This window comes from Prionailurus viverrinus, chromosome F2 (genome assembly GCF_022837055.1).
Source record: "Prionailurus viverrinus isolate Anna chromosome F2, UM_Priviv_1.0, whole genome shotgun sequence".
NCBI lineage: Eukaryota > Metazoa > Chordata > Mammalia > Carnivora > Felidae > Prionailurus > Prionailurus viverrinus.
The window spans coordinates 61,985,963-62,058,051 of NC_062578.1; the positions used below are offsets into that span (position 1 = coordinate 61,985,963).

The following is a 72,089-nucleotide window of genomic DNA, read 5'->3' on the forward strand; positions in this document are numbered from 1 at the left end:
TATTTTGGGTTCCGGGACAAGCTGCTCTCCTGGTTTGTTCCCTACTTCACTGACCATATCTTCCCTGCCTATTGTTCTTCATCTCCCAGATCTCTTAATTTTATAGCACTCTAAGAATCAGTGGTAATCTTGACCATATTCATGCTATTAATTATTATTTATATTCTGATAACTCTCACAATTGTGGCTCTAGTCCAACCCGTCTCCTAAACTCTGGATTCTTGCATCCGACTGCCTACTACTGTGTGTCTGATGGACATTTCACACTTCACATGTAAAAACTATATTCTTGGGGCACCTGGGTGGCTCAGTCAGTTGAGCACCTGACTTTGGCTCAGGTCATGATCTCACAGTTCGTGATTTCAACCCCTGAGTTGGGTTCTGTGCTGTCAGCGCAGATCCTCTGTCTCCCTCTCTCTGCCCCTCCCCAACCTGTGCTCGTTCACGTGCACGCTCTCGCTCTCTCTCTCTCTCTCTCTCAAAAATAAATAGAACATTTTAAATAAACAAACAAACTATATTCTTATTCTTTTGTAACATAGTCTTCTCAAGGCTTTCTCTATCTCAGCTAATGACAACTACATTGTTCTTGGTGCTCAGGTCAGGATGTGGGATTCATTCTTGACTTCCTCTTTTCTCTCATTCCACTCAGCAAACCCTTGCAGCTCCCTCTGCAAATGCATCCAGAATGTGACCACTTCTCTCCCCTTCCCCTGTCACTGCCCTGATCCAGTCCTTCAGGATCTTACCTCTGAATTATTTTCATTGCCTCCATTATTTTGTTCCTTTGATCTGGATCTCCTAGAGTCTATTCTATTCACAGAAATCCTGCTGAAATAAGAGTCAGGCCATCTCCCTCTGCTCAAGTCAACCCTCCACCTACCCCACCCTCATCCCCCCCAGGGTCTTCCTCAGAAACAGTGCTCTATGTGCTATAGCAATCTTACTCTCCCTGTCCCTAACCCCCTTGCTTGCCATGCCCTGGCCCCACCGGCCTATTGCTGTGCCTTGAATGTGCCCACAGCTCCTTCCTCAGGGCCTCCCCTATGCAGGCCCCTCAAACCATTGGTCTTATAGGAAAGATAACAAGCCCTCAAACCATTGGTCTTATAGGAAAGATAACAAGCCATTAAGGACTCTCAAGATGTCTGGGATGCTTTTTACTCAGATAGCCCAAAGCCTGATCCCTCATCTTCTTTAGGTTCTGGCACAAAGATTATCCACCATGTGAGGAGGTATTATCTGGCTTATTTTAAAAAGCACTATCTCCTTTCTCCGACTTCTTTTTCTTTACATACCTTATCAACACTGACATACAATGTATTTACTTTCCCCTTTGTTATTTTATTAATTTATTAGTCTATTCTCTGTCTCCCCCACTAGAAGGTAAGCTCATGTGGCCAATAGTGGGTTTTTTTGCTTTTGTTTTTGTTTTTAATTTTCCTCGCTGCTTTGACCCCAGATTCAGAACAGTGTCTGGCACATGTTAGGTACTAAATAAATGTTTGCAAAATGCACATTGAATGAGTCATAGAAAGAAAAAAGCCCTACCATTTTCAGAAATAACCAAGTTCACAGACACAAACAGAACTATAATGTTATGGATAGAAAAGAATTCAGGAACAAAACCGCTGTGTTTTTGACTCTGAAAGAAATTAAGAAATGTTGAGAAATTTCTTAAGAATATATAAAACTTCTCTGACTTTAGTATGTATATCCATTAGTTCCCATTTCTTCTGTTGCGAAGCAGAGCAAGAAAAAAAATCTTGTAAGTGAAAGCAGACCATTGATCATACAAGACAGAGAACAGGCAGTTAATGAGTTTCAAGTTGTTACAATGTATGTGTTAAGGCACAACTGAAGGTACTACTAGATCTTTTAAATTCTATATGATTTTGAACTGCCACGGTTATTTCAATGATTCACTTGATCTCACTAAACACTTTCCCAAAGACTCAATTCATTTCAACAAGCATTTATTGAAGGTTTGTGTGAGCAAATACCTGGAATGTACTTTTTGATAAAAGGGGAACTACCTAGGGAAATGAGACTGGGCTTCCCTTTGTGATGCAAATAAAATTCTTCTAAGGCCCCAGTTTTTGTACAGATCTGGAAACCTACTGCATAGATGGTAACCCTTTTGGGACAGACCATTAACAGCCCCCTAAGTCAAGAAAAGTAAATGATGCCTATGTCAAAATAATACAGAGAGGCAGAGACACACGTGTGTAGAATTCAAGCCCAAGAGGTACAGTGATGAAGGAAGAGGGGACAGGGCTTCAGTGTCAGAGATAAAAAGATTTGTCTCCCAGGCTCCACTGCTTATAAACTGTGTGACATTGCACACTGTGTTTAACCTTCCTGAACCCCCACTCCCTAACATAGGGACACATAGTTGAAACAAATATTTAATCCTACACACATACAGATTAAAGATAATGTATATAAAGCACCAAGTGCAGTGTCTGGCACATAGTCCATGTTCAATAATGGTATTTATGATAAAGAAGCAGAAAAAAATTAAATATAGTCCATGTATCGGCACCCACTTAAGACCCAAAATATATACTCTGTGGTGGTCAGGAAAACCTTGACACTTTTGTCCTCTCCCCCAACCTCCCAACTTTTGTTTGTTGCCTATATGTCCTTTCATTTGTCTTGGCTTTACATATTCACGAAAAAGCAGAGAGAAAAACAGTGACCTGATCTCTAAATCCCTGCTCTGGTTCTACAGCTATTAAAGCAAGGAATAAAAGAGATAGAAGAATATATGGCAGAGTTTCACTTCCAGCAAGGTGGTATAACTCGTTTATAGATCAATCCTCCTGCTCATAACAACTACAGACCCTGGAAAAGAATTCAAAGCTGAGGATTTTGAAGAGTAAACAAAAGCAGGCAGATTGTGGAGGGCAGTAGAAATTTGCAGCACCAACAAGCAAGTTTGGTGTTTTCTTGTGGCTTTGCCCCACAGTTGGGCTGCAGTTACTGACTTTTACTGTCACCCAGGAAGCTTAAACTATGAGAGAAGCACCACCATCTTTCTGGATAGAAGAGCGAAGGAAAGAGCCTGGGCAACCACAGCTGCCCCTGGAAAGTGAGAAGGAAACTCCCAGGGGGAGAAAGTAAGATGAGTGAACCCCCTAGTTCTATGTATGAAAACTAAAAAAGGTTCAGGTTGCCCCCTTAGCCACGCATATGACAGATTTAAAGCAACACAGTAAACAATTAAAGAACTGAAGATTTAGAGCACTATCCACATGAAATCATAAAGGAGTTATAGCTTATGTCATTCCTGGTTAACTGATGGTAAAAAAAAAAAAAATCCTCAGAGGAATATAATAGAACCCAGAGTCTATGCAACAAAATTTTCAGAATGACTATAACAGACTCCCAAATTACTTAAAATACAAAGAACCAGAAAAATACAACCCATTCTCCATGACCTAAAATTCCACCTCAAACAGATAAATGTAAATATTTAAAAATTAAATCAGGCAAAGGACTTGAATCCAAAATATATAAAGAACTCTTACAACTTGCCTATTGATACATGGACAAAAGATTTGACAGACATTTCACAAAGGAATATATACAAATGAATAGTAAGCACATGGAAAAAATGTTCAGCATCATTTGTCATCAAGAGAAAATTAAAATAATGATATACCTTTAAAAACCCATGAAAATAGCTTGAATTAAAAAACACTGGCATACCAAGTGTTGGGATGATGTGTCCTCATAAACTGCTGGGAATTTAAATGGTATAACCACTTTAGAAAATAGTTTGGCAGTCTTTTTTATTTTATTTTTTTTATTGTAGAGAGGGCAAGGAGCAGAGAGAGAGAGAGAGAGAGAGAGAGAGAGAGAGAGAGAAATCTTAAGTAGGTTCCACGCTCAGCATAGAGCACAACATGCGCTCGATCCCACGACCCTGTGATCATGACCTGAGCCCAAATCAAGAGTCAGACATTCAACCAACTGAGCCACCCAGGCATCCAAGCAGACTTTTCAAAAGTTAAACATATGCCATGTATAATCCAGTGGTTCCATCACCTATAACCCTAATCCATATGAAAACCTATGTCCACATAAAGGCTTATTCATAAGTATTCATAGCACCTTCATTTGTAACATTCTAAAACTGGAAATAACACAAATGTTCATTAGCAGTGAATAAACAAAATGTGGTATAATCATACAATGGAATGGTACTCAACAGCCAAAAGGTACTACCTACTAATATATGCATCAACATTGAATGACTTTCAAAATTATCATATCAAGAAAACAATACAGCCAATAAAAGAGTAATACTATATGTTTCCATTTCTATAAAAGTCTCTAAAATGTAAATTTACCTATAATCCTAGAAATATATCAGTGATTTCATGGCACAAGGTATTAATGTAAGAGGTACACAGAAACTTCTAGATGTGTTAGAAATGTTTGGTATCTTGATTGTAGTCATAGTTTTGGGTGTAAGCATATATCAAAACTCATTAAAGTGTACACTTTATATATGTACAGTTTTATTGTACATAAAATTTTAATGAGAAGTAAAACTGAAATAATAAATACTTTAAAAAAAAGATATCATATCTACTCTCAAAGATTTTTATAATCTAGATCTGGAGATGAGATACAGATGAAAGAGTAAAATAAAAAAAAAAATTGAGTAGAACAGATACAAAAAGTAGAGCCAAGAACAATAATTTTGAATTTTATGTTAGTCAACCTAAAATCTAACTTTTAGATGAATAAACAGGGCTCATTTACCATTTAATGACTTTCTTCATGCAAAAGTAATCATGAGTCTGATTATTAGTACTCAAAACACAAAGCAAGTCTTATTTGTCTAAGTTTTAATTGAAAAACATTTTAGAACTATGTTTACAAATGGTCCTTAAAATTTCCCCAGTGCTAACTCCAGAGCTCAGTACCTGTGGGCCTTTACTCCTCAATTAGTGGGACAATGATGATAGAAAGCACAGCTCCTTCTACTGAAAAGCTTTATTCCTGATAAAAGTAGTCTAGAACTTCAAGGCACCCTGCATCTCAATCTTTTGGTGAAAGGGTCTTGGGTCATCAAGTATTTATTAAATTTTCATAACAAGTCTGGTACTGTGCTAGGCACTCTGGGGAAGAAGGGGTTACATGGCATGAGCCACTGTCCCTACTTCTACTAGTGTATACTAGTGAGCACATAAAACAATTAAGGAATAACAGATAATATAATAATAAATGTCAAGTGTGCTTATAATGGTCAAAGTATACATGCAAAAGATTAGAAAAGAAACACCAAGATAGAAAAAGGAGGGAAGGGTCTTATGTCTGAACTTGAGAGAGATAGATGGGAATAAACAGAAGTGGAGGAACCATTCATTCATTACTATTCATTCATTCATTCATTCAAAGGATATTAAGAATATACAATGTCCTAGGCACTGAGCTAAATGCTAAGAACACACTGGTGAACAAAAATGCACATAATCTCTACCCCATATTGCTTCCAGACTAATGGAAGGAGCAGTTATCAAATAAATAAATATGCAAATAAAAATGTAATTGAAAAATATGATTAATGCTATGAAAGAATGGCATGTGAAGTGCTAAGAATAAAACAGGAATAGTGTTTCAGTTGGGAGGAGCCATGGAAGTGACATTTCACCCAAGACTTAAATGACAGGAAGCAGCCAGGAAAATAATAGGGCTGGAAGTGACTGGGACGATGTAGAGCAATCCATACAGAGAGAAAAATCTGTATGAAAACATAGAGGAGGGAAAGACCTTGGTACCTTTGAAACGCTTCAAGGACAAGGAGACAATGGACAGTGCGTGGATGGAAGAGAGGCAAGAGCTGAGTAAAGGTAGGATATGAACAGAACATGCAGGACCCACTGGCCAAGTTCAGGATCCCAGATTTTATGTGCAAAGGTGTTGCTACTTGGTGTAAAACAACATGCCCTCTGAGGTCAAATAAATCAGTGTAGGTAGACAGTACCCTAGGTTATACATTCCTCAAAGGCAAGTTCCCTCCATTCATCCCTCCTAACACCACCAACTTCTCTGTCTGTCTGTTTCTCTTGAGGTTCACATCTCCTCCAGCTTCAACCATCTTGTCCCTTTGACTATTTCCTGATTCACTCTTTACCCTTTCAAATCCCTGAGAAAGACTATCTGATTGGCACAGTTCATTACCTCAAGCCTTGTTTGGGCAGAGATTTTTTTGTAAAAAGCCATGCGATGCATTGCTGAGCAGTTTATCAATTGGTTGCCTTTGGGTCACACACCCGTCACTAATCCAATCAGCTGTGACCAGGGATCACATGGTACATAAGTGACTGTCACTTCAGTAAGAACAGCAGTTCCTTTAGGAAGGGCCATGAGGATGTCAACCCGTGTGATTGATCTGCCCCATACAGTGAGAAAAAAGATTGCTCAAGTAGAGTAGGAGTAAAACATGGGAGGCCTTGAAAGGTCAAAGAAACAGACTTTTTATGGCAGTGACCAGAATTCATATGAAGAGATAAACAGAAATTTACATGATGAAAGTAGTTTCAGAAAGAGTAAGTTTATCTTAATTTTCTGCTTCTTTTCCAATTAGGCCATGCACTGAGATTTAAAGGTCATATAAGATGGCCTTTCTTTTAAACTCCTGGATCGTATGTGATGAGCAATATGCACAGAAATCAAAGGGATGAGGATACAACACCAGCCTTATTATTGATAAAGCTAGATAATAGAACAAGGCTTAGCTTTGCCTTCCCCTGGAATTGCCTGCCATTCCCAGGCAGGGTAGGGGAATAGTCTGAGGGAGAGGAGGAGAAGGCATGCTCTGTGGCAGGGCTAACCTAAGACCAAGGAGGAGAGAGAGAGATTCTGGGTCCAATCTCATTGTGCAATTACCTTTCTGACCTTGGGAAGGTGTGAGTGAAAAGGGGGAGCTGTTTGTCATAATTGGTACTTTCTGAAAATTTGGCAAGTGGCAAGTTCTTTCCCCTAATATCATCTCTATCCTAAACACTTGTGATTCTTCACCTCTGATTCATCTGTTTCATCCTCTGCCAATACACAAGATGCCTTCCCCTCCCTCTTTACCATGGTCTGTTACTCCTTTCTAAAATATGCTCATAATTCAATCTGTGTATGATGGCCCCCAAAAGAAACACCTTGACTTAGCATACCTCTATTGTTTACCTCAGAATGTGTAAATATTTTATAATAGGTAATACAGGTAATTTCCACTTTACTTCATCACCCTAACTCAACAAATTCACCCTATGACAACTCTCTCTGATGTAAGGATATTTTTTTTTCTAACAAAAGGTCTACTCTTTTTTTGGGTCAGAGCTTCTCAATAGGATGAGTGGGACGTGGGGGGAAATTTTAACAGAATACAAATATAATTGAGAAGCTAAGGGAAGGAGAGAGAATGGGTGCTATTGAAATAGTTTTCTAGGCATCAGCCAATTAGATACTGGAGCAATAGATTTTGTGTGGCTTAAAACAGGAGGAGTGGAGGTAATATTGATATTTTTGAACAAGTATCCAATCATTTTAATGTATTAAAAAAATTTGAAGACTATTCTTTAGGCCATTAACAAAAATGCAGAAGATATTTCTATGTCGTACTCTTTGAGAAGTTTGGGGGAAAAAAACTTCAGGAGAAGTTATAGCAGAGTAGGGTACTGGATATTCTGACAGGTGTATTATTTGCTTTATTTTGCCTTGCTTACTACCCACCTTGAAGTATCATTATCACAAATGCCTTATAATAAGTTTTGATTAGTTTTTGATGACTACAAAACCTAAAAAGGAGGAGTAAAATATTCACTTCTAGCACAACACAGGTACATCTATTACTTGGGCATGTGGTCATGAGAATCAATCATAAACAATAGGCAATTTCATATACAGCTTGACTACTTTCATCTCAAACCATGTTTCTTTAATTAAAGCCTCATGCTTTCATTAATGGTATTTACAAATGTCTCCTTATCCTGGCTATTTCTGAATACTAGTCTTTGATGCTCAAAGAGTCCAAAACAGTTTACCAGGGCATACAAATTCTCTAAACTTGGGGGAGGAACCATTCTTGAACATGAAGTTGTGGTTTAATTCATTCATTTCTTAAGTATGGAATTCTAAGTGAGCATTTGTGAAGCAAAGGAAACCTTTACTAATGAACCTTCAGGGACCAGTTAGCACAGTTTGTTAAATTGGAATACTAATTAGCTTGTAGGCAATAGTCTGAATCAACCTAAATGCTTGTTAGTTTGACCAATTATAGGTGCCCAATAAGTGTTTGTTTAAATTCAATAATTCTATGCCCAGAGGGAATATTCCTGACATGCATGGCTGAATTGAAAAATATAGGCTATTCGTCATGAATAAATTGCACATAAGCTGGGGGGCACTTCAACATAGCTACTGGAAGGCCAACGTCACGGCAGTAATGGTTTACACACTTCCCTTTCCTTTGCTAGGTCCAATGCAGTGATATTTCCAAATGTACCTACATTGTTTTGAGGCTTTTCCATGGCTTGTGTAATATATTGAAAAGTGTAAGATTCTTAGGGTGACAAACCTGGATTATAAGGCAGTCAAGGACTACCCAACTACTTGAAGATAAAACAAGTCTGGTACCCACTGCACTGACTTGAGAGGAGTCTTCCTTCCATTATGTCCCACTACATCTTTCTGTAATCTACATTTCTCCCTTTTCTACTCCCAAATCCCATACTTCTTTCCACTCAGTGTGTTTTCAAATATTGATTTTTTTAGGGTCAGACTAACAACATGAAAAGAAGACTGACACATACCTGTATTCTGGGTGACTTGCTAAAATACTAGAAAACCAGATGTTATTTTGCAAAGGATAAGCCAGAGCAGATACCAGGTAAAAATAGTACTCTCGGTTTCACTCTCTCACTACTTACAGGACTTTGAGAAAACATTTCTTCTGATGAATACTCTCATTCTTTAAATTAAGATAATACCTCCTTCTTGTGAACTATTTTGTTTCACCTCTCAGCAGCATCTGACACTGCTCCCCCTGAGCTGCTTCCTGAAACAATCCATGCTCCCTGAGACTTCCATGGTGTGATACTGTCTTCATTTTCCTCCAATCTCTCTGGCCAGTCTCAACTTTTGTTGTTATTGTTGCCTCCTTGCCCTCTGTGTCTTAGTGTTCCTATTGGCTCTGACCTGGTGTAACTTCATTCCTCACTTCCCACTTTACCCATTCTTTTCACTGTGCCACATGGTGAAAGAAAGTATAACATATGTTTATTTACTATATGCACGGAACTGTGAGCACTTTAATTTTTTTCCACGTTTTTTTTTTTTAAATTTATTTTTGGGACAGAGAGAGACAGAGCATGAACGGGGGAGGGGGAGCATGAGCGGGGGAGGGGCAGAGAGAGAGGGAGACACAGAATCGGAAACAGGCTCCAGGCTCTGAGCCATCAGCCCAGAGCCTGACGCGGGGCTCGAACTCACGAACCGCGAGATGGTGACCTGGCTGAAGTCGGACGCTTAACCGACTGCGCCACCCAGGCGCCCCGGAACTGTGAGCACTTTATACATACACTCTAACTTCATCCTATCAACAACCCCAAAGGTAAATGCCATAGTTACCCCTGAGTTTAAGACAGAGGTTGATGTGGTTTGTCCACACTTAGACTGTGCTGGGTGTGAATTTTAGTCCAGGCTACCTGTTTTTGAGCTTACTACTACATCCCACCAATCAAAAACAAAACAAAATACCACATCCCATGAGTATACTCAGTTGCCTACTGCGTAGCTCTGCTTGACTATCTTGTAAGCATTTCCAACTCAAGATGCCCCACAGTAAACTCATACTTCTCTCAATAGTTATTTATTGAGCACTTACTGTATGCCAGGTGTTGCTCTAGGTGCTGAATCTACCAATGTAACTTAAAAAGACAATCTCCAACTTCATGAAATTTACTGTCTAGCGGGGGAGACAAAGATTAAACAATCAGCAACCATTGTGATCAGCACTATTAAGAAAAATACAGCAGCGTAAGTAGACAGAGAGATGGAGACGGCCAGGTGGTAGGTAGAATAATGGCCCCACAAAGATGTTGACCTTACCCACCTAATCCTGGAACCTGCAAATATGTTTCACAATATGGGAAAAGGGATTTTGCAGATGTGATTAAGATTAAGGACCTTTAGATGGAGAAACTATCCAGCATTATGTAGATGGACCCAATAAAATCATATGGACCCTTAGAAGTAAAAGAGGAAAGCAAAATCATGAGTCAGAACAATGTGACAATGACAATGGCAGAAGAGTCAGGAGATAGTCAAAGTGTGAGAGGGACTCAACCCCCATTGCTGGCCTTGAAGATGGAGGAAGGGGCCTTAAGGCAAAGAATGTAGCAGCCTATGAAGGCTAGAAATGGCCCGTAGTTACAATAAGCAGAAAACGGAGACATCAGCCCTACATGCACAAATAACTAAATTCTCACAACAGCCTGAATGAATAGAAAACAGATTATGCCCCCAGAGTTTCCAGAAAGTAGCACAGCCTTACCAATACCTTGATGCTAGCCTGGCGAGACCTGTGCCAGCTGACCTACAACTACAAGCTATTACACTGGTGTTGTATTAGGGCACTAAATTCTGATAATTTGTTATGGCAGTAAGAGAAAACAAATTCAGGCTATTATTTTAAGGGGGGTGTTTGGGGAAGACCACTCTAAGCAGAGACCTGCAGAGATACCTGGGGGAAGAGCTTTCTGGACCCAAAGGAATAACTCTGAAGTGAGAGGAGATTAGGATATCTGAGGAACAGCAAAGAGGCCAATGTGGCTGGAGTGAAGGGAGAGCAGTAGGTGCTGAGATGGCAGGTGAGGCCAGGGGCCAGCACATGTGAAGCTCTGCAGGTCATGGAGCTTTGGGCTTTATTCTAACCATGATGGGAAGACACTTCGGCAGAGGAGGGACACAAGCTGACTTATATGCTTAAAAGGCCCCCTGTGGGTGTTATAATGAGAGTAGGCTAAAGAGGGCAAGAGGAGAAGCAAGGAAGTTCACTTAGGAAGCATTTTTTTTTTTTTTACTGTTATTCAATAATCTAAATAAGAGAAAAAGACAGCTTGGAACCAAGGGGAAGAGGCAAAGTCATGAGAAGTGGTCACATATAGGATATATTTGAATTTTTAAATTTTTTAATGTTTATTTATTTTTGAGAGAGATACAGAGTGCCAGCAGGGGAGGGACAGAGAGAGATGGAGACGTGGAATCTGAAGAAGGCTCCAGGCTCTGAACTGTCAGCACAGAGCCCGATGTGGGACTTGAACTCATGAACCGTGAGATCATGACCTGAGCCAAAGTCAGATGCTTAACCAACCAAGTCACCCAGGCGCCTCAATATAGGATATATCTGAAAGTTCAAGTCCACTGTATTTTCTGATGGCTTAGAAAGTAAGGTGGGAAAGAGAAGTCAGATGAGCAACAGAGCACGTGGTGGTGCCAGTTACTGAGATGGGGAAAATCATGGAAGAAAGTTGGGGGGATCATGAGTATGGTGGACATGTTGAGTTTTAGATGCTATTTAGCTGTTCAAGTGAAGATGTCAGATAACTGTCAGGTATGTGAGTTTAAAGTTCAGGAATAATTTTGGCTAGAGGCATGTGGTAGACAGAATAATGCCCTCCACTCTGGAGATGTTGATGTCCTGATCCCCAGAATCTGTAAGTGTGTTATGTTACATGCCAGGGGTGGGGGCATTTAAAGTAGCAAACCAGCTCATCTTAAAAAAAAAAAAAAAAGATATCCTGGATTACCTGGGTGAGTCCAATGCAATCAAATGGGCTCTTAAATGGGATGAGAGAGGCATTGGACTCAGAACAAGAGAAAGAGCAACATGAAATAGATTCAACTGGCCAGTGTTGGCTTTAAAGAAGGTAGAAAGGATCACAAGACAAGGAATGCTGGTAACCTCTAGAAGCTGGAAAAGTCAAAGGAACAGATTACTGCCGATAGCCTCCAAAAAGGAACAGGGTGCTGACGACACCTTGGTATTAGCCCAATGAGACTCATTTCCAACTTCTGTTCTTTCAGAACTATAAAATAATAAACTTTGATGTTTTAACTCATTAAGTCCATGGTAGGTGGTTTTGTTAGGGCAGCAACAGGAAACTAATACAAGTCATAACTTCACTGAAACGTGTTTTTTTCTTCAGTGTACCCTATTGGTAAATGGCATAAACATCACCCATCTGTTCAAGGCAGAAACATGTGTCATCTTTAGTTCCTTCCTCTCCTTCATGCTCCAATCCAATCGACATCAAGTTCTCTAGATTCCACTTATAAATATTTACTCAAAGTTACACACTGTACAAGCTCTCTAATACAGATCATCACCATCTTTCTTTGAGAGGGAAAAAGGAGACAGTACATACCCATCATTCTCCATTTAGCAGCCAGAATAAGCCTTCCAAACTGAATATTTCTGATAATTATTCCTCTCTCCTGAAACTCTTCAATGGCTCGCTGTTTCACTCAGAATAAAGCCCAAACTGCTTGACATGCCTTGTCTCTGTCCTCAGCCTTATTTCCTGACCCTTATCCTCATGCTAAATTTCAGACCCTAGAAAGCATTTGGAGGCCTCTTCACTTGCCACTGGCCTTCCTTGTCCCATGACCCTCTCATAGAAAAGGCTCCAATGTTCAGCATCCTCTTCCATTCACCATCAGGGCCCAACTTATTCCCTTCAGATTGTTCCTGAGATCCTAAATTGCTAGCACCTTGGTATCAGAATCTTTAACTTTTGCTTCAAAATACTCATCATAATAATTAGTGTTCTGTTTGTCTCAGGAGGACAGGGCTTTGCCTCACCTGTTCACTACTCCTATCTCCATTCCTAGTACCCAGCATATAGGAGGTAAAGATTTGTGAAATCATAATTGCTCGCTAAGGACCTGTAAATCACTATCTTTAAAATCTCTACAATGATTCCTGTGTAATTTTTAGTAACTATTTCCTTTATTAATTACTTACAATACAACGTTCAGATACTTTTTAAAATGCACAACTTCTGTGCCAATCACCATTTTTCACATTCTTGACTCACCCCCTCCCCTTTGCAAATGAGCAGTAAGAGTTAGATGGGAGAATGGCTTTATTTTAATTTTCCTACATTTATAATGTCGCTCAACATGTAGTTATTGAGTGCTTTCTATATGCAAATCGCTAAGTGCTGAGAATACAGTAAATGAATAAAATAGGCATAGTCTCTGTGTTTAACAGTTGGCATTCTAGCGTATGTCTAAGGTGAGGGGAAATCAAAAAGTAAACTTTAAATTATATAGAGCGTGGACTGTAATCAGCGCCAAAGTCAGAAAAGTAAGTAGGTAAGTGTGTGGGAGTGTGTGTAGTGTTAATTTTCTAGAGTGATCGGGAAAGCTATTCGAATAAACCAACATCTGAGCAGGGGCCAATAGCAAATGCGGAGTCCGTATCCGGTCACAGTGAAGCATACAAGATCAGGAATTTCATTTTCTAAATTCAAATCGCAGGCTACCAGTTAAGGGGTATGCGACTCAACAAAATATACTAGCCCCTCTGAGTCTGCAAACGTCACAGACTTGTTACGAGAAATCTCAGCAAGCAAACTAATACAAAATAAGAGTTCTTTTCAGGAATTCTAATGACAGGCTCAGACTCCAGGAAAGAACTCCGGGAAAGCTCAGCCACCTCACAGCACGAGCACCGCCCTCTGGCTGGAGTACAGCCGATGATTGGCTGCTCAACTCCTCCGTCCCGCCCCACCCGGGCTTCCGGTCCAATCCCGGCCGGCTTTAGGCCGAGGTAAATTCCCAGGAGGCCACCAAGAGGGCGGTTCCCGTGACGTTGAGATGACGCGTTACGTCACGGTGGGCGGAAGTCCCAGCCGCTGTTTTGAAATCGGGCCGCCGTAGTCTTACCAGCGCCTCTTTCCGCAGAGGCCGGCAACAACTCAGCCCGAGGCAGACGGGAACCCCTGACGCCTGCTCTCAGGCCCTGTCGGCCTGAGGCCGCAGCCTCGCCATGTCCACCCCTCCGTTGGCGGCGTCTGGGATGGCGCCGGGGCCCTTCGGCGGGCCTCAGGCTCAGCAGGCCGCCCGGGAAGTCAACACGGCATCGCTTTGCCGGATCGGGCAGGAGACCGTGCAGGACATCGTGTACCGCACCATGGAGATCTTCCAGCTCCTAAGGAACATGCAGGTGGGAAGGAGGGTGGGCGCGCTCCGGGCCGCGCGTGGAGAGAGCGGATGCTTCTTGGAGGAAAGGGGCGCTGGCTTAGTCGTTACGTGAGGCCGCTGGGCGTTAAACGGGGCTGCCCTGGGCAAACCTCAAGTATAGGGTCGCCCCATTTGTATTCAGAAGTATTCCCCAATGATGTGCCTGTCCCCAGGATTCTGCGATGTTAAGGTGATGTTTTCCAGATAGGACTTCTGGAAGATTGAAGCCTCATCTTCTACATTCCACCGGATTCTCTAGTTATTAGGCAAACTCTTGTATCTTTAAGGGTAACGGTGGGTCTCTCACTCTGTTAACCTCACTAGACTGGCTTAACTTTCATCTCGTTTTCAAACAAAATACAGAGGACCTAAGGAGCTGAAGAATTCAGATTCTGCTACCCAGTTTTGTTAAACATTTTTATTTTGGTATAACTGACATACAATAAAATGCATTTATTTAAAGTTTTGGCATGTGTATATACTTAGGAAACCATTATCCACCACTCCAAAAAGTTTTCCTCATGCCTCGTTTAAGTCTTTACTCTGGCCTTACTTACATCCGCAGGCAACTTTGGATTTGCTTTGTGGCACCATATATTCCTTTGTATTTTCTAGAGGTTCATATAAATAGAATCATACACTATGTCGTTTTTTGTTTTGTTTTTGGTCTGGCTTCCATGACTCAGGATATATCAATAGTACATTCCTTTTGATTTCTGAGTAGTGTCCCATTGTATGAATATATGACAGTTTGTGTATCTGTTCATCTGGTGACAGTCATTTTGGCTGTGAAGAATACTATGAATGTTCACCTAACAAATGTTTGTGTGAACACGTGTTTCATTTCTCTTAAGCGGTTAGATGCCTAGAGTGGGACTGTTGGATAATAGGGCAAATATCTATTAACATTTTGAGAAACTTTTCAAACTTTCCTACAATCCCATCAGTGTTTGAGGGTTCCAGTTACTCTTCATCCTTGACAACACTTGTTATTGTATGTCTTTTTGCTTTGCAGATGCCTTCTCCCAGTCTGTGGCTTTTCGTTCTCCTCACATTGCCTTTTGAAGAGACATTTTAAATTTTGATGGAATCGAATTTATCAATTTGTTCTTTTACAGATTTTACTTTTGACGTCACACCGAAAACAATCTTTGCCTAACCCAAGGTGAAAAAGATTTTCCCCTGTGTTTTCTTCTGGAAGTTTTGTAGTTTTAGGTTTTACATGGAGGTCCATAATGCACATTGACTTTATTTTCCTGGATATCATGATAAATAAGGATCCAAATGCATTTTTTTGCATTTGGATATCCAGTTGTTCTAACACATACTACTTAATTTTGACGCTTGCTTATCTTACTGGTATGTCATGTGGATGTCATTCTTGTTTTTGAGGCTTCTGGTAGAGAGGTGAAGTGACTTGTGCAAAGCAAGTCAGTGATAGGGTAAATTTGAAACCAGGTCTAAGACTCTTACAACTGATTTCAATAATGTACTGTAATTCAGTAATGTTCTGTACTGTACAAGTAATCCAGTGCATAGAAAATGTTTTAACCGTGTCAATAGGCCAGTGTGAAAAACAATACAAAGGGAATCCAAGAGAAGATATGAAATCTGGTAATTATTTAAAAATTAATAGATTAATATCTAAAATGATTATAGTGTTAAATGATTTCTCAGAATTTAGTAAATGTTTATTTAAAACATTTTTTTTATTATGTTTCTTTATTTTTGAGAGGAGAGAAAGAACACGAGTGGGAGAGAGGCAGAGTGAGAGGGAGACACAGAATCCGAAGTAGGCTCCAGGCTCTGAGCTATGAGCACAGAGCCTGATGCCTCATGAACCGTGAGATCATGACCTGAGCTGAAGTCGGACGCTCAACCCACTGAGCCACCCAGCTGCCCCGTACATATTTTTAACCTACTATATGCAAAGTACTGAATTAGGACTAGTAGATCTTCTAGCTAACATTTATCAAGCATTTTCCTTGCTCACACAAACTGTTGTAAGGTTCTAAAGAAGTATTTTTATCCTTATGTTACAGTTAAGGAAACTGAGGCTTAAATAGAGAAAGAAGAACTTACCAAACATCACACATAACTGGTAGTTTTTCCTACTAATTGCTTTATAATACTAACTTGCTGTCAAACACTTTGTATTATTAAGAGGTATAATACACACCCATGACCTACATTAAAAGAACCAAACTCTTTCAAAAGGTCATGGTCTCACGGTTAGTGAATTCAAGCCCCACATCGGCTCTACACTGACAGTGTGGAGCCTGCTTTGGATGATCTCTCTTTCCCTCTCTCTCTGCCCCTCCCCCCTGCCTCTCTCTCTCTCTCAAAATAAACAAACTTAAAAAAAAAATTTTTAAAGTATTAATAACTAGATTACATGTAGACATATATTCAAAACCAATTTGTAAGGGACTATGGTTGTTATTTCTTGGTGCCTCTTATATTGTGAATTCTGGGGTTTAACTCATGTAAGACTTTGAGACCTGTCATAATTGGCAGAAGAAGAAGCAAGAATGTGATCCTTCATTTCCAAAAAGCTGGAAGAAGTGGAACAAACAGGACTACATGTAACCTAATTATTAATACAGTTTTTAGTCTTAAAAATTTTTAAATTACCTTCCATATTACTAATCCAGAAGGATGAAGCACCATAAATACAAACTCCTGAGATTATTTTTTAAATTTTTTTAGTGTTTATTTTTGAGAAAGAGAGACAGAGTGCGAGCAGGAGAGGGGCAGAGAGAGGGAGGCACAGTCTGAAGCAAGCTCCAGGCTCTGAGCTGTCAGCACAGAGCCCGACATGGGGCTCAAACCCACAAACTGTGAGATCATGACCTGAGCCAAAGTTGGACGCCTATCCAACTGAACCACCCACACACCCTATTTCTAAGTGTTTTTAGAGAGGTGGTTATTAGGTCTCTACTAGCCCCTTAAGAATTTGATGGGAAAGTATGGGTTCTCTTCTCAGAAAAATGCACATCTATATATTCTGAATAAAATTTGAGGGGGAATTTTCTTCAAGGATTGCTAGGTCCCAGGTTAAGCTTCCCTGCGTAAGAAAATATTGCTTTGGTTTTGTTATCCTTTAAATATGAAAAAAATATTTAATATGTAATATATTCAGAATTCACAAATTAAAAAAAGGACCATAAAATGGACAGTATCCCTCCCATCCCTGTCTGCTGGCTCTCTAACCCCTTTCCACAGGCAATAAATGTTAATGCTTTTTATGATTATTCTTATGTATCCCTCTAGATATTCTTTGCATATTTTAGCAATGTGTGTGTTTATTCTTTCATTTTTTCCTGTTTTTGCACAAATAACAGTATATTATACACAACACTTTGCACCTTGCTTTTTTCATTTGGTATATTTTGGATTTGTTGATATCTGCACAGAATATATCTCCTTTTCCTTTTAGGGTGTATTTACAGTAATACAATTCATGGAAAGACTGTAATTTATTCATCTCATTCTCTAGGCATTTGGGTTGCTTTTAATCTCTCACTGTTATGCTGCAGTGAATAACCTCCTGCATAAATGTGCAAGTATACCTGTAGGATGAATTCTTGGAAGTGGCTCTGTGCTTCTGTAATTAGATAAATTTTGATGAATTGCCCTCCATGGGGATTGTACCAGCTTATGCTACCATGTGCTAACCGAGACCAACAACCGCGCTCTAATAGCGAGTTATATTTTTGGACCTTTGATCATCTGATAGATGAAAATCTACATTTCTTCTAGTTTTAATGAGGAATGAGTTTGAGCATCTCTTCATACATTTATGAATCATATTTCCTTTTCTGCTAGCTGCTTGTTCATATTATTTGCCCCCCCCCCCCTTTCTGTGTGTTTTTTTGTTTTGTGTTTTTTTGTTTTTTAGTTTGTGGGTTTTTTTTGTTTGGTTTTTTTTTTTTTTTTTGGTCTTTTTTACCCTCTCCCTCAATTTATAAGATTTGGCTATTTACATATTAGAAGAACTTGGGTCTATGTGATAGAACTTGCAAGTATTTTTCCCCTAGTCTGTTGTTTGCCCTTTGGCTCTGATTATGGAAGTTTTGCATATGTATTTTTTTAAGGTAGTTGAATTTATCAGTCTCTTAGGGCTTTTGGGTTCTATGTCTAGTTAGGAAGGACTTTCCCACTGCAAATTCAGGAAGATTTCTGGGTTTTGTTTCCATTTTTATATCTAAAACTTTAAAGCATATGGAATTTATCCTTCTATAAAGTGTGAGGTATGGCCCCAGCCCTTTGTTTTCCAAAAGGTTGAATAATTCATTTTCCTCTTCCATTGATCTCAGATGCTACTTCATACAAAAGAATCTATTTCTGGATGCTCTATTACATTTGGTTGCCTGTCATTTATGTAGTAATCCCAAATTTTCTTACATTTATTGTGACTCTATAATCTGTTTATCTTATTTCCAAAATTGCCATGGCTATCCTTGTTTATTTTTCCACATGTACTTTAGAATAGCTTGATTAGTTCTGAGAAAAACCTGCTAGCATTTTATTAGGTTGATTTAACCTAGAGAGACCTTACGTCAATGTGATGTTGAATCTTACTAACCAAGAGCACAAATACCTTTTATTTTGTCCTGTGAACTATTTAAGTTTTCTTCTTTATCTTGAAAATTTTAAAGTCTGTTCCTGGATATTTTATCTTTATTGTTGCTATTGTAAGTGGGGTCTTTTTCCTTTCTCATTTTCATTTGTTTTCATACATGAAAGCAAAGCTATTTTCTATTAGTTTTGTGCCCATCTCTTTCTTGACTACCTTTGTTGAGAGTAGCACTTTATCATTTATATCTTATCCATATATAGTGATGATTAGACCACTTCCTTTTTAATGTTTCAACTTTTTCTATTTTTCTAATTGCTTTGGCCAGGGCCTCCAGAATAGTGTTCATTATTTGTATTAGTGGTCTTAATAAACATCCTGTTCTGTTCCTGACTTCAGTGAGGATGCTTTTAATGTTTCTACATTAATCATGCTGCTGAGTTTTTAACCAAGATACGTGTATTTTGTAGTGCTGGGAAATTTTTACTGTTTTATATTTAAGAATGAATGTTGAATTTAATTGAACGCCTTTTTAGTGTCCAGGGATGTGATCATATATTTACAGATCTTCCTCAGTATTCAAGAGTGCGATGGTTATTGATGAGCTTTTCAGCTAAACGTGTACCTTACGGATATATACCAAAAGATCTTAGGCACTATTACAACTTATATTCTGTGGTAGAGGAAACCTTGCCTCCTATGTTCACTACTGTACCTTAGCTTTTAGAATACTGTCTGATACATGAAAAGTGTGAAAGATTTTTTGGAGAAATTAAATCTTCCCTTCTTTGAGAATCTAATGCTGTCTATGAAAACTAATACCCAGACTTGGTTAAGTGGGTATACTTGAAGAGGGGGACACTTTGCATTTCAAAAGGATTTTGTTTTTCTTTCTGAAAGGATTTACTTCTTTTACATAACACACACTTCTTAGTGAATTTTAAGTACAGATATATGGATAAAATAATTCATTGAAGTAAAATAATTCAGACTGTACTTTAAAACCTTTTGTGGGTATGCACTATACTAAACACAGGGATATAAATGTGAATAACTTACAGTCTTCACAAAGTAGAAAATATGGGCCAAGTACTAAACCTACTACATAAAGGTACAGGTAAAGGTCCAGTGCTTTGTATGCAAGATGTAATCATTATACCGCCTATTGTCACCCAAACAGGAAAGCAGGGAGCCTCTGAGACTGTTCTCTGGTTTGTTAGTATTACGAAAGTTTGTTAACTGAAGGTTCCCGACAAACTCTACATTGTATTTAGTTCAAGCCCTTTTTGGGGGTGAACTTGTAATGCCTTTTTTCTTTAAAAGTTTCGACTGATTCAGCCTTTGATATTTTATCACGTTTCTTGGAGGTATCGTCCTCAGAGTGTTGAAATGCTTGAGAAATTTTGAAAATTGGGACGTCTGGGTAGCTCAGTCAGTTGAGCGTCCAACTCTTGATTTTGACTCAGAAAATGATACCAGGGCCATGGGATTGAGCCCCCCATGGGATTCTCTCTCCCTCTTTCTCTGCCTCTACCTTGCGCTCACTCACACACTCTCAAAATAAACATTAAAAAAAAATTGCTGAAAATCCTAATAACTCATTTCAGATAATTTCAGAAGGTCCATCTCCTTAACTTATAAATCATAATATTGCAGGAAATTGGGAAATGATAGAAAAGAAGTAATTATTCAAGCTGACTTCCTATTACATGTTTTTATCAACTACTTATAGGCCTTTCCGGTCCTTTTTTCATGTTTATGGTTTTATCTACTTGCAATGATAGTATCCTGTCTTCTTTTTTTCTCCAAGTACTGTCCTATGCATTTTTTTTTTTTTGTATTGCTACCTCATCTGTGTAGAAAAAAAGAGTAAACTGAGGTTTAGAAAGACTAGCTAATCTTATCTATCGGGTAGTAGTTAGCGTCTTGGTTTTAAGTCATTTCAATCCCCAAGATAAGTGTATGAGTGAATGCTTACAATCAAAGCACCTCATATACTAGAAAACATGGTACAAGTATTGTTAATTCAAATGTTAGGATGATTTCACACATCAAATTGTGGAAATAAAATACTGTACAGAATATTTTGATGTACAAAGAAAGGAAGAGCTTGTTCATGAGGTTCAGCAATGCACAAAAGGTGCATTTATTTATAAGTTCTAAATAATAGTCAATTTCCATATGTCTGTGAATTTACCATTTCAATACATACTTTTTTGGCTTCTTTTGATAAAAGTCCTGAATTAAAAATATATAAGCATCCAAGACAGAGCTGTGATCATAGCAGTTACTTGCAATAATTTATTAATGATCCTCAAGTATAGATTGATTTGCATCTGTCTCTCCTGCTGTTGATTTCTTTTTAAAGTAAAACTTTTGGTGACAGCTTTATGCTTTAGTGCATGCCTTGAGCATCTTAATGATCTTTTAGTTATTTTGAGATCATTTTGCAATAGCAGCAGTATACTGTTCCTTTCTTCTGCTGAAAAGTCATGATCTTCACTTTGTATTTTGTACTTTTCTTTTGCTTTTTCGTTTTTAACTTCCCAGTTTAAATTGCATTTTGTTTTTAACTTCCAAGGTAAGTTCAGCAGCTTGCTGCCTTTTTTAAATAGTAAGCAATATTAAAATCATGGCATTATTTTTAAAGTTTTAACATACTTCAAATATTAGAGGGGAAAGTTTTTCAACTGGACAGAGACGCTTATCATGCAGTTTTTTCCAGAGCTGTTTTACAGCACTGAAGCAGTATGCCAAGGAGCTAACAAATGAGCAAATATTACTCTTCAAATCTTAAAATTTTACACTTGATTGTGAGGAACAGTTTGCTTTTATGCAGTGCTTAAGAAAATATTTCTGTTCTGCCAGCTTTACTTCTAGAAAATCTCGATGGTCGTTACTTCATATTTTTCTTGTTTTTGTTTTGTTCGATAAGCTGCCAAATGGTGTCACATACCATACTGGAACATATCAAGACCGGCTGGCAAAGCTACAGGATCACCTTCGCCAACTTTCTATTCTCTTCAGGAAGCTGAGATTGGTCTATGACAAATGCAATGAAAATTGTGGAGGGATGGATCCCATTCCAGTGGAGGCAAGTGTTAGTGGTAGAGGGAGGATGATATAAGATGCAGGACATTTGTAATGTTTTCCTGTCTCTCTATTTGCACGGTATTTCCAGAGTTTGAATTATATTGGTTTTACTTCTGACTAGAGAAGATAAAAATAGGATACGTATGCATAGAATTAGTACTATCTTTTCATGTTAATACCTTACAGATTTTAACATCTAGGCTTATAGTGAACTTTTGTTGTTAGAGAAGAGAGTGGTCTATGGAAATTTTTTATTAATACTGCTGGTGTCTGTATTAAATCAGTACATGATTTTTTTAGCAGGAATTTTAGTGTTGTAAAATCCTTTTAAAATAGTTTTCATGTAAGCCCTTTACAGATGAAAGATTATGTTTTCATCGTTATTAATTTAGATTAGCTGAGTGGAATCACTTTAGTTGTAAAATATATTTCTTAAACTTCATCTTGGGTCATAGATATATTCAGTTCACTAGGTATATGATATTTTTATAGGTGGCCCTTTCCTGTTGACAAGTTCTGTCTCTGCCAACACAAGTAGCTGGGAAGGTCTGGATGTTCTCACTACATATAGAAAACAATTTTTTGTGTTGAGTGCTTCCTTTTTGAGTGATCAGCATGTAAAGGATGAACAGAGAAAAGCGTAAACTCCAAAACAGCCTGAAAAGAAGTGGTCAGAAATACAGAAGAAAGATCAGAAATGTGGTCGACATTGTCAGATGCTACAGCAAAGGGAAACAGAGAATGAAAACTGTCCAGTAGATTTTGCTAGTGGGAAATCATTGGTCTATATGAGCAGAGCTTTGGTGAGATGTTAGCAATTAGAAATCAGATCGCAATGGGTTGAAGATTAAACGGGAAATAAGGAACTGGAGCCAACAAGTAGACATTCATCTTCAAAACGCTTAGACAAAAAGAGAGAAAAACAGTAGATGGAAGGATGGTTGGCATCAAGGGTTTGGGGGAAAGGAAAGGAAAAAAGCCTTTAAATGAGAGAGACCAGACATGTTTAGATTATAAAGCAAGAAAGCAGTAGGAAGAGAGACTGGGGGGAGGGTGAAGAAATGAGAGCACAGGAATAGAAATTAATCATCTTCAGGAGGGAGGACAATTCTGCATTGGGAGAGGAAAGGAAGACAGAGTGGTTGTGGATGTGGATAAGTTTATATCTGTCCCAAGAATTTGAAGTTTGGCCAGATGACTCCTGGTTGTACCATGTGTTCACCTCTGGCTGTTCCTACATTGTTAATGTAAGATGGAAAAGACTAAATGATTCCTGAAGTCTCTGTCACATTTATGAGGGCCTTCATCAAATAGACCTTATCATAAGCCATACATGTTTCATTATTAATTCTGATGTTTCATTGCTGTATAATTTTTTCTCCTACAAAATATCTTTCTCCCAACCAGTTAAGACATCTAGAAATCTGCATAGACGCTGAAGTTCTAGATAGCAAAGTAAATGACATTTATATAATGCACATCCATGAAGTTCCTTTCTTTCTAGTATAGATGAAAGAAAGTCTGTTATATCTCAATGGACTATACATTTGTTAGGACTATACATTTGTTAGGGGCAGGGATCACACCTTACTTGTCATTATTTTTGTAGTATCTCACCCAGTGTCTGGGAACTCAGTATTTGCTGATTGAATGGATAGGGTATTATTTAATTGTAAGCAACAGTTAATGTAATGTTATAAGGGCTGTTTTGCAAAAGAAACCTGAAAAGCTAATGTGTAGAAGTCACTGAAATGATAAACTTCTAATGCTGTTATTTTAGGCTATCACCTGAATTGAAATTTATTTATATACCATTAAAAGAAAAGCATACAAACTAACCTTAATCAGAGACATTTTGTATACCCATGTAACTGCAAACTTCACATCATGTTTTTAACTTTTAACTCTTGTCTCTCATTCTCAGCAACTGATTCCATATGTGGAAGAAGATGGCTCAAAGAATGAGGACCGCACTGGTCCACCTCGTTTTGCTAGTGAAGAGAGGCGAGAAATTGCTGAAGTGAATAAGGTGAGTTATCAGTCTATGTATTTTATATTTTGCAGTCATGGATAAAAATTACAAGGGTGTCTATGTAACTCAAAGACATAATTTGCATTCTAGAATTACATGAAGTCGTTTCTGTGGCAAATGTAACCTAGTTAAGAGTATAACCAAGAACTAAAAAGGTAAGCAGAAAAGCCACCTGAATAGTCAAAAGAGAGATTGCAGAATTCATGCTATAAAGCTCTTAGAAAAACTTCATGGGCATTCAGTCACAACTCATTTACTCTTTTCTTTTCTAGGCAGAATTCTTGCTTTCTAGCTTATGGCATATTTGGAGCAGCAAATGATAAAAATTCACAAATAGAAAATTTTTGCAACATGTTCCCTATAATCTCCTAACTCAGGACATAGTTATTTGATTTCTCACTTGCTATAAAGTAATTGGACTGTAAGATCCTATTCACATTTGCAACAACAAATATTTAGTTAGGAATTACCTCAATGATTTATGTGACTAAACTTGTTAAGATACATAAAAAACGGGTGCCTGGGTGGCTGTCGGGTAAGTGGACTCTTGATCTCAGCTCAGGTCATGATCTCTTGGCTTGGGAGATGGAACCGTGCATCAGGCTGTGTGCTGACAGAACAGAGTCTGCTTGGGGTTCTCTCTCTCCTCCCTTCCTCCACTTGTGCGCGCACTCTCTCTGTCTCTCAGAATAAATAAATTATAATACAAAATACATAATGAAGTTTTGAATAATTAAAAGAACACATAAAGTTCTTGTGTGGACAATAAATATTCTAAAAATGCCAGTATTGAGTGTGAATTCTCTTAAAAGAACACAAAATAGGGGCGCCTGGGTGGCTCAGTCAGTTAAGTGTCTGACTACAGCTCAGGTCACCATCTCGCGGTCTGTGAGTTCGAGCCCCGCATCGGGTTCTGGGCTGATGGCTCAGAGCCTGGAGCCTGCTTCCGATTCTGTGTCTCCCTCTCTCTGCCCCTCCCCCATTCATGCTCTGTCTCTCTCTGTCTCAAAAATAAATAAAACGTTAAAAAAATTTAAAAAAAAAGTACACAAAATAATAAGATTTTAGTGCAATACCAATGAAAAAACAAATCCAAATAAAATCCAAATTGGAATTTTTTCTTGCAAACAAACTAAAACATCAAGGAAAATTCTCAAAGAGTAATGAAACAGATCTCTTTGCTTCAAAAATTAAAACACAGTATGGAGAATATTATAAAAAAAAAATTGTGAAATACTGGTAGGAGACAGATTAATAAAATAGCCAGAAAAAATAGTCTTCCTATTACATATGAGAATTTATTATGACAGAAGAGGGATTGTTTGGAAAATTTTTCTTTAAAAATAGAAGCTTTAGGGGAAGTTAGCTAGCTTTTACATTATGCCATATGTCAAAATTAATTTCAGAGTTGAAAATAAGACCTGAAAAACAAAATATTGGAAAATTAAGAGAAAAATGTATATCAAAACCAGGAGAAAGGAAAAAGCTGGATTTTATAAAGTTTTATTTCATTTTTTTCATAAAAGGAGAAATACAGATTAAGAAGATTTCAAGAAAATTTGATAGTAATGAATGAGCATAAAGAACGTACAGCAAGAAATCTGTAGGGGGTGAGGAGGTGATTAGGAACTTTTAATTTATATTTTGAAGAACAAATGGTGTTTGGTAGAGATACGAAGCATTCATTTATTAAGAAATATGTTTTGGGGCACCTGAGTGGCTCAGTCAGTTAAGCATCCGACTTTGGCTCAGGTCATGATCTCACGGTTCATGAGTTCGAGCCCCATGTCGGGATCTGGGCTGACAGCTCAGAGCCTGGAGCCTGCTTCAGATTCTGTATCTCCCTCTGTCTGCCCCTCCCCTGCTTGCACTCTGTGTCTTGCATTGTCTCAAAAATAAATAAACATTAAAAAAAATTTTTTTTTAAATAAAAAAAAGAAGTGTTATATGTTTCTGTTGATAATCTATGCATTAATTCACAATAGATGTGCTCTGTTACTTTTTCCTGGAATAAGCCTTTTTTAATAAAATACAATGGATTATGCACATAAACAAAATAGCATTATAGTGGTAACTTTGATTTCAGACTACTACGTGTGACATAGAGTTTGTTCTCTACCACAGAAGATTTTATGTATTTTAGAGAAAAAAAGAAGGCTGTGTAAATTAAAATATAATCTTTCTTAATATAGGTTTCATTTCACTTTTCATTTCTCTGAGTTCCTCTTCTTTTTTTTTCTAATTTGATGGCTTAGAAGTAACACTTGATTTTTTAAAAAAGGTCTTTTATATAATCGGAATACAGTAATACTTTGACAGTATGTAATCCAAAAAATCTTATTAGCTATTGATTTAGAATGTTGTGAATTTTAAGAGAAGGATATGATTGATACAAAGGATAAGATATATAAAAAAATTTCTTTCCCCAGTTGAGGATTTAGCTTTCTTCCAGTCTCTCCCTCTCATGGACCCACCTACATACTTTCCTTACCCCAGTGTTTCCGATACAGTTATAATTGAGGCTCAGAAAATATTCTGTGTATTAAGGCACATAAATATTGTTTATTCCTTAGCCACATATTAAACTAGTGTCCTTTTCTTGAACGATTTTTTTGTCCATCTGGAGTTAATAATTAGCCTCCAGGTTAATAAGTAATTTTTTTAAATTTTTGGTTAGTTCTTTATGCATCTGTAGCAGCATCTCAGTACTGTTTTCCAACTTTCCACAGAGTCAAAATTATCAGGAAATTTATTGGTTCTTTCCCCCCACCCCTACCCAAATCCTCCCATCATCTTGCAAGGTGTGGATTGAATGCTGTCTAGGCCTGCTGTTTAGCATTGTCCTGGGGCTTCCTTCACCCCTTCTGTTGGCTTCACTGTACTCTCAGTCTCCTGTCTTCCTTTCTCTTGGTTTACTGCCTTGTTGGTTAGGTTCAAATATCAGTGGCTTCTTCAGAACGAATGCAGGGACTTAAGTTTTAGTCTTCCCGTAGCTGTCCACTTGATAGTTCGGCTGGCTATAAAAATTCTGTGTTGTAAATTAATTTCCCTCAGAAATTTGAAGGTATTCTTCCATAATCTTCTCAAATAGGGTTTGGCAAACTTTAAAGGACCAGATAATAAATATTTTAGGCTTTGTGAGACATTCATGATCTTTGTTGTGATATAAAAACCATCCTTAGCTCACAGGCTGTACAAAACCAGGTCATGTGTCAAGAGTTTGCAACTGCTATCTATTTCATTTTGTTGTCTTTCTAAATTGAGGCTCTAAAAGATCTGGTGAACATCTGATGTTTACTCATGAGCCATTTATATTTTAAGAATGAGGCTCTAGAAAGCTAATAATAGGCTTTGTGAGTGGACTTCATGTCAAGATAGGTGTTCTCCTTGGGGGATCCCCAAAAATCATTTTCTGAGGCTTTTTTTTTTTTTTTTTAAGTCTGTTCAGTTTCTTCAGAGAAGAATCTTCCAGTGTCCTACATAGATATGCTCTTGTCCTCTTGCATTCTGCAGTGCTAGTAGGACTAAATCCACAGCTGTTGTGGTTCAGTTTCATAAAAAACAAACCTCCTGATCCTTAGAGGTGGGACAGGGCACAGGGAGAGGGTACTCAGTCACCTGTTTGTAAGGAGTGGGAGTGAGCATGTGCGGCTCTTGGTAGTCCCTGGAGCTCTTTGAGCTGTTCCTCCAGTTTTCATCCCCAGGCCTCACCTGGTGCAGTTTCCATGGCACAGCAGTCTCCCTGCTCTCAGTGGCATCGTCCCTGCATCCACCTGGACTATAGTTTCCTCCTAAGTCATTTACCACTCCCCTTCTACTTGTCCTCTTAAACTTTACCACCTTGTATCTGCTGCTGCTTCCTTTCCGATCATTTTTCTCCACATGGGTTTATAACTTTTTTCATTTATCTCCTGCCATTTTATTAGGGCTTTGAGAAAAAGAGATAAGCACAGGTATTTAGTCCACAGTGTTTATCTGCAGCAGGTTTATTTCAATACACAAAATAGATACACAGTATTTCTGAACGTTTATCTATTTATGGAATAAAAGCCCATATTTCAAGTTTTGTGTTCCCATCTATACTTAAAGCATTTAAGAACTCTTTCTTTGATTAAATTATTTGAATGCTGATTTTGCTGTTTTAAGTGCTTCTAACTTTGGGGTAAAACTTGTTTTAGTTAACATATTGAAGTTTATTACAAAGAAGAAAGAATCTGTTTAGATGTTTTAATTGAACAGATTTAAAGCTTAGCCCTAGATTTCTATAGGAGCTATTTTTTAAAGGAGAATTTAGGGGGAAAGTATCTTGAGTGGCAGGAGAAATACTCATTTGATGGTCTCATACTCTCTCTTACTTCCTAGAAACTGTTATTATATTTTGAAACAGGAATGGAGAATAAGGCAGTAAACAGAGGTGTAAACAAAAAAGGAGGAGGGACGACTAAGATTTGGTTAACTCAAACTGAAATCCAAAAAATAAGGCAGAAGAGAAAATAGCCAAAACTAAGCAAAGTGGATTTTTTTAACCTAAAAAAGTTTTAATTCATTCCTGAAATAAAACATTATGTGTGAATTGAATGTAACACATATTTTGACTATTAATAAAGTTACATATAATCAGTGCTACTAACGTTATTTTATTTATTCTTTTCTTCCAATTTCATTCAACTTTATACTTCGCTTCTAGAATACAAGATTAAAATGTATAATTGAAAAAATTTTTAATGTATATTTATTTTTGAGAGAGAGAGCGAGCAGGGGAGGGGCGGAGCAAAAAGGAGAGAGAGAATCCCAAGCAGGCTCTGCGCTATCAGCACAAAGCCTGGCATGGGGCTCGAACTCACAAACTGTAAGATCATGACCTGAGCCAAAATCAAGAGTCAGACGTTTAACTGACTGAGCCACCCAGGCTCCCGTAATTGAAAATCTTTGTAACACTAAGCTCGTGATCAATGGATATATTTTTCTGCCTTGATGGCACACACACCTGAGTGTTTCTGTGAAGAATATCATTTTTTTTTAAGAATTTTTTTTCAAATGTTTATTTTTGAGAGAGAGAATACAGCGAGCAGGGGAGGGGTGAGGTGAGGGGTGGGGGGCAGAGGATCTGAAGTGGGCTCTACACTGACAGCAGAGAGCCTGATGTGGGATTCAAACTCACAAACTGCAAGATCACAGCCTGAACTGAAGTGGGATGCTTAAGTGACTAAGCCATCTGGGTGCCCCAAAGAATTTTTTTTAATAGCTACCTACAGATGGTAAAATGTTGCCCTGATCTAATTTTGTGATCATATAGATGCTACTAAAAAATAGTTTAAATTCTTTGATTTGTTTTTTCAACTACTTATAAACTATATTCATAAACTTAAAATTTTACATGCCTTTTGTCTGTTATTTTTATCTATTCTCTTTGCTGTTATGTAAAATTTCTATTATTAGGTGATAGTAGTAGAGCTTAAGGTTCACAGCAATCTTAGCTAGTAACACACATCAAAGTAATTTGTCTTAGACTACTAAAATGAATAATTTTTAATAATGGCCGTATCTCTTTTTGTTTTGAAATACCAACATACCAGATTTAACTGGAAAACAGAAACAGAACAAGCTTCAAAATGATTGCTAGGGAATTTTTGTTTGTTTATTTTTTCTCCTCTAGGATTTAGAAAGATTTTTCTTTGGCTTTTTGGGGTTTTTTATTGAATATTAAAATACTCCTATATTTTGGTCCCTGCTCTGTGCCAGCCATCATTCTAAGTGTGGAGTTTCTGCCACGAATCAGTCAGGTGTGTTGCCTGGCACCATGCATATTTCATGCAAGTGGTTAGGGGTCTTCTCTGAGGACAGAAGACTCTAGTGGAAGCAAAGCAGCACCCTTTCATGTACCCATTTGTTGTGACAGAGATTTACAAAAATAACTGGAACTTAAATAAAAACAAATATATACCAGATCATATTTTTTAATACATTGGTATTTGCTTATATTAAATGATTAAGTTGCTTTATGGACCTAATCAGTAATAAAATATTCTTGGCATTCAATTAAAATTATTCAAAAATTAATTACAATGTATATTTTCCTTTTACTGTAAATAAGCTATGTAAAATAAGCTTTATATACCCCTCAGTGAACTCAGTCATTTTCAAAATACTACTATATCTTTGTGTACTTAAAATTGTACAGTACACCACATTACTGGTATGTTTACTATTTAATATATGGTCTGCCTGGCTTCTAACAATGTATATACCATCAGTACCTACCATAGGCCATGAAATTTGGCGACACAAAATTTTATAATTAGTGTTTGATATAAATCATGAGATGACAGGATGGTCTAGTTTCAATAGTCAGATGTTTGGCTTATTTAAATACTTTTTATTTTCTCTTTGTGCATTCTAGACTCCATAATCCCTAATAACCCAAGTAAAGACTGAACACCTGTTTGAGACTATATGTTTTAAGGACATCAGAATGAGTTCTATTTTGCTTAAACTATTTTATTGATGGAAAAATGAAAGAGTGGGTAGTTTTTACAGGGTTGACATATCATTGAGTCCATGCATTTAGAAATTAAAGCATTTTTTGACCAGTGGTCACAACCTTTATGTGAATATTAAATTACATGGTATGACTTAACATAAACATATTTTTAAGTGCCTGCTCTACTTACACATTCACCTGTTAATGTAACAAGTTAGGCACAGCTGATGGATTTTGATAATAGCAGCTGTCAACCTCTGTTAAAATCAATCCGGGCAAGACTGTATATATTAAATCCTGTATCATGTCATGAAAATTTATTTACAGTTTAACCACTCATAAGCATAACTGTCAGCTTTGCTGTTGATAGTTTCATGATGTGTTTTGGCTCTAGATATTTTTCTTTGCTAATTATTTTTAATTTAAAACTTTGTGGCATCTTTGAGAAAAATTTTCCAAGTGCCTTAAAATATATCATATATATTTTTTTAATTACAGTCACCTAGAGTTGAATATTACCTTGAGAAAACCCTACATTTTTTTAGTTCTCTTTATTTCTTAAGTCATCCATCATTTCACCCAGTTATCTGGGTCCATTTTTGAAGAATGAGGCAAAATTTTTTTAGACAAGTACATTAGAATTTGTATTTCCAGGGGCACCTGGGTGGCTCAGTCGGTTAAGTGTCTGACTTTGGCTCAGGTCATGATCTTGTGGTTTGTGAGTTCAAGCCCCACATCGGGCTCTGTGCTGACAGCTCAGAGCCTGGAGCCTACTTCGGATTCTGTGTCTCCCTCTCTCTCTCTGCCCCTCCACTGCTCATGCTCTGTCTCTTTCTCTCAAAAATGAATAAACTTTAGGGGCGCCTGGGTGGCGCAGTCGGTTAAGCGTCCGACTTCAGCCAGGTCACCATCTCGCGGTCCGTGAGTTCGAGCCCCGTGTCGGGCTCTGGGCTGATGGCTCAGAGCCTGGAGCCTGTTCCCGATTCTGTGTCTCCTTCTCTCTCTGCCCCTCCCCCGTTCATGCTCTGTCTCTCTCTGTCCCAAAAATAAATAAACGTTGAAAAAAAAAATTTTTTTTAAATGAATAAACTTTAAAAGAAAAAAAAAATTTGTATTTCCAAAGGAATATTCTTTGAAAGTAGTCTTACTGCTAAGTTACGCATTTATGCCAGTGATGCACCCACTGTGGGAGCCATTGGACCTGTTTTGATATTGATTTTAAAGTGTATTTTTAACGACTCAAGAATATAATTTTATTACTTCCAGTTACTCCTTAATTTATACTGAAAATTTGATCACTGAGCTTGTTTCACCAAGCTTGGCCTTTGAATGGTTTTCAGTTGTTTTTAAAATTTAAATCATTCCTCTTTCTTCTTTTCCATGGGCACAGATTTGTCACCATTAAAATTATTCAGGAGAATCCATCTCACACATCTGTCTAGTTAACCTTTTTCATTCAAGTTTTAACCATATTTTTTCTTCCAGAACTTTAATGGGCCCCTACTACCAAGCCCAAGTTCCTCCTCCTAATACTCTGCTCACTACCAGTTTTCTGGACCCCTTGTCCAGACTGACCCCACCAGTCAGAAGTAGGGTCTCTATCTTCTGGGGTCACACAGCATCTGCCTTCCCAGGCTACCAGCCTAGTCACTTGGACATTATTTTCTTCCTCCTTGATGCAGAATTTCTTCAAGGCAGAAACTATTCCTTATTCATTTTTCTCCCTTTACAATGCCTGACCTGGAGCTTTGTACATAACATATCCTCAGTAAATACAGAACAGAATGTGTTACAGGCTCAGAATTCCATTCCAAAGAAAAGTTCTGAAACTTTTAAAAGTAATCATATTCAAGATATGTCAGAAGGTACTAATTCAAATGAGTTTGTTTTTTTTTTAATGTCAACTTGCCTTCTTTCTGTTCCTTGTATTCTTACTCAGTAGCTCTTTTGCACTGTCCCTGAAAAATTAGAGAGGGGAGTTGTGGGAATGGCAGCGTCTCATGGCTGGGGGAGTGAGCAATGGCTCAGTGGGGATGGCAGCAGACTCTGAACCATTTTGAAGCCAGCAGTTAGTTCACTCAACTAAACTCACTGGCTTTCATCACAGGTGTCTATGTAACTGACTGTGCTCCCAGATATGGGTGTACAGATAGAACTGGCAGGGGCCTCGTCCATTATATGAGGCCATCTCATAAGAAAACTGAGGAGGAATTTTTCCGAGATGAAATATCAAGTTAGGGGCAAAGTTAGAACTGGGCCTGAGGTTTCCCCCACCTCCCAGTATACAGTAGAGCACCTTTACTCCTGTGTCCCTCTGCTTGCTGCTCCCCTTGATGGCCGGCAGAAGTACCTGTTTCTTGATCTCTAGGATGGAAAATACTTTACGGGCCTGGTACCCGCCATCTGGTCACCCATCATTCCACCCAATTATCTGGGTCCATTTGATTAGATTCTATGCACAGTTGCTTCAATAACTGCCACATACTTGTGACAACAGAACTAGAAGATGGGCCAATCTGAAATCGAAGGAGACTGAGTAGCTAAAATACTAACAGTATCTTTTTCCCAAAAACAGTGTTAACGTGAGCTTCATGAGACTGCATACTGTACACATGCCCTGTGTACTGTATATCCTGTTTTTATCTGTGTTGTGTTCTCTCCTCAAATGTGAATTAAATTTAATATTAAACATTCAAATCTATGTGCATTGTTTTCTGTTTTCCAGTAAAAGTTTCCTGTTCCTCCCTTTTAGCTTCTTCCTGCTCTCTGACTCTAGATAAAATAGGATAACTTAATCCTAGTTTGATTTTTAATGAAATCAAAATTAAGATTTTTAGACCTCTTTATAATGAATGTACTGCTTTATCTGGAGGTATTTTAATATAGTAGCTTTAAAATTATCTAATTAAAGATATTATTTCCTAATGTAAGGTTCTAAAAGGTCACTGAATAGTAATGATTATTATTATAATAACTAGTAAGTACTTTGACCAGGAGTTCTCTATTTTGTTTTACCTCAGCAGACATTTGCCACATGGGATTTGAAGGAAGTGCTTACAGACAAGTTTATAAACCGTGGTCTGGTAGAAACCCAGATATGGAGATTCAGAGCCATGTGCGTTCAGGGAGGGCATCCTGCAGATCTTAGCTGTGAACAAGATTACATCAGAGACTGTGCCAATTGGTCTTCAGTTTTCAGAAGCAGAAGCAGATTGCACTTCCTGCTGTGGGCAAGGAGTGGCTTCTGCCACATTTTTCAAAGACCAGTTGCATCAGGCATTGTATTTGCATTAAACTTTATTTCCTGTATTCACGGTTTTTTATGTTCAGTGCCTACGAGGAACATTTGTTGAGTGCTTACTTATATGCCAACCTAATTTTAACATTTATGTGAATCAAATCTTTTAATCCTCATAATAACTCTTAGGAGGTAGGTTCAAATTTATCCCTGTTCTTCTGATGTGGAAACTGAGGCACAGAGAGTTTAAGTAATTGGGCCAACGTCATATATGTAGTTAGTGAAGGAGAGGAGCATGAACCCAAAAGATTCTGGCTCTAGAGGTTATACTTTTGACATTAGGCTACACTGCATCTTAGAAAACCTGTATCTTAGGTTTTATAACAATTAAACGTTTAGCTTAGTTTCTTTGATTGGGAATGGAGGCAGAAAGGGAGGCACAGGGGTGGAACCAGAGGCCTCTGTGGGCTGAATTAGAATTCATTATGCCTTTCAGAGAATATATGTGGCCAGAAAAGATAGAGACCTTTTCTGCATGAAGGAAGTATTTAAGCTTATTTCTGTCTGGATCATTAGAGTTCTAACTTTTGACATGTTAATCTTCTCACTTCATGGTCTATAATTCATGAAACATTTTTGATAAATTCTTTTGTTTCTACAGAAACTCAAACAGAAGAATCAACAGCTGAAGCAAATTATGGATCAATTACGAAATCTCATCTGGGATATAAATGCCATGTTGGCAATGCGGAACTAAACTGATATTTAAATTTCCTGCTTTACACGTTATGCTGTTTTTTTCCCTCAAGTATTTTTTCCCTTTGAAGATTATTTATCTGCTTTTATTCTACTCACTAGAATTAAAGTTCCTATTTTTACACTGCGGTTTTACATTAAAGTATTCTTGGCAGTTTTTTTTTAAGCTATTGATTCTGTGAATAATTATTGTAATAAACTTTGATAGGGTTTATGTTTTGGTTAATCTTTAGGAGTTTTTTAAGCAAAATAAGTTTTGTAAATAAATTTTCAACTTGATCAGTGGTGGTTTTGCTCATTTTATTACCCTTTTAGGAGTAAAGGTTTAAACATTTTTGCATATGGAAATATCAAGTACTGTCTTATCTGTAGTACAAACTAATTAAACTTGTAAGTCACCATTTCAGCTTAATTTTTTTTCGAGTCTCAATTTTTTAAAAATGTTTTAATGTTTATTTTTGAGAGAGAGAGAGAGAGAGAGAGAGAGAGAGAACACGAATGGGGGAGGAGCAGAGAGAGAGGGAGACACAGAATCTGAAGCAGGTTCCAGGCTCTGAGCTGTCAGCACAGAGCCTGACGTGGGTCTTGAACCCACAAACCGTGAGATCATGACCTTAGCGAGCCTAAGTCAGATGCTCAACTGACTGAGCCACTCAGATGCCCCTCCCAAACAGGTTAAAATGAGGAAATAATTAACTTGTATATTGCTGTAAATTGATGAAAATTACTTTTAATGTGTGCTTTAAGTGTTGGGTCTTACTTGGAATGATCTATGTCTAACCAGAGAGAACCAAATAATTTGAGTCTGGCACAAATTGAAATCACAACTATGTGCTTATTTGCTACCTGCTTTAGCCCAAGAGGCAACACCCTACCTCATTCTTCAGATATAGCCTAAAGTAACCTTGAGGGCCTTTTGGAAACAGTAAATTTTTAGGAGTTTTAAATGAGATAGCTCTATGTGACAAGTGCTTCTATAGATTGGTGGTCAGTCCACACTAAGTCCTTCATAGGTCTGCCTACAGGAGCACATCTCTCAGATTATAGTGTACTCTCAAATAAGAGATTCAGATTCTCAGACTAATCCAGAAGCCCCTATCTATCTTACTTGCTTCTGACTCAGTAATACTGCTACTCAACTTCTCTTGTATATGGATACAGTTTCTCTAGAAGGTTACACAAGCTTCCTCTGGGGAGGTAATCTGGACAGTTGAGGAAGATGCTTGCTTTTCACTGTGTACCCCTTGGTTCCTTTGAAATTTTATATCATGCAAATACTGCCTATTCAAAAAATAGGTGACATTTCATTTTAAGTTCTATAAACTCCCACCTATACCAAGTGGCAGACGCACAAGAAGACAAGCCTAACCGTGTGTGGGTCTCTCCAGACCCTCTAACTTACACTTATCAAAGCAGTTCTCCTGAGCAAGCCTAATGTTAGATGGATGGGGAGTTAACTGCCCACACTGGGAAGCACTGTAGTTTCAAGCAGAAGTAAAGGCATATGAAGCTAGGACAAGGACAAGAACTAGGACCGATAATTCAATCTACCTCAGAAATCTGTAGTATCTAAGGGTAATATATTTTATTTAGCCTATCACCAATTGGACATGCAAGGTTTTTACAGATGTTTACTAATAATAAATACATCCTTTGCATGGTAGATTGCTGATTATGATTGCAAATTTAGTGTTTGAGTATTGACTAATAAACAGTTATAAAAATAGTGTTTTTTAATGTTTATTTTTGAGAGACTGTGTGTGTGTGTGTGTGTGTGTGTGTGTGTGTGCGCGCGCGCGCGGGGTGGGGGGAAGGGGCAGAGAGAGGGAGAGAGAGAATCCCAAGTAGGCTCAGTGCTGTCAACACAGAGCCCAACACAGGGCTTGATCCTAGAAACCATGAGATCAGGACCTGAGCCAAAATCAAGTCAGATGTTTAACTGACGGAGCCACTCAGGCACCCCTATAAAAATTGTTTTAACCGAATGGTTTTCTGTTTAAACTGTCACACTCAATTCCTTGTATCATTCAAGGTGCCACAAACTCAGCTCTTGGAGCGAATGTGGAAATCATGTCTTTGGGGCCTTGGTTCTATAGACAGTAGCTCTACTGTGGAGCAAAAGTCAGTGTAGCTACACTCAGCTACAGAACTGTGGCCCAAATTCGGGGAGCGTGCTTTCAGCCCTCAGAACTGATGCTGGTTTATCCAGTTATGCACAGATCTACTTGGGACCAATTATGAATGGGTTGGGGGTTATTAGACACACAGACCCCACTAATCCTGAAAGTTCTAGCTTTTTCTTGAGGGAGAGCATGCCAATAGGTAGACCAAAGAGCCAGGAGGGCAGTTCAGTTGTGATAGATGGCCTTGGGCACATTAATCTCAGTTTTCTTGTCTACAAAAGGATAGGTGGCATTTGTTGATCTGTGTTAGAATTTTAGTTGCAAATGTTAGAAACCCAATTCAAGATGGCTTGGGCCAAAAGGGATTTATTAGTTTCTGTGTGGAAAAACAAAAAAAACCTGCAGGAACTCAGGCTTCAAGAATTAGAGCCCAGATTCAATGCCCCAGGATTCTTGGTGCCTCTGTAATTTCTGCTGGCTCTCTGCTCCATTCTTTCTACGGCAGGTAGGCTTTCTCCAAATGGAAAGATGGTTCTCCATCTTCACATGTCTGTACCCTGACCCCCAAGGCTGGGCCACTTCTCTAAGTGGAGAACTCTAGTGGACCCTGATTAGCACAGCTTGGAGCCATATAACCAACCTTTGGACCAACTGCTGCATATGTGGGTACCATGATTAGACTGACCCAGGTTATGAGCCCATCTCTGTAGCCAGGAATTGAGTGTGAGAGTCATAGAAAAGTCATTGAGTGGGGAACAAATATGGGGGGGAGGGGGGTGAAAGGGCACCAATTAGGAAAATTTGCAAGAAAAACAAACAACAGCAAACACAGTCCACTGATGCCTGCTCTTCCTTTGTTCTACCACTACCTTAAATAATGAGTGAAGCAACTCTCAAAAACCCAAGAAGAGTTTACAGAAAATCAAATGGATTATTCACGATCATGAGAAAACTTAAAATGTTTTCTGAATTTGTGGACTTCTATGTTGACATCTTCCTTTATAGCTGCTCTAATTAAGGACAGTGTGATATTGTCAGACCTTGGTTAGTCTAGCCTGGGTAGAAGCAAAGATAAAGAGCTAAGGAAAAAATAAAATAAAATGAAAACTCCAGCATCATGGTAATAAAATTATCTTTAAAATGAATGGGAAACCTAAGGCCCTGATCATTCAAACATTAGATCCCTTGGCACACCATTACAAGCCAAAATGTGTTAACTTGACATTTTGATGTAGTTCCAGTTTGAGTAATTCATTTTATTTCCTAAATTCCCAAGGAAGTTTAAGCTAGATCGAGGAGTCTTTCAGCCTTAAACTAAAATGTGTGCTTGCCCTACAGCTCATAGAGTTTGTTATCCTGAGTGCTCCTAAATTTGTCCAACATAACTGGATGCCTTAAAATTGTTTCTATTCCTATAAAACATTGTGGACCAAGAACTTATTTTTTTAAGCATAAACTGAAAGCTATTTGGGATGCATATATATATATATATTTTTTTTTTTACATGATAGGAATCTTGAATTCTTTCACATCTTTTTTTCTTAACTTAAAGAATTAGAGTTAAATTTATTTAATACCTTTTCAGTTTATATCTTCACACAGGATTAAATTAGGCACTAAGATATTTACGTCAGTAAACGTATGCATTGATGATTCACACCTTTTTTTTTCAAAAATTCTTACTAGTGTCAATAGGTAATCTACATTCCAAAATTAGAATAGTAAGATATTTACAAAGAAAATGTGAACCTATATTTTCTCCGTACCTTGAGGTCTTACTCTTCTGCGGCATGGAAACTGAAGAAAACCAAATGGCATGCTCTTTGTCAGAACGACCACAATTTGTTTTAAGTCACTCAGTTGCCTTTTTGAGGCAGAATCTCTTCAAGTTGAGTGTACACAAGAATTACTTGGGTGTACTTTTTAAAATACAGATTTTTGGATTGACCACGAAGGTACTGAATCAGAATGCCTAAGGGAAGATAAAAATCTGCATATTTCACAAGTTTCCCAGTGATGTATCACTGACACTGGAAAAATATTTTTCTATGCAGTTTAGTGAGTCATTTGAGTAATTTTATATGAAACCTGTTCAAAAATTGCTATATTAATATAAAACAAATTATATTACACCGTATTTAGACTTCTAGCCTTTTGAGTATTTAAAAATAATACTCTATTATCAGCAGTTCTCAACCTTGGCTGCACATTAGAATCAACTGGGCAATTGGTAAAAATCCCTTGTGCCAAGGCCACACCCCAAGCCAATTAAATCAGAATTCTGGGGTGAGATCCAGGCATCGATGTGTTTTAAAGCTCCCTAAGTTACTCCAATGTACAGCCAAGGTAAGAACCATTGCTCTATGTAGATCCATAGGTATGGAAAAGAGCTTGAGCGATGGATTTTTCTAGTCACAGTTAAATATTTGGAGCAAAGAACTTCAAGAAGTCAAAATCCTAAAACTCACCTATACTCACATTATTCTTGTAAGGATACTTGACTAACTCCAGAGACAAAGAGCCCTCACTCTCGTCATCCACAAGCATGCCACACAGTCAACCGCTTTTACAGGCAAAGGGAAAGACGGAAACAGATGTGTGGTCTCTCATCCTCATAGGTCAGAATACTTCCTAGGCATTAAAGAGGTTGGGTCAAGTCAAAGGGAAGACATTTGTCTCTGTTCTCTGTTCCATGCTGAAGATGGCCATATCTTTTTTTTTACTGATAAGATAACCAACCTGGATTTATAATTTACTCATCTAACAGTCTTTACTGAGCACCTACAGACTCCAGACACAATGGTGGGCACTGGGTATACCAAGACGGAAAGGACCTTTCACTCAAAGTTATAGAATATGAGCTAGAAGAGAGTTATTCATATACACAAACTCTAGGCTAGTCAGGGGACTTCTGTGCATCCACAAGAGGGATGCTTACCAACCAACCCAAAGAACTAGTGAACTCTGTGAAACGCTTACTCCAAGGAGAATTGTGTTTTCATGATGCCTGTAGAGCAGATTATAGAGCTCAAGTTAGAGATCCCCTTCCCATGGGATACCATACAAAAATAGTATCTATGTGGTTAAAAAGTTATATTGTTGTATATGCCCAGAACTGTTTAATAGTCTCAGGATAAAGATACAAGAAGGCAACACCATAAAAATGTTCAACTCCGGAAGATGAGAATGTAGCACAGATTTAATTGCAATAAGGTGAGGGAAATAGTTTTCAAAACAGCTTTCGGAGGGGGAAGAAAAGTCATTTGTGAAAGCTCAGTATTTAAAATCTACAGATGGCATAGCTAACAAATAAATCAATTAAAGAATGCAGAGTGTGAACAGAAACATAAATGTGAATTAAAACCATACAAACTTGAAGTTATGTATGAAGTAAGTATTTTAACCACTGGCACTAAAATTTTAAATTGAATTCTCTGATGAAACAGGAAACTGGTATAATTGCCTGAGTAAAGGGTGGTTTGAGAATTACAGCTGGTGGGGAAAAAAATAAATGTGTTTCTGTGTTTTGAATAGACAGTAAAACCATGACAGATGAACAGAAAGGGCTTGCCAAGAAACCAACAATAGTCCAGGTGAGAAATAACTAAGACATAAAACAGTCGTAGCAGTAGACTTTGAATTAAGTAGTAGCAAGTTTCTTTCTTATGATGCTCACCTTGGTGGATTCCTAAATGTTTGTTCTTGCCAATCCACACAAGGTGGTAGCAATATGGTCTGGTGACCTGGAACGGTCAGCGAGGGCATTTCCTAGAGCTTCTAGCCTCTTTTCTGAGCACCTAGAATTTGGTAGGGGGGGGGGGGGGGAGGGGGCAGGGCATACCTCTATAGGATTTTTGTAAGGTATTGGGTTATTTACTTGTTTACAACACTCTCTGTAGGCAGGTATTTGTGGGGGACAGGGAGAGAGTGGATAGGGAAGAGTCTTCCTCTCTCAGGTGGTAGAGAATAGGATCACCTGGCTCTTCGAGAATTCTCACCCTGTCCCATGACTGAGTCCTGAATTGTGGGTGAAAGTGTGGGGCCTGGAGACAAACGGCCTCTACCTCACCCATGCTGCTTACCAGCTGCTCCCTGGGTCTAACTGTTCAACTTGCTTAGGACTTGGCTTTCTCCTCTGAAAAAGGGACAAACAGTACTTTCTCCTGTGGATTTTACTTTTAAACTACTCCAAAAACAGGGAGGTTTAGATTTAAAGGATCTACTTAACATCTACCAATGTCTTACCTAACAAACACCTCAATAACTTATGAAAATATGAAAAGGATGAAATAAGAGGAGGTGTATTACTGTTTAGCCCTATGCCCCCCACACAGAAGAGAAGGGGATCTGTAGATATCAGATATTGCCTTCTCTACCTGGACTTCAGTCCAAAGTAAAGGTTTTGAAATAAATTCATCACTTCCACCCCCTCCACAAGCCATTCTCCCTCTAACTGCCTTCAGCAAAGCAGCACTAAATCTCCTCACATTCACAGTGGGATTTCAAAAACTCAATTAGATGCATCCCCATTGCCATTTTCTTTCAGCTAGGCCCTAACTCCTTACCGTACCCCGAGCTTTTCTTTTTTTTTTTTTTTAATTTTTTTTTCCAACGTTTATTTATTTTTGGGACAGAGAGAGACAGAGCATGAATGGGGGAGGGGCAGAGAGAGAGGGAGACACAGAATCGGAAACAGGCTCCAGGCTCCGAGCCATCAGCCCAGAGCCTGACGCGGGGCTCGAACTCACGGACCGCGAGATCGTGACCTGGCTGAAGTCGGACGCTTAACCTACTGTGCCACCCAGGCACCCCATCCCGAGCTTTTCTGATCACGTCTGTTTCATTCTTTCACTCTTGTCCTCTTAGTCTCCAATTTCTGGCTCTCTTTTATTCCACATGTTTTCTAAATGCTAACCTCCCTTAGACACACTCGGGTAACTACAATGGTTGCCTTTCAGGATGGTCTACTTGTAGCCTATCCGCCTCATCTAATGTTGGCAAATCCAACACCGGCTCATCCTCTTCCACAACCTGGATGCCCTGTGAGCTCTTCCCTTTCTCTGATTAAATCATTAACCATCCTTTGAGATTCATCTGAAACCACACTGCTGCCCCTGACATCGTTCCATACTGACTTCCAACATCTCTGAGCTCTGGGGACTCACAGCCCAATCACACCTTGCTTTCTGCTCTTATGTTCCAGTTTCATGTGTGTGCTCTGTCTGCCTGCGTAGATGGAAAGCTCCCTGGGATTAGGATTAATTCTCCCTCTTTCCCCACTCAGCACAATGCTATGCCCATCACAGATATTCACTTAATAGAGGCTGAGTTTGCTGCTGTCAAAATGCATTGTAGTTCATAAGTTCACACTGCTGAAGAAGTGATCTTTTTACTTTTTACACTGCCTTAAAGGTTTTTTTTTTTTTCATTATACTTGATGCAAGATAGAATTCTTTTGAGGTCAAAATATATATTAATGAGTATACATATATATTTCATTGAAAAGTTCAAACTCATTTACTGAGAGACCATTATTTATGAACAGACAGTATATAAGGCAGTAACTTACATACATTAAGATAGTAAATCATTGGGGAACCTGGGTGGCTCAGTATCAGTTTAGTGTCTGATGTCAGCTCAGGTAACGATCTCACAGTTTGTGAGTTGGAGCCCCAGGTCGGGTTCTGTGCTGAGCAGAGCCTGGAGCCTGCTTTGAATTCTGTGTCTCCTTATCTCTTTGCCTCTCCACCACACACCCTCTCTTTCCCTCTCTCAAAAATAAACATTCAAAAAATTTTTTTAAAAAGATAGTAAATCATTAAGACAACCATAGGAAATAGATATTATCCTCTTTTACAGATCAGGAAGCTTGATACCTGCTAGAAAAGGGGTGAAGACTGAACACAAAAGGGTATTTTTCCTCAGAGAAGATACAATAGAGAATCAAAGATAATAGGTTTTGTGTGCCAGACCCTGTACTACATGTAATGATTCATTCAACCCAAATAACTTCATGAAATAAGATCAATTATTGCTCTCACTTTACAGGCCAGGAGACAGGAGCCCAGACAGGTTGAATAACTTGCCCTGAGCCACTCAGCTAGAAGGTAGTAGAACTGGGCTCAAATCTCAGTCAGTCTGGCTCCAGCATCCTCACTCTTAGCCAGTGTATGGACCATCTAGAGGAGGCAAAAACATGGCTATAACTCAGACAGCTGTGCCACATTAAGACCTCAGTGTCCCTGCAAGATTTAGACTGTTCAGAACTTGAACTCCTCTTTCCCTGAGAAGAAGAAATTAAATGTGATAATATTTGTACACCTCTGACTTAGGCTTGGTTCATACAAGTACTTGGTAAATAAGTACTCCACCACCATGTTCCCATCCGGTACGCTGGGATGACCCGTGCCACTGAAGGACTAAGGTTCCCTAGAACATAAAAACGGCATCTCGCTTGCCTTCTCAGGGTTTCTCCTCACAGAGGGATTTAAAACCCTTTTTCTTATTCTCTCCTCCTGCAGTGTCTTAAAGGCCTCTTTGAACAGGTAGGTCATGGAAAGGAAAAAGAACACTATACCTGAAAAAAGAGAGCTCACATCATCTTCCCTTATCTTTTCTGCCCCCAGATTTCCTTTGTACTTTCTTTCATCTATTTTCCTGGTCTCTGGTTACATACTTGCTGGGAAGCCACCAGGCAAACTCAAGGCATTTCACCATAAGGGGATCCAAATGCATCTAGCAAATCAAAGCAATACTTGGGCTAAGCAGAGCACTTCACTATGTGAGGCCTGTTCGGTAAAAATCCAGCAAGCCCTGGGTTCCCAGAATGCTCAGCAGATCTGAGACACTCTCACAAGCCAGGTTTGGTTACAGAACACAAAAGGTGACTGAGAAGGGGTTCTATCCCTGGTAGGGGGTAGACTGCCTTCTTCAGCCAAGGCCGTGCTTTCTGTGGGAAACTGCTCAAACAGCAGCTCATAGGAGGAGATGGAGAGCCGACCAGCAAGCCACACTCTTTCAAGTGAATGTACCATTGTGAACATCAGCAGGAAGGGGATAGTTCCTGGCATGAGAACAGTTCCTGGTGCATAATAGGCACTCAAGAATATTTACTGAATGAACGAGAACTCTTAAGGAGATTATAAAGAATTCATGAAAACAGTATATAACAGGTGCAGATTTCTGTGCCTTGTGGTTATCAACTTGCCTTTACAGGCACTACTAGGAGGTAGCCTTCATGAAAACCCTCAATTTACAAATCACAAAGTGGAGGTGAAAGAACTTGACCTGGGGACATGGAACTAGTAATTGACAGAAGATTCACATTCAGGTCATCATGGTGTAAGATGAATGCTTTTAAGAACCATGCTTTGGGGCCACTCTTGAAGAAGCTGTTTTGAGTAGGTATGTTCTAGAATGTTCTGGAAAGTGAGTATTGAGTCTCTGCCTCCAGGAGTTGACACCACTTGTGAAAGCTACCTTTTGGGCAATATTTGGGTTCTGAATTTAGGGAGATGTGACAATCATATGACTTCTATCTACATAGCGAATGTGGGTATGTGTAATGGGGCTCCCTTGCCCAACTCAGCACTAACCTATGCCAGACCAGCTGCCACAGTCAATTTTACCAAAGAGATGGGTCTCTGCATCTTGGAGTATAGTGTACTGCAAAAAAAAAAAAAAAAAAAAAAAAAAAAAAAAGAAAGAAAGAAAGAAAGAAAAATTCCCAGTGAGGACAGGTCATTTTTTTTACACTTTCTTGAGAAGGAAGACACGGGAGGACTTTACTCAGACACATTAGGAGCAAAACCTTGGCTGCTTTCTGCCCCTGTGGAATTGGAAGAGACCAATGCTTTCTGAATTCTACTTGAAGACAGAGAGGAGGCTACAAGAGCTATTGTTGTCCTGACAATGGAAGATGATTTTCACAGACAAGTTCATCACTTTCTAAGAAGCAGAAAAATAAAGCCAATTTCAGCAACCACCCAAGAGTCTGAGAGTGGCCACTTCTGAAGGGACAAAGAGAGGGGAAACAAAGGAGAGGCAGCTTCCCCAGCAAGTGCATTTCCCCCATCTGGGAGGAAAATGGGTTTCACAATATTTTCATATTAGATCAGTGAGCATCCTGTGCAAGGTTCTGGTAAAGCCTGTGGCCTGCGGAAGCTTATAAAATCTTGGAAAATGTTACCAGGAAAATCTGATAGGATGAGGCTTAAACGAGCCTGGATAGATGTAGAGGGAGCTCTTAATGCAGGGCTATTGAAAGTAAACAGACTGTTTCCTGAGCCTTTAAACTCTGCGGTGAGAAACCTCCTTCCCCAGAGAAAGAGGAAAATAGTCTGCTCCCTAACAAAGCGTTGAAAAAGATGTCAGCAGAAAAAAAAATATATAAATGTAGTTTATTTATAAAAATGAATAAATGCATATTTATACATATATTGATAAATCAAGTAGTAACAAAGCAATACAAAGCAAAAATTCATTGTACTGTTCATTCTATACATTAGGAGCCTCATCAAATAGCTGTGGCAATATTCATATTTAGTCAAAAGCTGTGCTTCATGCTCCCAATTTTTCTTCACATTTAACTAAAATGTACTGAGTACCTACTCGGAGGCAGTATTATGTCAGGTGACCTATGCAGATCCAATTATAAAATTATCCCCAACTCTCCTAGGTGGTGCCAGCCTCACTTTTCAGACAAGACAGTTTAGATTTAGAGAGATTGTAGAACTTGTGTGTCACTCAGGATGCTTTGAAGCACAAGTAACAGAAGACCAAACAAACACTTAAAAAAAACACTTCGAGTTATCACCCAGAACAAGAAGTCCAGAGGTCTAGGCCCCATGGTTGGGTCACAAGCTTAATGATGGTATCATGGACTCCGGCTCTAACAAATAATCCAATTAAAAGTGGGCAGAGGACCTGAACAGACATTTCTCCAAAGAAGACATGCAGATGGCCAAAAGACACATGAAAAGATGTTCAACATCACTCATCAAGGAAATACAAATCAAAACCACAAGGAGATATCAACTCACACCTGTCAGAATGGCTAAAATTAACAATACAGGAAACAACAGATGTTGCTGAGGATGTGGAGAAAAAGGAACCCTCACACACTGTTGGTGGAAATGCAAACTGGAGCATCCACTGTGGAAAACAGTACAGAGGTTCCTCAAAAAATTAAAAATAGAATTACCATTTGATCCAGTAATTGCACGGAATACTTACCCTAAGAATATGAAAATACTAATTTGAAGAGATATATGCACCTCTCTGCTTATACCAGGATTATTTACAATAGCTAAGTTACGGAAGCAGCCCAAGTGTCCACTGTTAGATGAACGGATAAAGAAGATGTGGTGCACATATACACAATGGAATATTATTTAGCTATAAAAAAATGAAATCTTGCTATTTTCTTTTTTTTTTAATTTTTTTAACGTTTATTTATTATTGAGAGACAGAGCATGAGCATGGGAGGGGCAGACACAGAATCCGAAGCAGGCTCCAGGCTCTGAGCTGCCAGCACAGAGCCCAATGCGGGGCTCGAACCCACAAACCACAAGATCATGACCTGAGCTGAAGTTGGATGCTTAACCGACTGAGCCATCCAGGTGCCACATAAATCTTGCTATTTTCAACAACATGGATGGATCTAGAGAATATAATGTCAAGTGAAAGAAGTCAGAATAAGATAAATACTACATGATTTCACTCATATGTGGAATTTAAGAAACAAAACAAGTGAACAAAGGGGAAAAGAAAGAGACAAACCGAGAAAGTGACTCTTAACTACAGAGAACAAAGGGGTAAGGTGGGTGGGGGGCTGGGTGAACTAGGTGAAGGAGATTAGGAGTACATTTATCATGATGAGCACTAAGTAATGTATAGAATTTTGGATCACTATATTGTACACCTGAAACTAATATAACACCTGCATGTTAACTGGAATTAAAATAAAATAAAATGAGATAAAAAGGACCCTTGCTCTATCCATCTTTTCACACCTCCATCCCTGTTGTGTTGTCTTCTAGTCTTCAAGCTTCCTGTCTCATGATTGCATGGGGTCTGTTGTAGTTCCAGGCTTTGCTTGTTTACACTGCCAACACCACACGGAGAAGGGGATGCGACATGTCTTGCTGTGACACCTCTTTCATCAGGAAAGAGAATTTTACTCAGACCCTCTAACACATTTCTCTTGAACTCTTGTTTGGCAGAACAGGTCACATGCCGCCTGTAGCCATAAGGGATGCCCAACAAGGGGATATATGGTATTTTAGCCACTGTCACTGGAGGCTGGCTTTGCCAGGAAGGAGAAGGTGTTGGCCAAGTTGTTCTCCAACAGCGTCTGGTACACTTAAAAAGATCAGAGGTGGACAGAGCTGGCTCTCATGTCAAAACACAAGTACCTCTTACCCCACAGCATGTTGAAGGGGTGGGAAGCCATCCCTCAGTACTCGCAGTCTACAACCTCAATACCACTGCTGTGTTCAAGCATCAGTGAAAGGCCGCCAGGAACACTGTTGGCACCCATGGAATGGAGATTCTTTCTTTAAAACCTAGGAAATGTCACTCCCTTTCCTGAGGGGCTCTTGAGTTTGAGGTCTCTAGGAAGCCAAGCAGCCTTCCCCATAGGCCACTCAAGGTCATCTATGCCTTGCCCACGAGGAGCCCACACTCCTGGGTCTGAGGAGTAGGGATCTGAGAAGGGCCCCTCAGCCTTGGCTTGCCTCAGACTTCTCATTGGGTCAAGGCACTTGCCAGGCTTTTAAATGTCCCTCAGTTCTTTGCCCATGGCAATGAAAAAAGCTTATCCAACTCCATTCTGCTGTTGAGTTTGTTGCTTTCTCCCTGAGTGCTCCAGGTGTGTTCTCATACCACATCACATACACATTTCTTGCATATCATTCGTGGATTCTATCAGTTGCATATTGAAAATTACATGTAATAACTAGAAAACAGTACTGCAATTTTTTGCAGCACATTGACTGGAATGAACATATAAGTATAAAAATAATGTGGATTTAACATTTTTATTTTATTTTCACTTTCACAGTTATCAGACCCCAAAAAACAAACATCTTGTGTAGACGTTTGTGTATATAAACACGTGTGCACACACAAACACACACATACAACTTACCTGGGTACTCCAAGATGAAATAAAGAAAAAAGAAAGGGTATAACCCTTATTCTTAAAATTTTAAAGGTAAGAAAAAGTGAAAGGTCAAACATACACAAAAAAAGGAGAAACAAACTTGGGTTTAAATTCTGGCTCTACCATTTACTCATACCTTGGCATCAGCCATGTTATATCATCTCACTGTGCCTCAATTTCTCACCTGAGAATGGGGATTATAATACCAACTCTGCCTGAATGGTAAAGGATTTGGAGAAAAAGCAGATAAAACATTTAGCACAATGATTAACACCCATAAACAATAAAAAACACTCTACTGTCCAGACAATGGGAGGAAATATTTATTATTTCAGTAACAGGCTAGTTTTCTTGGCCCCAAGAGTCAGTCCTAACCCTTCAAAGACGTTTGAGGAACACTAAAGTGGTAGATCTAAAAGACGGACATGAGGCAGAACCCCCACTTTCACTGGACGTCTCGGGTCCTCTGAAGTCCCTTATGGTCTTTATGGGCAATCAAGGTATCATGTCTGTAATCATCTCTAGTAAAGCAGATTTCAGAGTTAGCTTTTGTTAATGATCCCCATTTTCAGATACCCGCCGAGGCAGGGAATTTCCCTTTGATTCTGGTCTCGAGGTAAGAGAAATCTTCCTTCCTATTCTAATTACTCCATTCCAGAAGAAGAACATTATGGAACTGGTTGGCCAAATACCAGGACAATTTTTCTAGTATTTGGAGCTCTCAGTCTGGTACTAGTGTGGCTTTCAACCTCTTGGAATAGTTAAATTTGAGGCTTTGATTGGTATTTGAGGGAAGGGGGCAAAGTCAGTGAATTTGCTTGGACTCTAGGCTGAGGTTCTCAAAGTGTGGTCCTTGGTCCAGCATCAGCAGCCTCACCTAGGAGCTTGTGAGAAACAAAGACTCTGACCACAGCCCAGCCTACTGAACTGGAATCTGTATTCTAACAAGACCCACAGGTGATTCATATGGACATTCTGAGAAGCCCAGCCCAGGTCTATAAACTGCAAACTATGTTGGTATTTGGTTTAAATTTCTACTTGAAAAAAAAAAAAAAGACAGTATTATTCTTTTATGTAGCAATGCCATTGTTCCCCGTACTTAAATTTCCCTCTGGGACTTCACTTCACTAGGGGCTGTCTGTGGTGAGCTAGAGCCAGCTGGCACAGGCTAGTGACAGCCTATTCTTCATGTTGTTTCCATCTTCCTATTCAGTGAGGATATACTGATAGCATGAAATTGGCCATGAAGGGAGGGTGTGCCCCATAGAACCAGGAAAACACTACAAACGGGAGCACTGTCCTCTAGAGAAGTGGGTTATGGCACACCATACACCTAGTCTAAGGCAGGAATGCTCTCTCATTGTCATAACAGCATCATGCAAGTATCCCAATCCTACTGGCACTTCCAAAACATTCTAATTATTTTTGCAGCAGGTCAAGTGCATTTCTGTTTATGCTGTCCTCCATACAAATGGAGAACAATTGGTTACCACCTAACATGATCTCATTCATAGGCTATAATAGCTCTACAACTTTAATATGCATAAAACTGATCTGGGGTATCTGTTGAAAGTATTATTTTCATGGCCTCACTCCCTGGATTTTTATGTAATAGATTTGGAATCATACTTGGGATTCTGCATTTTAAACATGCACTGCAAGTCATTTTAATGCAGGTGGTCTTTAGACAATACCTTGAAAATCATACCATTCTGGGGCACATCCCCTGGGAAGCAACTTACTACCTTCACCTGGGGATTCTGAGCAATCCACCTCCTGCCACCGCTCACCACCACCCCCCCCCCATGCCCTGTGTCTCCCTAGAGAAATAAAACTCTATTAATCAAACACCTCAAATCTGAACTCAGTTGTACATCACCAAGTTGCAAAGCTTATAGTAGCCACCTGTTCAGACAGTAATGCATGGTTAAGCAGGGTGTTTTCTGAACCCTTGAGTTTGCCAACAGAAAATCAAGACCCTGTTAGAAAGCGGCACATTGACAGCCTTCCAAGGAGATCAACTCCAGCTGAATTCAGCAATGTATTCTCAGAGCCTTTGGTTCAGGTCTCCCAAGCACATCATTATTATTCTAATGGATTTGGGAAATTACATGTTCTCTAATAATAACCCATGAAAGGAACACACAAATAGAAATACAGAGAGGAGAAGGGACTTGCCACGGACCCTTTTAAGGAGTTGGTGACTGAGTAAGCTCAGCTGTTATTAGCTGATAGAATTAGATTTAGTCTATCGGGCCTCAATGAATAAAAATCATGGAGTTTTCCATTAAAATGTAGATTCTGGGCTTCTAAGAAAGTCAGAAGGTCTGACAACATGAGGCCCATGTTTCCGTGTGCCAAGGGTCCAGGCTGAGGAATGGGAGCTGACTTGGAAAGAGGCATGAATTCTCAGGTTTGCATGGCTCCCATCCCTCCCACCTTTCTTGTTTCCCTAACCGGCCTTGTCCCTACCAGTATCTGACTTTGCAACTTCTATTAAGCTTTTCTTCCTTCCCTGCTTCTCTCCTCCCCTTCCTTCCAAGCTCTCACAGAGGGCCCGTAGCATAACGTCCTCGGAAATTTTCCTTCTCGCTTTCTGTTGCAAAGTGGCCCAAGCCCATCGCATGCTTCCAGTTATTAGATTCTTTTCAGTATCAATAAATATCTAAAGTCGGAGGTAGGTGAAGCCTGTAACAGTACTCCTCAAACTTTAATGTGTGCACAAATCGCCTGGGATCCTATTAAAATACTGAGTTTGATTCAGTACATCTGGGGTGGGCCTGATTCTGTATTTCTAACAAACTCCCAGGTGATGCCTATGCTGCTGGCTGCATACACCACATTCTGAGTAGCAAAGGTAGAAGTTTCTGCCCCAAAACTTTGCTTCCAGGTTCTTTTGGAAACAGACCTCAAACCAAAGTTGGCCACTCGTGAGAGTTTATTAGTAAAAGAACAAAACAGTCACTCTAGAAACTGAATGAGGTCCCAGATCTTTGCCCTGTTAATTGTTGTGACCGTACCTGTGTATAAACCAAAAGTGGCAGTGTTCTGGAAGCAGAGATTCAGTTAACCTCAGAAAATGAATCAGACGATCCCAGAATTGATTGCTAGACAAAGGAGTTTCAGAATCAAACTCCAGACACCACTGTGAACAGTACAGACTAGGGGTTCCCCCGATTGTTATGCTCTGTGCAAGTGCCATTAGGGTTTCCTTTAAGTTTGAGACAGACAGCATGCACCGGCAAGAGCAAGCATGAACGGGGGAGGGGAAGAGAGAGGCAGAGAAAAGAGAATCCCAAGGACGCTCCCCCCTGTCAGAGCAGCACCCAATGCAGGGCTTCAACTCATGAACTGTGAGATCCTGACCTGAGCCGAAATCCAGGGTCAGATGCTTAACCATCCAGGTGCCCCTAGGGTTTCTATAATATTTATAATATTTCTAGAATCCACATATTTTGAATACCAGCAATTTCATCATTGCAAACCCATCTATAACAACATGCTAATATCTGAAACTCTGGTGTCGCTGGAGATGCTAGAGATAAAGAGAGCTAGATGCTTATAGTAACCATCCCTATAGCAAACCAACACGGCGATGTGTGTCCAATTAGGTGCAGCTAGCAGCACCTGTTTTTATCGTACTGTCTTGGGTGATATATTTTAAATTACAGCCTACATAACACACTCTTAACAAGAAATAGGCGCTTTAAACAGGTTTCTGCCCATGATCTGAAGCAGGCAGGATTAGTTCTGCATTTGAGAGAGATCAATGTGAAGGAGGCAGGAGGAAATGACCCCCTCTGGTGCAGAGCCTTTCCACTGCTGCTTCTTAATAAACAGGACTTGAGGGTCCCCTGAGCCAAAGCCCTTGCATCCTTGGCAGACTCGTTTTTCCAATTTATTTTTATCTGGGTCCTTTTCTCTAGCATGTTTTCAGCACAATATACTCTCATGTCACCTCATGAGAAACAGAAAATGAGGCCAAAGCAATCTAGAGATGGCGGAACCAATGGGTTTCCAACCTTAGCCTTGAAACCCTTTTTAAGACCGAACATCGCCCGTAGTGCAATCACATCATTCATGTAAGTAAGAGAGCTATTCTGGATGAGGCAGGCATAATTGTGAGCAAAGCTGGAACACAACATTTCCCCACCTTCCCCATCACTTCATGCCTTTGTCCTTGATGGCTTCCAAAGGATATCATTAATAACACTAACCTGATCTGAAGTCACTCTTCTATCACCCGTTTTGCAGATAAGGCAGCTGAGTCCTTGAAGGGATAAGCACTGTGCTCCAGTTCCCATGGTTGGATGGGGCAGAACACACTCTTTCTGTCCTGGGTCATGGAACACAGGCTTTAGGTGTGTGTGAGGCATGCTCTTGTCCTCAGACCGATGAAGCTCGTCAGGGCTCAGCGGGATAAACAAGTCAGGGGCCAGCCTGGTTGTCTCTCTACCTCTCCCAGAAGAGCACTCATGCCTTTCTCACTGCGTGTTGGGTCAGTTCGTCCCATCTGGGTTTCAGATCCATCTCCCCAGTTCCAGATGACAACTTCTCTCCCTGGTGTCACCTGAAACCATAATAAGGACATTCCACTCTCATCAATGCCCTCCAGCACTTTACAACATGCTGCCAGCCAGATACACAGCAGCTTGTCACGGTGAAGATGATGCAGCCGCTCCTCAAAAGGTGGAGCATTTCCTGACTTTCTTCGTGTGAGTTAATGCTTTTTATCTGCTTCCGTGGCAGCCCATTAGTTGATATTGTATCAACCTGTTCATCCGATTTCCCTAAAGGCTTTCTTTCCTCTTGGTCTCCACCTCCGACTGCATTTTACATCTTTCCAGCCTATCTGGTGGCCCGTAAGGACCTCTTTCATGCAAAATCAGGCCTTTCTGAAGCACACGTTCACATTTTAGGGTTAATCAGAGTAGTGGTGATAATCAAGGATAAATTGCCCCTTCACAAGATGATAATGCACCCTGGGAGATGATTGCACGTGTATGTTCTTTACACCGTGGGATGTCCCCTTAAGGGCTTTCTGTGGCTCTTCTCACCCTTCCCTTCCCACCTTCCTCCTCCTTCCTCCTCTACACAATGCCTCTGCTCCCTTGCCCCTGTCTCCACCTACCTCCCTTCTGGACAAGGGGTGATAAAAAGGTGTGCTCAAGTTTTTTATCATCTATAAAGTACTAACACTGACCATGCATACATTCCCACCCACCACCATGCCACATTATTTATCAAAGTAAGTGAGTCTACAGCTTATTCTTAGGATACAGTCATAATAATGACATGAGGAGGGTTAATGGTGATAAGAAAAAAAAGAAGACATGAATGCAAAAAAAAGAAGTCTGAAGAGGAAGAAGAATGAGAAGGAAAGAATTAAAGAAAGAAAAATAAGAACTATAGCCAATATCATTAACAGTATGAGCAAATAGCACTGATCATGGAACTTTTTGTATCAAGCACTACTGTGTGTGTGTGTGTGTGTGTGTGTGTGCGCGCACGTGTACAAGTGTATTTGCAGTGAGCTCTTATAGGTGCCCTGTTCTTTTCCCTTTACTTCATGAATGAGGAAATGTAGGTGCATCCAAGCCCAAGCAGAAAACACAGAGCCAGGATTCGGTGCCAAGATCCAGATACAGGCAGTCCTGTTCCACAGTCGTAGCTCTGCACCCTCAGTACCTATGCGTCGGGACTCAGCACGATGACATGGAAGTATCCACCCATTGGTGGCCCGGAGATTCAAACGTCCAAAGATGTCATGATACCTGAGATTCCTCCACATCAAGGGCACAGGATGAGGAGGAGGCTGAGTCAAAGACAAAGCTGTTTCTCATCAACAATCCAGAGGATACATTTTTACAGCAGGTGGAGCGATGGGGAGCTAAAGCCTGCTGTGTTCCCTCCCAAGACCTTTGCACTGATGGTTACGGAGACACTTGCCCATTTTAGAAGGCATAAGCAAATCTGTTTTCTTTTGTAAATCGCTTCATAAGCTCTGGAGGTTGTTTCAACTCAATTACTGTCTTACTGTTGCCGAATTTCAGTTACCTGCAATTCACATATGGATTATCTGTTTTGTGGACCATTTTTAGGAAGTTTTAAATACTGGCTGGCATAGCTTTCCCAGGACAACCACTGGGCTCCTGCCTCCTTTTTCTATTGCCCAGCCATGGACACAAGTTAATTTTTATATCCACTGCTTCTAAATGATTTTCTCAGACACTGGTCCAATGAACTCCTGCTTATTTTGAATTCTCTAAGTCACTATTCCTCCTCCTTCTCCATCCCCACAGCTGAGAGGGGTTGAAGGGTTGATGGACAGCTATGCCATTGTGCTTTAAGAGAGACTTCTAAAGTGCAGAAATAACATTCATTTAAAATTTGAAGGGATGTAAACACAACCCCTCCTGTAAGGTCCCCCTCCTCCTCTTCATATTCTCCTTTTCAGTACTGTTAGACTATTTCTTTGGGCACATTTAGGAACCCAACATTCTGGCCTCATCTTAAATGAAATAATACTATTAAAACATAAGTGAGAAGACAGACTGATCTCAGAATACAAGTCAAGCTTCCCTGCCATCAAAATCCTACATGCGCTGCTTCCTCTTCCTGCCTGATCCTCTCCCCTGCACTTTCCTTCCTGTTCTCTCTGTTCTGACTACCCCAGGCCCCTTGCTACACCCGCATATATCTGCCTTAGGGACTCTGTAGTTGTCTCCTCTGCCTGGAATTCTCCTTCCCCAGACATCTGCTCACTTATTCCCATCTTTCTCTGATCAAAGGTCACGCATCAGAAAGCCCTTCCCTGGCAGCCCAGTTTTATAACATTTTCTCTTCCTTACCCTGCTTACTTTTTCTTCACACCATATCCCAGAATTTTATATTTCTTTACTTGTTTGTTGCCTATCTTCTCTTCTAGAATGTAAGATCCGTGAACTTTGTCCACATTAATAAAACAACAACAAACACTACTGTACCCTCAGTGCTTACAACCCACTTGGTATGCAGAAGTATTTGTTGAATGAATGGATGCTGAACTAACGTAGGGTAGGGACACCTGCATTCATGGGGAAGGCATCAAATCTCCAGAATTACGCTATTATAAGTTTGTGGATCTAACCCTGTCCCTAGGATGTATATTGCTGAATTGCACATGAGAGATGCTTTCACCTCTTCAGGGCCCAGTTCTGCAGCAATTGCTATTACTGAACCCTGATTTCCCCTTCTACTGGACAGCTGCCATCTTTTCCCAGAGGGGTTGCTCCTACTCTTCCTTAACAAACTTTTTGCCAAAAAAAGTTTGACTTTTGCCAAACAGGCCATGGCTGTCACATGCTAATGAGTGCCTGGGGCATCACAGTTACAGGTCAGAGGCCAGTTCTCACTTTCCACTTTCAAACCCTTCTGGGTCAGTCTCAATCTGCCTTCTCCCGTGGACACCCATGTGCACTGAACAGGAGAATTCTAACAACTCAGGTGACCCACCCAGAAGAAGTCCAAGAGACTGGCAACATATTTAGTGGCCCGTTGCAACCACAATGCCAAGTTTAGAATTTAACTCACTCTCTTACGTTTAGAATCAAATGTGAGCATTTAAGTGACACCTAAAACACAGACCTAGAATCCTTTTCCCATCTGTCTCTGCCTCAGTTCTGCTTTGTATTGAAGTTGCCTACATTATGGTACATTTTGGGAGTGGGCTTTGGAGTCTGAGAGCTCTGTGTTCAAATCCTAGTGTACAATACTATTTGCATTCCTTGGAAACTGGAAAACTTGGAATCCCTCTTGCAAGGGAACCTCTTCTTAGTAGCTAACATTTATTAGGCAGTTACCTTGGCTCTGTGTCAAGCACCCTATAGGTTTTAGCTCTTTTCCTAATCGTCACAATTCCGAGGCAGTTACCATACTTAACCATGTTTCACATGTATAAGAAAATCAAGGCTTGGGGAGTTTAGGTAACTTACCTAAGAAAAAATATCAAGGGAAGGATCTGAATGACTTTGCTATATTATCACCATCATCATCACTGTTATTATAATTATCATTTGTGATGCGATGTAAGACCCCGATCCATACGTCCAGGCTATCCTGCCCTCCTCCTTGAATGCCTCTTTGAGATTCAGCTGCTCTACCTTTGTTTAAGGAAGCCAGATCATGTCCCACTTGTATAACTGGTGAGGCTCAAAAGCAGCCACAAGCCCTGGAAGAGTGGGCTTTCCACTCTATCAACTTTTTTTCAATAGGAGGAGATAGTGTGACATGATGGACAAAGGCTTTCTCAGGGACTCCTACTTTCTCTAGGGCATGTCCTTAGGAAAGGCTGATCTAACCTCTTTTTTTTTTTTTTAAGAGAGAGAGAGGGCACACAAACAGGAGAGTAGGGGACAGGGGGAGAGGGAGAGAGAGAAAAAAATCTTAACCAGTCTCCATTCTCAGCATGCAGCATGAGGCTTGATCCCATGACTCTGGGATCATGACCTGAGCCCAAATCAAGAGTCAGTCGCTCAACTGACTGAGCCACTCAGATGCCGCTGATCTAACCTCTTGATGCCTCAATATTCTCAACTACTAAATAAGACTCTGGATGAAAATCTCAAAATGAATAAATGGATAATATTTATCTTCCTACATCCAACGATTCTGTAACCAACATCCGACTTCTGATAGATTTGGTTTTCATAACCCCTCTGAGCTGTTTGCAGGGCTCTGTTGACCTGTTTCCTCCAGCACAAAAGTCCTCATTTAGACCTGTGACACTTTACTTCAATCAGGTAATAACAAACAGTAGTCCAGTCACCCAGTTGCCTCCTTAGGTAAACTGTAGTTTCACTCTTAACGTCCTCTCTGAACTTTCAAATACTACCACAACTATCAGTACTAATGATGGCTGACACTATTGAGCCACACATTGTTCTAATACATTCCATTTAATTAATAACTCCTTTAATCCTCACAACAGTTCCATGAGGTGGTTACTATTACCAATATTCAGCAGTAAAACAAGGAATCATCATCCCAAATCATTTAAACTCTTCTCCTACGTAATTTTGTCAGCAACCTTGGGCCGCTGGCCTCGGCATCTGTGAGGGCCTCTGTAATTAGTGAGAGGAGCAGGGGGCCACCCAGGCTTCGCAAGGAGAAAAAAGCAGGGAAGCCTCTTCTTAGGGTCCATGCAACAAAAGGCTACCCAGCTGCTGCTTGGGGCTCATGTGTCCTTTCAACACTGAAAAAGGAGACATCTTCAGATCTCACCAGCGCTGCATAAATCCGGATACTACACAACACTGCCGGCCTCCCTCCTCCTGTTACACAGGAATCTTCTCTCCCTGAGGAGATGCCTCAAAGACTGAAATGTCCTTCTGTTCTGGAATGTCAACAAAAGAGGCTGCTGCTTCGATGTTCTTGTCCTTCTTTACCCCAAACACCCCAAAGGAGCCATCTGGCCCCACCTCAGAGAGGATGCCTTGAGCATTCATTAGGATGCGCTGGACATTCTTATGGTGAAGGTGGTAGGTAGCTTTCTGGAAGTCAACAAAAATGAGAAAATGCACCAGGAGGGAGCTGTGTGCAACCTTGCTCTTTAAACAGCTCTTTCATTTTATAACTAGAGGATGCATTTTCAAGCTTGGTGATAAAGAAGGGGCTGTGCGTAACCATCCATTCAAAGAATGGGACTCAGTTTCAGTGAGCTTTGCCTAATGAGGCTGCAAGATGGCAACCTACCCTTTATGTTTACCCCCTCAAGACTTAGTACACGTTGCTGTTTTCCTGCCAGTAAAGGCAACTCCCACAGTTACATTATTTTTTGCAAGAAGAAGGGTTGGAAATTGTTCAAAAGTGACATAAGTTCACCTTTAACTTTGTTCAAGGGGATTGATTTTTGTTTCCTTTAAAAAAAATGTTCTCGGTGATTTGGAAGTTTCTTAATCTCAGCAGTTTCCAACTCAAGCTGAGAAAGTTCACGTTTGGTCTTTGCATTCAACAGTTGTAAATACGCAGCCTGCTTAATAAAGCAGCGGGTCTGCTCCTCACAAGTAGCATAGATATTAAACTTTGGGGAAGGAAGTCTATTGCTGTTAACTCACTACAGTGCCAGAGCTGCTGTGTCTCATCTCTCTACAAATCAAGGAGTAGCAGTAACTCCTAGCTCTTTAGATTTACTCCTTCTTTTGATCTTCCCTAGACTCTTTGCTGGAGGTTGATATCTACTAACACTTCAACGTACCAGGGGAGGCTGATATTTAAAGAAGTCCTCACAAACACTTCAATAAACGAAGAAATTTTTCCTGATGCCAAAAATCTATTCATAATTTATCTGCTTTGTTAGTTTGGATTTAGTTCAATAAATCTTTGACATTCATAGGGATATAATCAAAGATCTTCAAGAATTTCCAAATGTGAAAAAGTCATTATATTTTTCATCTCCTGCCCCAATAAAATTCACAAAGTATAACTGAATACTGTAAGTGACATCTTCAGATGCTTTTTTTTAAATACAGTATATCCTACTTTTTACTTTATCATGGACCTCTATTTTTTGGATAAGAACCAGTCAATTATGTAGACCTATTCAATATCTTTTTAAAAATTTTATCAATGCCTTTTATTTTGTAACTAATTTTGATTTTTTATCAAAGCAATACATAAACATTTAAAAAGCCAAATAACAGTAAAGGTTTATAAAAGAAAATGGCAGTTCTGTTTCCCAATAACAACCACTTTTGACTCTTTTAGTTGTTTCTTCTAGAAGATACCTCCATAATTTCATAATGTGCTGATTCCATTGTTTCATGTATCAATCTGAGACACTCACTACTTATATCCTGGTACATAAAGGTTAGCTCTCCTCCTCACAGATACTGACACACATGGTCTTGCCCACATGCTTGTCCTTTAAAGATATTTCTGTCCACATTTTGTGGTTGAGTCATACTGTGTGTTTATATTTTACAGACTAAGCAAAGCTTCTTTTCTTGAATAACTTTTGTTTTTTCCTGGAGTTTATAGTTGTCTTGTTTTATTCATTTGATTAATCTTCTTAGGTGCCAATCATTAATTCTTCCTTATGGCTCTAGTAGATCTATTCTCCCTCCCTACCCAAAACACACACGCGTGCGCACACACACACATGCGCGCACACACACTATTCTCCACATGGTCAAATGTATCCAGTAACCTATCAGCTATTTTCTGGACCCCTCATCTTCCTGCTCAATCTGAGCAGTTGCCTTTTAGGCCAGCTTACTATCTGTTTCAGGACTTTTCTTCATCTTATCTTTATACTAATGGCCTTTCAAGTCTTCTGGGTTTTTCTTTCTTCCTTTCAGCACTTTCCTAAGCAACAGGGCCTGGGAGGCAAAATGTTTGAGTCCCTGCATATATGAAAACATTTTTAATTCTATGCTCCCACTTGATCAAGATCTGGCAGGATTTGGGATTTAAAGTTAAAAACATATTTCCTCAGAATTTTTATGATGCCCTTTTGTTGTCTTTTGGGCTAGATTCAAGTGTATTTCCTCAGAAACCCAGCTTCATTCTTATTTGGGGATCTTTTCTGTATCCCTGGTATCTGAAATTTTATCATAATATGTTTGATGTAGGGTTTTCTTCTGCTCATCATTGGGCATGCCACAAACCACTTCAATTTGGAAACTCATGTACTTCAGTTCTATGCATTTTTTATTACTTCTTCAAGAATTTGATCCCTTCCCCTTTTTTTCTTCCAAAATTTCTACATGTTGGATTTTTAAATGTTACATTGAATTTCTAATTTCCTTACATTTTTTCTTCAATTTTCTTTTCATTGGTTTTTGTTGTCTTCTAGAGCATTACTTCAACATTATTTTCAAAATTTTGAACTGAAAACTTTATTTTTATCAATCATGGCTTTTTTTTTAAAGTACCAAGAGTCTTACCTTATTTTTTTGACTGCTCCTGTTCCCAGCAGGAACACATATCCTTGTTATCTCCCTGAGATAAATATGTGTGTTTTCTTCAGCTCCTTGCATTTCTTTGCCCACTCACATCACTCTCATCCCAGTTCCTTTTTTCTATTTATTATTTTTTTAATTCAAGTTAGTTAATATATGGTGTAGTCTTGGCTTCAGGAGTAGAACCCAGTGATTCATGCCTTACATAGGAACCCAGTGCTCATCCCAACAAGTGCCCTCCTTAATACCCATCACCCATTTTGCCATCCCCTCACCCATCTCCCCTCCAGCAACTCTCAGTTTGTTCTTTCTTTAAGAATCTCTTATGGTTTGCCTCCCTCTCTGTTTTTCTTATTTGTCCTCCCCTTCCCCTATGTTCATCTGTTTTGTTTCCTGAATTCCACATATGAGTAAAATCATATGATATTTGTCTTTCTCTGACTGACTGACTTATTTAGCTTAGCATAACATACTCTAGTTCCATCCATGTTGTTGCAAATGGCAAGATTTCATTCTTTTTCATTGCTGAGTAGCATTCCATTATATAAATATACCAAATCTTCTTTATCCATTCATCAGTTGATGGACATTTGGACTCCTTCCATACTTTGGAAATTGTTCATAGTGCTGCTATAAACATTGGGTGCATGTGCCCCTTTGAATCAGTATTTTTGTATTATTTGAATAAATACCTAGTAGTGCAATTGCTGGATCATAGGGTAGTTTTTAATTTTTTGAGAATCCTCCTTACTGTTTTCCAGGGTGGTTCCAGAAAGTCTCCATCTTTCATGTTGAAGGTTTTCACCAAAATTCAGGCAGTATATGGATGACTTACTAAAATTTTAATTTTGTGTGAGTAGGTAGGGCTTCTTGACTGGCAGGCTTTTACCATAGGGTGATTGAGCCCTGAGTTGGCTTTTTCTTTTTTTTATGTTTATTTATTTTTGAGAGAGAAAGTGCACACATGCATGAGTGGGGGCGAGGAAGGTGGGGGGGAGGAGGGAGATAGAGGCTCAGAAATGGGCTCCACACTGTCAGCAGAGAGCCTGACATGGGGCTTGAACTCACAAGCTGTGAGATCATAACATGAGCCGAAGTTGGACGTTTAACTAACTGAGCCACCCAGGAACCCCTGAGTTGGCTTTTTCATTGCAGGGTTCCCTGCATTACAGGCACCAATATCTATAAGTTTTTTCCATAGAGACGCCCAGTTCCTTTACTAACAAATCCTTCCATTTCTTACTCAAGGTTGTATGCATACCTGTGAAGATCCTAAGACTAGGGAGAGAAAGCGACCTGAAGGACCTCCAGTTATGCAGGCTTTCACATAGCTCCTCCTTCTCCATTTTCAGCTTCACCCTCAACCACTCTTCCTACTATGCTTGGTTCACTTCTGTTTTGCTTGATTCTTCTCCTGTGGTTAAGTTTCTCTAAAGAATAAACTTGCATACATGCATGTGTGTACATGTGTGTGTGTGTGTGTGTGTGTGTGTGTGTGTGTGTGTGTCGAGGGCAAGTGAGGGAGAAACTATCTAGCTGTAAGAGTTAGAGAAAAGGACCTGGGTGTCCAGATGCATACTACATTTTCTATCAATCCATCTGTCTTTAGTCTTGTGCCTTTCTCCCACTTGCCAAGATACTCAGTGTCTTAATCATGCAGTACCTGCATTTGTGGGCACTCAGCATGTAACTTCCTCTGCTCTGTAAATCAGTTATTGGCCCTTAATCCACTGACCATTTTTCAAAATTCTGTTACTATCCTTTGTCTCCTATTGCCTCTTCCTTAGCTCTCTTGGCTCTGATTAGTTTCCACGTTATAAATTCCCTTATTCAGTTTTAGAGAAGACACACACCTATGTATAACCTTCCAATTTGACCCAAAGTCTTCCTGACTTCCATTTCCATTCCCAGTCCATCAAATGGAATACATTGCAGGACTTTTTGTTTTTAACAAAGAAACCAAGACACTACTCTATCCTAAGAGTTACTATTCTTCTACCACAAAACCCCACAGTGATGTGCTTGCTGAGTTGGCAATTAAGTCCTCAATACATAAATAACTCAAACCTTGCAGGAAAAATTTCAAACTTGTGCCTCACCCGAAGGACAAATCATCGCATCAAGAACTTTTTGGGGTTTTGTGAGTCGTTAACACCTCCAAGGTTAATAATCCCCAAATAATTGTCTACAGGCCCAGTTCAGGTGTGGATATGCGTAAAGGAGCAAAAACACATTGATACTTGTTTTCTGTAAATCAAGTGAGAGAGCGTTTGATAATATGTGTGACATACAGTGAAACTCTGAAACACAAGTGTGTATGGAGGTTGGGCAAATCTGTTAAGGGCTTGTAATGCATGTGTACACACACACACACACACACACACACACACACACACGTACACGTTTGCCCTGTGTCCTAATAAGTAAAGAGTATCTGAGTACATAGGAAGCTGGTTTTGGTTCCCAATAGTTTTGAGAAAGAGATTCGTTTTTAAAGACAAGGCACTTATTATCTATCCTGGGACTGTCAGTTCTGTCTCTGTGGCTTGTAACCTTGCCTCTAGGCATCTTTCCTGATTGTTGTTCACCTGGAATGTGTCCTTGCCAAATGGGACTACATTTGCTTTCTACACCCTTCGTCCTCCGCCAAACAAGGACACAGCTGCAATCAATAACAGACTGTTTCCAACTTCTGATATAGTGCAGGCTTCCAGAAAATGAGGGGTTTCAAAACCCAAGTCCCGTAAGAAAATTTAGACCCCTTAATGGAAGATAAAGCCCTCATGTTGCTCAACCGTCAGAGGCCCCCACTTCTTCTGACTCTTTCTCTGGCTGCATTCTAGTATAATGGCCACGCCTCCAGCCACGGACAACTGGGAATTGGGGGCAGAAAAATGCGTACAGGAACCCATCACTGTCAGTAGGGTGTTGAGAAAAATCACCTTGACTGCTGCTTAAAAATATTTTAATCCTATTATAATGAATCTTGTCTATTCTAATGCATATTGTTTCCTCATTTAAAAAGAAATTGGAATAGTAATTTTTATGTGTAGTCATCAGAGTGGGAGACAATAAACATGGTCCAGTCGTGAAGCTGTAAGGAGTTTTTAAATGGACACCAAGAGTTGAGACAGAATCTCCTGGAAGCTGTGAACTGAAGAAGAAAGACAGAGACGGACTTTGTCAGTCACTCAAATGACCAAAATCAGGTGCGTTTGAAAAGCTTCACTGATAAGGTTTTTTTCTTTGACGTGATTGAACATTTGGGGTCTCATATCCATGTCTTCAATTTTTTTGTGAACTATGTCTTTTTTTTAAATAATAATCTTAGTTGCCAGTCATTCAAACGGGGATGATACATTAATACACCATTATGTTACCAATTCAGATGGAGTCAACAACAGCTTGATGAGGCACCTGATTCTGCATACAGAACGGAGCACACTGAACTCTATGCTCCTTGAGCAAGCAGAGGAATCTGTTCTTCTGTTTATCAGCATTAGGTCATCTGGAGGTGTGGTGCCAAGGGCTCCATTTTAAGCCATGTTTAGTAGCTCCCGAGACAGAGAGCCTGGAAATTAACTGGTCAATTAGACATACAGCCTGGATGTACATCTAATTAACAATGAATACTTTTTGATACTATATCTGCTGAGGAGATTATCTACAAATTGCTTTATGCATTGGATGGCTCCAAATTGTTATATGGACATCTGTTTTTGTTGGCCATGAACATGCTATTTACAATAACAGTTTTATCATTAACTCAAATCATGGCCTCACCTACCTTATTTTTCTGTAAATTTTTAACTTTTTAATAAATATCTAGTGTGTGTGTGTGTGTGTGTGTGTGCGTGAGAGAGGGAGAGGGAGAGAGAGAAAGAGAGAGAGAGAGAGAGAGATTTCTGTGGTGAAGGCTTTCTTATGAAATGTGTCCTTCTATTTATTCATTCAAAACAATGTAGCTGACCTTGCTGTACATATGTACACTTTTCCTAAATGGCTCATTTAAAACTGACCCTGGAGTAGCACAGAAGAATTCATCCCTCATCTCTATGCCTTGGCTCTGGCAATATAAAGCTTATTCAAGAAATTTTCCTGATGATGCTATCATGCGTTTATTTAACAGTCAAAGGAGATCCCAGAGAAAATCATCATACAAACCCATACTAAGAGACATTCTACAAAATATCTGATCAGTACTCCTGAAAACTGTCAAGATCATCAAAAACAAGGAAAGTCTGAGAAACTGTCCAAGTCCAGAAGACATGACAACTAAATGAAATGGTGGAATTCCAGACGGGATTCTGAGACAGCAAAAGGACATTAGGGAAAAATTAAAAGAAACACAAATAAATTACAGTAATTTATGACTAATAATGTAGCAATATTCATTCGTTAGTTGTGACAGAGGTATCATACTAATATAAGATGCTAACAGTAGGAGAAACTGGTTTCAGGGTATATGGGAGTTCTCTGTACCATCCTTACAACTTTTCTTTAAGTCTAAAACTATTCTAAAATTAAAATTTTATTTTAAAAAGCTAAACTTATTTTAAAAAGTAAAAAAAAAAGCTAAAAAATTTTATAATTTTACAATTCACTTCTGAGAAGGGCATTTCACTGGGTAAAATTTTTGAGTCTCTAAATTTAATTTTTGTGCTATAGCTGAGAATACAGATCTGGTCTGAAATCATTTTACTTGATTTCTCTGAAGTTCTGCCTTATTATCTACAAAATGGGAATCATCATGCCCAGCTCATAGATACCTCCAAAGGATCTTATTAGACAAGGTTTAAAAATGCTACCACAGCGCCTGAAAACAGAAAGTGTTCCCAGAAACAGTAGGTATTGTTACAAATAACCAACAGAGCTCCAAGGTCACAAGAAGCTGCTGGGAGGATGAAGACATAAGGCACACTCTATGTAAATGAGGATGGCAGGAGGGATCTCTGTGAAGGGAGGGAAGTTGTTCAATGTAGACTAGAAGCCTCTACTAAACTAAAACGGAGGAAGTGACTTAGAAGCTGCATATAGATTAGTCACAGATTATTACTTGACTTAAATTCACTGATACATTTGAATGGCAGATTGGGGCGGTGGGAGTAGAAGGCAGAGAGAAGTGAATAAATAAAGCCAACCTTGTCTGTTCTTCTTCAAGCATGTCCTTCCCTGCAATGATCTACTCATCAAGGCACCATCATCTACATGCTCATAACCATGATGGGTCATTGATTTTCACATTCAGTTTGATACCTGCCTGCTGGTTTGTGACTTGAAAATCTATTCTACTCAGACGAAGCTACAAATGACCACCAAACACAACAAACCTTGAACTCTACCCAGAAAATGACAGCCTCTGTAATTGATGACCCGATGGTCAAGAGCATTTCATTTTCTATTTCCAAAGCTCTAAGAAACATCAACTCTTTTAAAGGAAGAGTGGACATATCCTCCATTTTTTCTAATCAGCTGACAAACAGAAGTTCTTCTTGGAAAACTATTTTCTGCTTCCTCTAAAAGTCTTAGGAAGGACAAAATTATTTTAATGTGCTACAGGATGAGTACTCAGTACCTTACATTTGATAATTGGCTTACTATACATCCAAACAGTCTCCTGTAGCAATAGCATATGAAAATCAGTGCCTAGAATCAATAGTTTAAAGAGTAGGTCAAAGCCAGTATGTATCTAACAATCTACTTCTCTTCATTTTCTCATTATTAACTAGTGGAGAGGCTCAGTAATTGGCCACTTCAAGACAATGCTGTCACATGGTTTCACAAAACCTAGCCAGGAATAGCATTACATTTATTAATCTATAAAGTTCATCCTAGTAAAAACATCACAAGAATATAAGTTACCTTTACAGACAGGCCAGGAAAAAACTGGTATGTTTCCTAGCTGAGAAAAACAATATTAAAAATCCACAACAAATGATGCAAAGCAATACTATTCCTTTCAAGTAAATCAGAGGGGAGCTGATTCTTTAAGAACATAAGCACAGTAATGATAAAAATGGAGTCAACTTACCTATTCAGATGAGATAGATGGCTTCAATAAGCACCCATTGGAGCATTAGTCACCATTGCATAAAAAGACTCCCAAGCCCTAACCAGGGTCCAATTGTCTTAAGTCATCATCCATTCAAGAAAATTCCTTTACAGTGAAAGAGTCTACACTACTTATCAGGTGTTTTATCAAAGACTCTAAGGGTGGGGCGCCTGGGTGGCGCAGTCGGTTAAGCGTCCGACTTCAGCCAGGTCACGATCTCACGGTCTGTGAGTTCGAGCCCCGCATCAGGCTCTGGGCTGATGGCTCAGAGCCTGGAGCCTGTTTCCAATTCTGTGTCTCCCTCTCTCTCTGCCCCTCCCCTGCTCATGCTCTGTCTCTCTCTGTCCCAAAAATAAATAAAAGTTGAAAAAAAAATTAAAAAAAAAAAAGACTCTAAGGGGAAGGAGGAATTAATTTATGGAAGGGAAATTTCAAAACTATTTCAGAAACATACCTACTACATAAGGTGAAATACATCCCAGGAGATCGCCGCTTAGAAGAGAGGATGTACTTTCTCCCTTGAACTCTCTCTAGATCACCTTCTCCCCTTGCTAAGAGAAAGGAATCAGACAGGAGCAGGTGGAGGCATACTAAGTGTCATTTTATCCTCAGCAAGCACCAGTCTCACAGTTCCCTATAGTCTCCGCACTATGGCAACACCCCTACCTCTCTGTACCTCAGTTTGTTCATCCTTAAAATGGACATCATAAAGAGCATATGATCTATGCATTGTGATGAGGATTATATGTGTTCATGTATGCAAAGCCATTCAATAAGCATTTACTATCGTTATTATTACTATTGCCTAAGCTGGAGAAGATGATTAAGTTTCCCCATGCAGTGCTAGCCTTATGATGAACAGAGAAATAGAAAGTATCATTTACGTAGTGAGATACTGGGGGCAAGGGAGAGCTGTCCTCCAATATATGAGCTTCACTGGATGGTAGCAGGAGTCCCCAGACCCCTGAACAAAGCAACTGATTCGGGGATGCACACTCTGCCTTAGTTACTCCAGTGAGTGCCCACCAGAAAGGGCAGAGACTTCACCCGCCTTTGCCCACTGCTGTGTCTCCTACCACTTGTTTGAGGAATGTTAAATGAATCTTGGGACTTAAGAAGAAAGAAACACCCACTTTCCATGGGGGGTTGCTAAACTAATGCAATATTTACACCTTAAGCTACTGGTGGCCATTTTACTTTCATGAACGGAAAGACTGCTAGAGAATGAAGACAAACCAGAGGACAAGAGCCAAGAGAAAAAAAGACAGGTTCCCAAAGACATTTTAGCACTTGGGTACAGCTATGCCTGAAGGAAATTACACCTGTACTTTTTAGTTACAGTGACAATAAACTTTCTCTCTCTCTCTCTCTCCCCCATTGTTATTACTGTTATTATTGTCTTTTTAAAAATCAATTTGAGGGGCGCCTGGGTGGCTCAGTTGGTTGGGCGTCCGACTTCAGCTCAGGTCATGATCTCACAGTCTGTGAGTTTGAGCCCTGTGTCGGGCTCTGTGCTGACAGCTCAGAGCCCGGGGCCTGTTTCCGATTCTGTGTCTCCCTCTCTCTCTGACCTTCCCCCGTTCATGCTCTGTCTCTCTCTGTCTCAAAAATAAATAAACGTTAAAAATGTTTTTAAATAATAAATAAAAATCAATTTGAATAGAGTTTCTGTAACTTGTAACTCACACAGTTCTGACTTTCACTATCTCTGTGCCCGGGTGTGTTCAATCACTGGATTAGATTGAACTGAGAAGCAGAACAGAGTTCACCATCCCAAAGGAGATGGGGTAGGATGTAGAAGACACAAGTGAGGGGTCTTCAGAGCCTTGCTCCCATGGACCCCCGAGGCTCCATCTTTCTCTTGAGTCACTAGGAGCCATAAGGAGAAGGAAAGTTCACTCCTGACAGTTTTCATCAGAGTCCTTGTGGCTAAGGTACTTTCTAGATAATCCAATTATGCTCCCAGTATTTGTAGAGAAAGAACCCAGGGTAGCCTTGGCCAACTTTACCTGGCCAGACAATCTTTGCACCGAATAATTTTCATTCCAACCCTTGCAAAGCTGACATGTTTGGAACCACACAGGGCTGGGTCAAAATAACATCTTTTTGAAAAACTTTTCTTTTGGGCGTACCTGGATGGCTCAGTCGGTTAAGCATCTGACTTCAGCTCCGGTCATGATCTCACAGTTCATGAGTTCGATCCCCACGTTGGGCTCTGTGCTGACAGCTCAGAGCCTGGAGCCTGCTTCAAGTTCAGTGTCCCTTTTTTCTCTGCCATGATGCCCTCCCCACTTGTGCTCTGTCTCTCTCTCTCAAAAATAAAATAAACATTAAAAAATTGTAAAAAAAAAAAAAAAAAAGAAAGAAAAAAAAAGAAAAAAAAAGAAAAGCTTTTCTTTAAAAAAAATTTTTTTTAACTGAGATTCTCCTTTGAAGCGGCCTCAGTCACTTCCACTTTGAGGGAGGAAGCCTCTCAGTCAAAATCTTCGCTCAAGTTAGGGACAACATCTTGGTTTGCATTTTAATTCCTGTTCTGCAGAGCAGCAGCAAACAAGCGCCTCTTTTAATCAATTCCTACAGTGGCCAAGCCAGACATATTTCATGTTCTGATTGGACCCTCAGGGCTGAATTTGCAAAGAATGCATCTTAAGCCATTAAGCCAATAAATGAACCCATTTTCAAAAGGACCATTTAAGTCATTAGTTCGGTTACTTCCAGGGAATTTCACCAGTGTGAAATCACTGGTGTAGGAGTGGAGGAGCTGCAGATCAGAGCTCATCTTCTACTGATACTGAGCTGCCACGGCTCTCCCAGCAGCCACTCAGAACAGACGCCTTGACCAGTTGCTCTGACCACTTGCAACCGGAAACACACAAAAAGATGTCCCTATGACAGCCGTCTCAATAGCAACCTGTCTAAGGAAATACTGAAGTTGCATATTCTAGAGCTGTCATCACATGGAATTTCAACGGGAAGTGGTAAGCAGTTTCCGCAAGAAAGAATTTAAAGGCTTAATCTAGGCTGAAAAGCAATGGCTCTGGAATTTCTGCGGTTTTGCTTCAACCTGTGCTAAAGTCCAACAGTTCTCTTTCCTGAAGTGGCAGGTGACCCGGGTTCCTACCAAGCTGAGCTCTGGACCTAAGGAGACCTGCTTATAGTTATATATAGTTACAAGTGTGGTGTGCTCTGTGAATTGCCATTTCAAAGTGTGGAAAGGTAAAACAAAGAAAAAATAAAAGAATTAGAAGGTTTAATTCCACCCTGCTAATACGAAAATGGTGTCAATGTCTTCTCTTTCTCATGATCGAATCTTTCTGACTCCATGCTTATTATAATTAACTCCATGTTAATTATGATTCAATTATCAAATGGAACCTGATGTCCTGTCTTCTCCCTTGCACTGCAGGGAAAGTTAGGATCTCTCCACTCAGCTTTCTCTCCGTTCACATTCCAACTCTGCCCCCTAAAGATCGGGGGTGTCTTTGAGTTTTCATTCTTGGCTGCACCCCCACACAAGAGTCCTATTTAATGCTCCTGTTTCTCACACAGAAATCTTCCACACTGATGTGTACCTCTCACCAGTGTTCTCCAGAATGTGTTCCACATAAAACTAGTCTTACAGATGCCCTTGGAAAAAAGGGGGAGTGGGGGGGTCCCATGATGCAATCACTTTGGGAAACATTCCATGCTATCTGTATTCTCCCTCCAAGATTCACTATCCCTGGAATAGCATGATAATGGCTTGGAAAGTCCTATAGAAAACAAAAACCCTGTTAGTTAACAGAGATTCACCAGGCATTTCGAAAATTAATTTTGTCAACAGAAACTCTTTGTGGACCTCTATTAAGAGGGCACAAAGGTAACAGTCTGAGGATTCAGGTTTGACTCTGACTTCAGAGACAGGTGCTAAAGCTTTCTTGATGCCCAGAGCTATGGAAAAACAACTTAAAAGCATATTAATGGTATGTCAGTATTTATGCATAAGACTGCATTCATTTATTTAAGACCTTCAGCTTTATTCAGAGGTGTTTTGGCATGAAAATCACTCATCATCATGGTTTCCTGGTCTATAGTATAAGACCACTGCTGAGATATTTTTAAATACATATTTTGATATACTTGACAATATGGTTTTTAAAAATAGCGCTGAAATGCAATTCATAAAAGTTCTCAACACTGATGTTATATTTTGTCTAGGCAGATCTGTGGTGGGCTCCTCTTGGAAGCCTAAGTCTAATCGGGCTCCCCACCTTCCCACTCAACCAGCACCCCCTTATCCACCATTCCTACCAGTCTGTAGTTTGGGCATTGAGGAAGAAGCAAGGAGGCAAAAGATGGGTGGCAGGAAAAAGAAGGCAGTGACAGAGAAGTGGGAACCACTCAGGAGTGCTGGATAGAATTCAAATGACAGGTTAAGTAAATTAATTAATTGGTTAAATGAATACATTAAACATGGAAAGTAATGCCTCAGAGGGGAAAAACTACATTTGGATTCTTACAATATTTTTTATGCTAAAGGCTTACAATGCTTTCATATGATACACATTATTTTTTTATTTTATATTCATAGAAGTTATTTTATTTTTAAATAACTTTTATTTTTAAAAGATGCCTGTGACATTTGGGTATGGATGTTAGTGTTCTCACTTGGTCACTGAGATCACAAAGCTTACGAAATGAGTCAACTGCCCAAGGTCACAGAGGGAGCCACAGGGGCAGGGGAGGGTACCACTTCTTTCTTCTTACCCAATATACTAAATTCTGTTACTACATGCAAAATAAAGCTATACATGTGGCTTTAAAAGGCATTCTTCTTCACTGTCAGTGAAATATCATCAGATGTAGATCAGTCCTAAATATGTCCTCCCTCTCTGTTTCGCAATCCCCACCCCCAAGCTACTAAGTGATTCTGTATTTCTGAAAGAAATAATAGATTAATGTCTGTAGAGTATCTTAAACGTCTAAGGGCATTTTATATAACAGCAAAAAACACCATATAAAGCAGAGGAAATTCAATCTACTTGCTGTTTTGTCTACAAATGTCAAACAGCCAAACACCTGGTTTGATTGATTTTCTAAATTGTGTTGATTGAGTGGATTGTAACCAACATGCCACTTAATCGTTCTCTTTCCTAAATGTAGCTTCGTGTTCAGCATCAAAGTCTATTTTCATGGTTATTAGGATGTCCGTGTTAGGAAATATTCCCCACTCTGAAATATGTCACTCCATTGTGTCAAGAGATGTCTGTCTGTGGTAGACTTTTTGGCAGTTAAAAATTTTTGATAGATTTTTTTTTGAGTAGAGAATCTCCACACGTCATTGTGGAAAAGACAAAGGTCAGACGGTCATGGCCTCTGCCCCAAGAACTGTAGAAAAGAGATGATCCTTATGCAGCTATCATGAACAACAGAAGTAAGGATCATCAGATGGCTTCACAGAGATGTGGCATTTGACTTGAGCCTACAAGTGGAGAAAGGATTGGAAAAGGTTGACAGGAAGGGAAGAGTGTAAGCAAAATCACCCAAGTGGCAACATCATGTCTGTTTGGCAACATCATGTCTGTTTAGGTCAGGGTGTGATGGCTGAGGGCGGATGCTGTGTTTGGAAAGTTAGGTTGGGGCCAGCCTGCACAGTCCTGGATATTTGGCTATGGAGGCTGAGCCTCACTAGATGTGGGAAGAAGATTTTGATTTCTCACTGCTCTCTCAGGGAAACAGAGAACAGTGGCTAAGAGCAGGGGCTCAGACCCCAGGGCCACTGTTTCCCGGACTGATTACTTAACCTCCCCAAAATTTAAGCTGTCTCACCTGGAACATAAAAAAGACAACAGCTCCTTCCTCCTCAGGCTGATATACAAGTTAGGTGAGTTGATTCATTAGTGCACAAATACTTATTGATCACCTACTCTGTGCCAGACACTCTTCCAAGTGCTGGTGATACAACTATGACCAAAAAAGCCAAATACCATCCCTCCAGTGTCTTATATTATAATGGGAGAAGCAGGCAGAAGAGCAGAGAAATCATCCATATAGATCACGTGAAGTCCTGTGAAGAAAAAATAAATAAGGAAAGGAAGATTTGAAGTAACAGGTTGGTGGACTGTCCAGAGAGGACCTCACTGAGAAGATGACTTTTAAGTAAAGACTAGAGAAGAGTGATTGTGTAACTAGAGATATTGGTTCTCAAAACATCCTATGCAGAGTGGGGAGTATATGCAAAGATCCTGAGGCAGAAATGTGCCTGGGCTGTTTGAGGAAGAATGGGGAAGTCCAGTGTGGCTGGAGCAGAGTAAGAGATGAGTTCATGTAGGTTACAGTGGGGTGGGGTAGGTGGGGGAGCCATGTAGAGCATCTGAAAAACTTGTCTTTTATT

General features: G+C 39.6%; 1 protein-coding gene across 1 annotated transcript; it reads left to right on the forward strand.

The window, feature by feature from the left end:
* The first annotated feature begins 13,911 nt into the window (after positions 1 to 13,911).
* MED30 (mediator complex subunit 30) lies at positions 13,912 to 34,850 on the forward strand. The gene is made up of 4 exons (XM_047842793.1): positions 13,912 to 14,242; positions 21,774 to 21,932; positions 23,856 to 23,960; positions 34,344 to 34,850. Exons 1-4 carry the CDS (start codon positions 14,066 to 14,068, stop codon positions 34,437 to 34,439), a joined length of 537 nt encoding a protein of 178 aa, XP_047698749.1. The 5' UTR covers positions 13,912 to 14,065; the 3' UTR covers positions 34,440 to 34,850.
* The last annotated feature ends 37,239 nt before the right edge of the window (positions 34,851 to 72,089 follow it).

Excerpts from the sequence above, each read along its gene's own strand:
- MED30 (XM_047842793.1), top strand. The coding sequence starts at position 14,066 with ATGTCCACCCCTCCGTTGGCGGCGTCTGGGATGGCGCCGGGGCCCTTC. Across the intron at positions 21,933-23,855 it reads TGGATCCCATTCCAGTGGAG|CAACTGATTCCATATGTGGA; the intron begins GCAAGTGTTAGT and ends TCTCATTCTCAG. Across the intron at positions 23,961-34,343 it reads AAATTGCTGAAGTGAATAAG|AAACTCAAACAGAAGAATCA; the intron begins GTGAGTTATCAG and ends TTGTTTCTACAG.